At 35.8% G+C, this 72,089-nt stretch overlaps 2 protein-coding genes across 2 annotated transcripts; one reads left to right on the top strand and one right to left on the bottom strand.

Annotated features, from left to right (window-relative positions):
* The first annotated feature begins 30,957 nt into the window (after nt 1–30,957).
* On the top strand, nt 30,958–33,605 carry LOC136229749 (protein SIEVE ELEMENT OCCLUSION A-like). Its single transcript, XM_066018644.1, has 7 exons — nt 30,958–31,191; nt 31,245–31,325; nt 31,420–31,850; nt 31,942–32,054; nt 32,146–32,270; nt 32,357–32,833; nt 32,906–33,605. The coding sequence occupies exons 1-7, from the start codon at nt 30,958–30,960 to the stop codon at nt 33,560–33,562; spliced, it is 2,118 nt and encodes a 705-aa protein (XP_065874716.1). The 3' UTR covers nt 33,563–33,605.
* A 5,373-nt stretch (nt 33,606–38,978) lies between these two features.
* LOC136231010 (uncharacterized) lies at nt 38,979–69,261 on the bottom strand. Its single transcript, XM_066020239.1, has 6 exons — nt 69,206–69,261; nt 69,065–69,119; nt 40,827–40,877; nt 40,138–40,229; nt 39,973–40,050; nt 38,979–39,129 (listed from the first exon to the last, which is right to left on the bottom strand). The coding sequence occupies exons 1-6, from the start codon at nt 69,259–69,261 to the stop codon at nt 38,979–38,981; spliced, it is 483 nt and encodes a 160-aa protein (XP_065876311.1).
* Between the last annotated feature and the right edge of the window lie 2,828 nt (nt 69,262–72,089).

The following is a 72,089-nucleotide window of genomic DNA, read 5'->3' as shown; positions in this document are numbered from 1 at the left end:
AAGCCTTAGTCCCGAAATGATTCGGGATCGGCTAACATGAACCATCATATAAAACCATGAAATTAAGGGATCGAGCAATATTTAACAAATATTGATGCTTCCTTTCAACAATACTGTTTTGTTGAGGGGTATAAGGACAACTAAATTAATGTTTGATACCTTTTGCTAAACAAAAACTCTCCATTTTTAATTCTGGAGCATTATCAGTGCGAATACTTTTGATAGAGATATTAAACTGAACAAGCACATATTTGTAAAAGCCTTCAATATAAGTAGGAGCTTGATCCTTACCTTTTAACAAGAAAATCCAAGTAAATCGAGTATAATCGTCAATAACAGTAAGAAAATATCTATATCCATTATTAGAAACAGTGGAAAATGGTCCCCATACATCAAGATGAATTAAACTAAAAGGAGAATCTGTTCTAGTTGTACTATCAGGGAAAGGAAACGCTTCATCTTGGATAGAGGACAAATAGTACACTGGAAAGAAGAAGTAGTACAACTTGGAACAGCAGAAGAATGATTCTTCCTTATTAAATCTATCTTAGGTAAAGGAATATGGCCTAACCGATAATGCCACAACTGAACAGAATCAAAAACAACAGGAGAAACAACATGATTAACAACATTATTAAAAGTATGAGACACGGTATGTAAGGATGATGGTCTATGCACTAGAGATGAGACTGCTGGCTTTGTAGACTGAAGATGATAAAGCCCTCTATGAATAGCAGCCTTTGCCAATGGGATGTCAGCTAAACCAGTCATCTCCAGATGATTGACATTGTATATCTGACAAGAGCCAGTCATAAAGATACACTGAAGAGATGTATCTTGAACTAATTGACTAACAGAAATTATGTTTAAATGAAATGATGGTATATAGAAAACATCATGTAGTAGTAATGCATCAGAAATTCTAACATCTCCCATTTGAGTAACAGGAATAACAGTATTGTTAGGTAATCTAACATTAACATGACTAACAGGTCTAAGATTAATAAAAACATCTAAAGTATTAGCAATGTGATCTGTAGCACCTGAATCAAGAATCCAATCATATGTATTGGCATTTATAGAAAGAGTGTTAATACCTGGATCATAGGTGGTGACAATGTTGCTCACATGATGAGAGTTAGATTGAGTAGATTGAAGCATCTGCACAAGAGATCAACTTGTTCTGATGTCAAAGACAAGTTTGCAAGGCGCTGAAAAGGCTGTGTTGTAGAAGAACGAGAAGCTATAACAGGATCTGATGTAGAAGGATTAGGCACGGAAACATCAGAATGACTTGAAGAACCTGGTCCTTCAGTCAAATTAGCCTGACTACTGGAAGCACTAGTAGAACCTTTCTTGGTAAACTTAAAATCCTTTGGAAAACCATGTTTACGATAGCATTGGTCCACAGTATGACCAGACTTATCACAATGACTATATTTCTTCTTAGATTCTGGTTTTGAACTATGAGCATAATTGATCGAAGAATCCGTAACAAGCATAGCCGCACCAGCTAAATGTCTTTCTTGTTGAACAACCATAGAGAAAACCTCATTAATCTCAGGAAAAGGCCTAATAAGAAGAATCTAAGACCTTATAGCACTATAATCAGAATTGAGACCGCGTAAGAACCGAATGCCATAATCCTCATCTTGATATTTCTTAGCCTGTTTAAGAACCGAGGCACAACGACAAATAGGAGTACAAGAACAGAGTTGTAATGGACGATAACTCATCAATTCCTCCCAAACTATCATCTATCGAGTAAAATATTTAGAAACATAATAAGAACCTTGTGTAAAAGAATAAAACTCATCTTGTAATTTCGAGATCTTGAGAGAATCGCCTTGTGTAAACCGTGCCTTCAAATTAGCCCAAACATCAAAGGCATTCTCAAACCAGGTTAGACTCTGTGCGATAATAGGCGAAACTGAACGCGATAACCAAGTAAACATCATAGTATTACACCGATCCCATGCCGGACGGAGAGCATCATCAACTGGAGGTGGTTTGAGAGTGCCATTGACAAAAACAATCTTGTTCTTAGCCTTTAAAGCTCGCTCCATCTCACGATGCCAAGAATGATAGTTATTGCCATCTAAAACCTTAGAGACAAGAGAAAGGCCATGATTCTCTCCTGGATGAAGATAAAGATGACTAGAAGGATTAAGCGACGGATCTAGTAAAACCGTAGTCTGAGGAGGTGTATCTGTAGGATTTGTCATGATGAACGCAAAGATTGAAGAATGTTGCAGTAAATTGAGAGAATGAAACCTAGGGTTTCAAAGAAAGAAAAGAGGCACAAATCGAGATCGATTTGAGGAAGAAGAAAGAATCTGTTCAAGACCAGAGAATGGTGAACAGATGAACAAAAATTCAACACTGATTTGTTGAATTAAGAGAAAAACGAATGCGGAAACGATTGTTTCTCTGATACCATATCAGAATTGAATGAAGAAATGAAAACCTTGAAATGATGAACTTTGTACAGAAGAGAACTTACAGAATCAGAAAATCCCCAAATCTTTCTTAACCTTAAACAAGCTCTAACTACCCTTATATATCCGTTCAATTACAACGGATCTTTCTAATTAATATGATAAAAGTACTTAAATGCCCCTGTTCAATATAAATAATTACAAATGGATCCTTGAGTCTTGTTATACTAAAAGTGATGTCAATCTTGTCATAATTAATACATTGGCCAGAAGCTGCTTCATAGACTCTCAATAATCTTCGAGCAGTAATACATTCAGTCATTGTAGCTCTAAAAACGATAATTGAATCATCTGCAAAGAAAAGATGTGTAATAGCTGGTCCTGGATTGCTAACTTGAATCCCATGGAAAACCATGTTACTCTAAAATTTTCTAATCAATGCTGATAGTTTTTTCGCACTGATTAAAAACAAATAAGGTGAAAGCAATTACATGACTAACCATTAGTCAATATCATCAATATTATCAAATCAGAACTAATAAAGTGATTTCAGGACTAGCCATTAGTCAAATTCATATTCCTAAAAGTATTACACATTATGTGCAATACATAATAATTAATCAAGCAAAAAATTTCAACTTTCGATTAAATAATTTTTTTAATTTTTTTTTTCAATTGAATAAAGATTCTTTCAACGTCCAACACTACAAAGCATTTAATTTCAAATCAATTGATATTGATTAAAGTTTTTTACATTTTTTAAGAGCAAAATTCAAATTTCTTCTCCTCAGTTGTGAGAGGAAGCAAGCAAATGATAAAGTACTAATTTCTAGAAATTAATCTTAGATAGTGGAACTCGAATCTAATCGCAAGACTCTGTGGAGAAAAAGAGAAAAATTTAACTTGCTGATTGGTGAATTGGATTGTGCCTTTATTATTATGAATTACAACTTGTAATTCGTAAGTTAGTTTTATCTTGTAATTTATAAAAAATTTAGAATCTATAAATTAACACAAAATTTGATAATAAATTAAGAATAGAATAGGTTCAAGAAATTATCTTGTATTAAGTGTCAGTTTTTGTTTTTATAGGTAAGATTGAATAGCACCAGGAAAAGAAGATATAGTATGGTGTTGTCAAAAAGAAAAGCACAAGGTGTGTTATCTGTTTGAGAGAATTTCTTTTATTAAAAAAAGGCCTAGTATGAGTTCTTGGTAGGTGATCTGTAAATCCCACTGTAAACTCTCATCGAGGTCTGTGGTTTACCTTGACCTTGGGAGTGGGTAGACCTACCCTTACCTAAACTTTTTTCTATGAAAAAAAGAAATTGGACGCCTCACAAACTGTGAAGTTTTAGGTGTCGATCTAGAGGATTTTTTTCTGGAACCCGCTCTGAAGAAAGGTTTATAAGATAGTGTCTTGAACTTTTTGAATGTGCTTCAAGTGATATCCATTTTCATGGAAGAGAGATGACCTTCGACCACCACATGTGCGCGATCCGTCATCGTCGGGTTGGATAATTTTTTTAACAATTATGTATAGTGTAAATTAGTATTTTATTTACATTTATTCGATTGAGCTATTTTATACTGGAGAAGACAACCGCGAACTTCTTAACGAGAGATCTCGTCCGCCACTTATTCCAAAATTTTCATGTTCTCTATGTTTGTTCTTCTATTAACTATGGCAAACTAACAACATTTAGGTCACTATTATTAAGGAAAAATTACAAAATTGGGTCAAATGGGAGACCCATTTACATATTTAACCCATTTACTCAACCTACTATATATTTAGACTGATTTTGTGTGACTTTTCCAAAATACCCTTCACCTTCCATCTGCCCCCTTCCTCTTTCTCTTCCTACGCGAACGATTTCTCTTCCCGAGATGATTCCCGAATCTTTGATCTTCATCTCTTCCTTTATATTTCGCGAAATCTGCATCATTTCTCTTCATCACCATGTCTTTCTCTTCTTTCTCTCTTCATCTCTTGATTCTTCATCTTCCTATTGCTAGAAAACGAAGCCTTGGTTCTTCATTTTCCTGTTTCTGCTCGTCTCTTGGTTTCTTTCTTCTTGTGCGGCTGGAAGAAGTCGTTATTCTACGTTATTTTCATCATTTTTTCCAGTTTATCATATGGTTATTGACGATTTTAATGGTCAAAGGAGGAAAAAATGTAAGTATCTATTGTTTTCTCTTCGTTTTTTCCAGAAAATCGCTTCGCGTAATCTTGTTTCGCGAAGGTCTGTGAGGAGAAAGAGCTTGAAATGTGACGATTTTACTTCGCGAAAATGGATTACGCGAAGTCTGCGAAGAGAAAAGTTCATGATTTTTCCCTTCGCAGACTTCGCGTAATATAATTTCGCGAAGTCAAATCGTCACATTTCTCCTCGCTGACTTTACGAAATCCTCTTTTCGCGAAGTAAAATCATCATCTTCCTTGCACATTTCTATTCGCACACTTCGCGAAATCTTCTTTTCGCGAAGCCAAATCGTCATTTGTTCTGCCTAACACGACTAAATTTTTCTAAAGGTAGTTGAATACATAACATCCCTTTCAGAAAGACCGTGTACTGGGATGCAGAGGAGATGACTTTCCTTCTGATACAGGGAGAAATTCCCATCAAGATTCGTCACATTGACTTTGAAGTGATTTATTAGGAGTTTATTGTGGCAATCTTGTTGTAAAGGAGTTGAGATGGAACCTGTGAAACATCCATCCCAAAAGGTCTGGACTTTCAATACAGGGAGAAATTTTCATCAAGATTGGTCATATTGACCTTAAAATGATTTGTTAGGAGTTTATTGTGGCAATCTTGTTATAAATTTTGATAATGTTATGATTGTAATGTTAGAATCTCTTGTTATTGTGCCTTTTTTGTTATATACCACTTCGCAGATTGCGCAATATGCGAAGTCCGCGAAGATAAAAAAATGCTTAAAAACACGTATTTTATTTTCGCAGACTTCGCATATTGCGAAATCTGCGAATTAAAATCATCTAATGAACCAAACATTATCTTCGCAGACTTCACATATTGCGAAATCTGCGAATCAAAATGGGAGGCAGACAAACAGACGGTAAAATTACAAACATATTAAGAGTATTTTGGAAAAGTCACACAAATATAGTCTAGATATATAGTAGGTTGAGTAAATGAGTTAAATATGTAAATGAGTCTCCTATTTTATGCAATTTTGTAATTTTCCCTATTATTAATAGAAAAAAGTGAATTGAATTAATGTAATGGGAATGGAGACTCCTTAGCATTTGAAATCAAGAAAATGGTATGGACCATTGGACATGCAATCCATACTCTTTCCTAATACACATGTGATTAATTTAGGTGTCAGTTTTTGGGTCCCAGCACTTAATAATTGCCTCTTATCTTATGTACCAACAATTGTGAACCTGCACTGTACATAGACAAAAAAAAAAAAAACTCATTGTGTTGTATCCAATGTTTTGAAAACCGGACCGGACGTTGAACCGGTGAGATAACTGGTTCAAAGTTCAATAGGTTCAACTGGTTCAACCGGAATGGTTTAACCGGATAAAAAAATAAATATATATATATATATAAAAAATAAAATGATGTTTCATTGAACATAAAATTAAAAATTTCATACATATAATAAACAATTCTTAAGTTACATATTAATTAAAAATTAAAAATCATACAGATAATATAAAAATTAACACATCGGGAACCAATCCTTAATTTAACACATTAATTAAAAATTCACACATCTAAAATCAAACCCATAGTTTAACACAATATTAAGATTAAAATTAAATTAATTAACACCAATTATTAAAGAGGTTGTTCTCTACCTAATTTTTAAATTTTTTCCTTAATTCAATATTTTTTTTCAAAAAATGGAAAAAAACCAGGGTCAATCCGGTTCACTGATTCAACACCGGTTCGCGGTTCAATCCTGGTTTGATGCGGTTTAATATAGTTGAACCTATATAGCTAAAACCGGACCAGACACTTGACTGGTTCGCGGTTCGACCGGTTCGACCGGCCGGTCCGGTCCGGTTTTCAAAACACTGGTTGTATCCACAAATAGTATTAATTTTAGTGGACATGATACATATATTATATTTATTTTTTTATTGTAAATAATTTCAACTGCTCCTACATCATAAGTTATTTTAGTGTTTCATTAATTAAAGGCTTAATGCTTCTCCAGCCCTCTTAACTTGTTTAAATTGGTCATTTTACCCTTCCAACTCATCGAATGTCCTATTTACCTCCTTAATTCCATAAAAATGGTATTTCTCACCCCCTTAATTTGTCCAAATTTGTTATTTTACCCCTTCTCAACTCATCGAATATCCCATTTACCCCCTTAACTCCATAAAAATGGTATTTTCTCACCACTTATGATCTTATTTACCCTCTTAACTCCATAAAAATGGTATTTCTTATCCTTTTATAGTAGTCAAAAAAGTTGAAAAGAGAAAGAACGAATAAAAAATACAAATAACAAGAATATTAATATAAACAAGTTAAATACATTATATTTAGGGATAATGTACCAAAATAGACCTATAATTTTTAGGAAAGTATCGATTTAGGTTCCACTTACAAAATAACATAAATATAGGTTTAACGTTTAAAAAAAGTTATCAATTTAGGCTTCGATAACGGATTGTAAGAGATGAAAAATACTACTTTTATAGAGTTAAGGGGGTAAATAGAACATTCTATAAGTTGGAGGGATAATGGACAAGTTGAGAGGGTGAGAAATACCACTTTTATGGAGTTAAGGGGTAAATAGGACATTCGATGAGTTGAGAGGGTAAAATAACCAATTTGGACAAGTTAAGGGAGCTGGGAAAGCATTAGGCCTTAATTAAAATATTATTAGTTTTTTTGGTAAAATATTTAATTACTTACATATTATATTAGTCGAAGATCCACACAATATCGTTTAATTAATTTTTCTTTATTTTTATCGACTCTAATAATCTAACAATGAATTGAAACTATGGTACGATAGAGTATGAAGCTAAGTTTGTCATTCAACTGAACTTTCATATATCTAAAAAGTTTCTAATTACTTCATCGTAAAATGTAATGCGGCGTTATTTATCTTGCAGTCTTTGAGAAACTTCTTAACAGCCAATCACATTTTGTTTTTTTTTTCTCGAGTTTTTTTAGTATTATTCGTGTTTAAAATATTATATTGTTGGTTCTCAAATGAGTCTTTTCTCATCTTCCTTTTGTGTACATGTCTTCCTTTTATTCTATCTCAACAGCAATAGAGCTACGAATTATAGAGTATAAATTTACACGGCTAAATTAGTGATTGACGACTCGACGACATAATTTAATAATAATTAATAGTATAGTATAATAAATCTATTTTCTAACTTAATTCATATCTTTTGTAACTTGATATATATTTTCTAATTCAATTTAATATATAACACAAAAAATTAATTCTCTAAGTCAAATTCAATCTTGTACGAATAAATGAAGTAAACGGGTCTGACCCATTTATAGTCCGCGGATAACTTAATCAGTTAGAGATAGGGTTAAGCCTTTATGTTTAACCTAGCTATAAATAGATAGCTATTAATGCTAAAGCGAACACTATAATAACACAAGATACAGAGAATAATGCAAAAACAATTCCACTCTTCCTGCTCTCCCTAGCTAACGCCCTCTCTGTTCTTCGGATTGCGTTCTTAGTTCGTGGAACAACGATGATTGCTCTACTGGTGTAGCAGTCTCCTAGATCAGTGATACAGAGCCAAAATCAATTTTTTCCGCTGCTATTCAACGCATCTGCGCTACAAGAGGTATACCTAAACTTATTGTTTGTTTATTGATTGTTCTGGGTTCATTACTCATCACTTTGTGGTTACAGATAGTATGTATTTGCTGTATTAGAGCCTTCATTGGTATCAGAGCCTTTAGCTCCGTGTTCCATTTGTTAGGAACCTTTTTTGCTTGTTCCATTTTTTCACTTTGCCCTTTCAACTTAGGGGACAACTTATTAGCTCCCTTAATTTAAAAATGTAACACTTCGTGCTCCTTTATGTGCTTACATAGCAGTGATTTGCCCCCTCAAGTCATAATGTGCATCCTATTAGCCCCTCAATTCACCAAATATAACACTTCGTGCCCTCTAGGTTTATATGTTTTCTTCAAAATAATGAAGGAATGGTTGAATCATGATGCAAAATGTGTATTGGAATGGATATAGAAGATGTTTTGGAAGATGTGTTCAATATCATACAAATACATAGGGTACAAAATATTATATTTGTTGAGTTAAGGAAGCTAATAATTTTCCACTAAATTGAAGGGACAAAGTAAAAAAAAAAACGACAAGTTCAGGGAATGTGAGCCATTATATATCAATAATAATTAAATATTTTCTTTTGCTATATGAGTATATTGTTAAAATTAATTATTTTTTTTATCAGTTTATCAATTTTAATGAAAAGTGTCAAATTTAACCATAGCGTTTTAAGCTAAGTGCGGATTTAACCTAACATATGAAATTGTGTAAATTTAATCCTAACATTTTTAAGCAAGATCAATTTTAGCCATGCGTTATCGAAAATTCAAAAAAGACTGGTTGGATTGTTGTTTAACTGTCACATCAATCCTTCTAAACAAGTTTGTCGATAAATTGAAGCAGTTTCGTTCATTTTTTGTTAGTTTTTTTATAACTATATTAATAACACTGTAAATATTTTAGACAGATTGCTAAAAAAATGATTAACTGATTATACTAGATTTATTTTTTAGCATTTTAACAAAAATTTTGTAATTTTATTAGTAAGACATTAAATATCTTAGACATAATTGATATTTAGAAAATACGAAATGATAGTTAAATACCGGTCAAACTAATTTTTTCTAGTTTTAGATAATATACTGCTAGAATTGATTTTACTTGAAAACATTAAAATTAAATTTAAACTATTTTATATGTTAAGACTTAATATATACTTCACTAAAAATGTTAGTGTTACCAAAAATTAATTTGTATTTCATTTTATTGTTTTATTATTTATTGGACATGCAATCTGTACTCTTGTTTTTTTTTTCTTTTCTAATACACACATAATAAATTTATGTGTCAGTTTTTGGATCCCAGCAATTAATAATTTTTTCTTAGAGCGTTTCCAATAGAGATTGGAATAATGATTGCGAAAATTAACATATCATTTTTTAATTGAAAGCTTTGAGGTCGACGTAAAAGAGCCAAAGCATTCTAACTAGATTAGCACACTTTGAATGAGATCGAGCCGAGCCCAAAATATTATTAAAAAAGGAGATTAGTCTAGCGAAATCGGAAATGAGGCAATCTTACCTAGTCATCAGACACAAGTTAAGAGTAGAAGGAAGGCGATGAATTCCATATAAGCAACGAAGAAGCTTATCTAAGGAATCCGCCACCTTATTTCCTTCTGTAAAAATATGCGAAACAAAAATTGTCATTTGGGACGCAAGGGAAAGGCAAATGATCCACTCTTGTTGGAAACGCCAAGGAACTGTCTTGGATCTTGATTTTAACAGATTAACTACATAGCTTGAATTTGATTCAATCCAAAACTTCTTCCAGCCTTTATCCCAAGCCATACGAATGGAGTGCATAGCACCCTGTAATTCTGCCTCAAAAGGGAGACAGATGCTAAACGGCATTGCAAAAGCACCATGCGGAAAGCCTCTGTCGTTTCTGAAAATTTCACCCGCCCCTGCTAAATTATCAGCCACTGATTCTCTAGGTTTACTTTGATCCAACCTTGAAGCGGAGGACGCCAAATAACTTCCACGCATGAGGGTGTAGGAGGAGGGCGACCAAGTAAAGAGAGTTGCGACAAAACATGGTGATCCTTAGTCGAATGAAACATAACTCCCTTGCTTCTGAATTGCACATCACGGAGAGCGCTCCAAAGATCCCCCAAAATCACAGAGATATTTGGTACAATTAAATCAAAGATAGCCTGGTTTCTGGTCTTCCAGATTAACCAAATTGTGTTTACAAAAGCAGACGCCCAGATGTCGAAGAGTTGATGACTAATTTTTTTTTGTGATTGAAAACACGCCAAAAGAGAGTTGAGACTATAAAAAACTCTAAGTCGCAGACCAAACAAAGAAAAAATAGTGTTCCAGATTTGGGTCACGAAGATACAGCTCACAATAATATGATCATGACTTTCTAAATTAAGACGGAAGAGTTCGCGCTGTGAAATTAAAAACAAACCTCTTGAACCGATTAAATCATGTGTTGGGAGCTTGTTCAAAATTAACCTATCATATTAAAATATAATATTTTATTTTCTAAATCATCCATATTATTTTTGACAACTTTTGTTAAAAGACACTTCAATGGTAACCAATTTTAAAAGTTGTCACCATAACCCTACACACCATTACTTTATATATAATTTATTTTCATCATAAATATTGTCATAAAAATGGACCAATAATAGACAACTAAATTATTTTTTATATTAAAAAAAAGTTAGGCACCCTTATTAGAAGGTTGCCAAAAACTGGCAAAGTTGCTTGAAAATTTTATACACTCCACCATTACTTCAATAGATGACACTCTTCAAAAGTTGCCAAAGCCATTGCCACATCACGAAGCACTATTCCAAGCACCCTCTATTCAAGATGCTCTTATGAGATCAGGGTTAGAAAAATAAAACACTACAAATACGCCCTAGGATGCATATTTCGGTTAGCCCATTCTCAGAGAAGAAAAATTCTTCCCGAACCTCACTAAAAAAATTACCTTTCTAGTTTCGTTCATTTCTTAGTTTGTGTGGATACCGTTAGAACTAATCTACACCTGATTGTTTAATTGGTTGATTACTAACGTTTTAGTTTTGTTTTTGTTTATGATCATGATTGACAGTGATATCCTCGTGGGCACTTCATTTGCAATTGTAGATAGTTCGTCAATAAAGATATACATGTTTAATCTCTCTTTATATGAAATAACGATTAACAGACCTTAGGAAAGGGAAATAAATAAAATTTTATAATTCCGTTGGGCCTATGCTTATCTATTTTCCTTCAGTTTAACTCAGACACCTTACATGTAGAAAGAAGCAATACCTACACCACCTTCAAATATGACATCAAATACATCCTTACACCGTTGAAGAGTTCCTCTATTGAGAAAAAAAGGCCACCTTGATTGCTTGTCCAACTCAAGAATTTATTTTGAATGAAGACATATCGAATCAATAAGTTCCTAAGACAATGGGAACTAATCCAATGGAAGTTGAGCCAATACCCGAATATGTCAAGGATGTTACTTTATAAAAGAAACCTCAAAAGCTTCCTTTGAGAAACATATCACATCACATGGATTTATATCTCGAAGATCATTTATCTAATCTTCCTTATGATAGAGTGAGATCTAAAGAGAAGAGTGAAGTTGAGAATGGGAAGAGCGGGTTTGATAGTAGAGTTCATGAGGTGGTGAAAGTGAATGGCATCCGAGGGGATAAGAGAAGATGGGATAAATTCAAGAGTCGCGGAATAGTGTATGAGTTAGTGGAGAGAAGAACCAAGAAGTTATGGGATTTTCAACTCAAAATAAGGAAGGAGCTTATAAAAGTGTTCATGGATCACTACGGAGTAGGTTGACAAGCATCGTCAAGATATTCCATATGATATCAGTTATGGACAGAAGAAGGTTGTGAATAATATCCAAGGTAATGAAGGGATAGAGAAGTCCGTGGATAGTCAACTCAAAGCAATGTAAGAGTTTCAAAGAGTGTTCGTGGGATCACTACAAATTGGGTGGACAAGTGTCGTCGACACATTCCATTTGAGGTTAGGTATGAGCAGTATAAGGTTGTGGCTAAATTTTTAGTTAGTGAAGTGGTAAGTAGTTAGTTCAAACATATTTTTAAGGTCCTTAAGTTTTGTCTCAACGAACTATTTAGTCCCTCCATTTATTTTTATACATAAAAGTATACAATTACCTTTAGTTATTTAAACAAAAAAAATTATCTTTTTAATTTTCAAATTTAATCAACATATTCATAATGAAGTTTGTGCAGTATATATACATTAATATTTGGGTGTTGTTATATTCAGCCTCAAATTTCCACCCCCAGCCCCGTGAAAGGATGAAAATGCCCTTTCATGGTTTTGGATGGAAAAAGCTTTTTTTTTTACCTTTGCGTCATGCGGGCGTGTGGCTATCACGCCTCACCGTGTGGTCGGGCGTGACAGCCACACGCCCGACCACACAGTGAGACGTGATAGCCACACGCCCGACCGCACGGTGGGGCGTGACAGCCACACACCCGCATGTCAGGAAGGGAAAAAAACTAAATCAATTTTTTTAAAAAAATTGAATTTTGCCCACACTGGCGTGAGGCCATCACGCCCTCACATAGGTGAGGGCGTAAGGCTATCACGCCCCACCACAGGAGATGGCGTATAAATATCACGCCATCTCCTGTGGTGGGGCGTGAGGCTATCACGCCTCCACCTATGGTGCGGCGTGATATTCATACGCCGCACCAGAGGTGGAGGCGTGATAACCTCACGCTCCACCTCACGAATCCAAATCCCCCAAAAATCCAAATTGGAATAAACAAAACGTCCAAAAATCAACAAAATCAAATAGAATTTCGTAATATTAGTCCTTTTCCTTTATCGTCCTTCTTCCAATCCATGTTTTCGTTGATAAATTAGTCCGGATTTGATCCAAGAGAGTTTAGAGAGTTTGAGAGGATTTGAGAATTTTCAAATTTAGTAAAAGGGTATTTTCGTCCTTTCATGGAGCTGGAGGTGAGAATTTGAAGTAATTCACTAATATTTTTATACTTATATATATTATCATAAAAAAAAATTCTAAATTTCTTTTATTCTTACTTTCTTTAAATATTAACTTTAAGGCTAACATTGAATAAATGTAAAGTCTAAATTTGTTATACCTTATTGTTAAAAATAATCATATTGTATTGCATTTGTAGTATATACCAATAATGAACTTGATAGTTTCCTAAAATGTTTTCCTTTTATTTTTTTAATGTCATCATGAAGTTGAGCATATATATGTTTATGTTGTTGAAAGTTAGACGATGCAGTGCACCATATCATAAAAATAAATCATATATATGAATTAAGTAATTAAGGAATGAAAAGAGCATGTAGAAGTAAATTAAAGCCTCTGAAAAAAGTGCACCACTTTTATTAATTTCTTTTAACAACCCTAATTTTCTCATCTTTATATATATAGCATCTGAATTGCTCTTACTTCATATGAATCATTCCCATTCTAATCTAAGTATCAATGGCGCCAGAAGTTCGTACGGATGAAGATGTTCAAAAAAGTTTATCCACCTCAAACAGGTTATTTCCACTAAAAACATGTTGAATAGAGGTTGCTCTTAAAGAGTGTCAAAAATTGGCACATCATAGTAAATTATAATATTTTATTAATTTAGTAATCCACATTATTCTTGACAACTTTTATTTAAAAATGTTCTTATAGTAAAACAACTTTAAAAGTTGCCACAATGACCCCACAAATCATTATTTAATATATAATTTATTTAATTATAAATATTTTTCCAATAGTGAAATAAGAGAGAAATTCATTAAAAAGATGAACAATAGTATACAAGTAAATCAACTTTTTTTATATTAAAAAATGTTTGGCAACTTTGCTTCAAGTTCGCCAAAAATTGGCAACCTTTTGGCAACTTGTTTGGCACCCACATTCACTCCAATAGTAGGCACCCTTTAAAAGTTGTCAAACTAAATGCCACATCAGCTTGACACTCTTTTGGGCACCCTCCAGGGGCGGAACCAAGGGGGTTAGGGGGGGAGGGGGGGCTCGAGCCCCGGTAGGCGGCTGGAGAATTGAGAAAAAAAATAATTTTAGTTATGGTATCTCGTAATATTTTGGAGAGAATTATATTGACTCTATGTAGTATTATTTCAATGTTTAAAGGTAGATGAGATCAGGGGCGGGACTAGGGGGTAGGGGAGGGTCTCCCGACCCTCCGGAACGCCCTTGACGAATAGTGGTTCAGTCCCGAGCAGATCCCCAAAATAGTTAACATTAGTACTTATAATTTAGAATGCGATTATATGACATAAAACTAAGTTTGCATAGTTGGTTGCAGTGATAATTAAAGGAATCTCTGCATCCAACTGGTCCCTAAGTTTGAATCTCTCTCTCTTCAATTTTTATCTCATTTTAATATTGATATTTTTAAAGGAGAAAAAATTAAAAATTATACTTAAACCTCATTCTCCTTTAAAAATATCAATATTAAGTATCATTTTTAATAATTATTAACCTCATTCTCCTTTATTATGTTTAATTGTATTTTTTTAGTTACAAAATTCATGACCGAGAAAATAATTTGATGAATAATTTTTCCAATTGACCAAACTTGTCAACGTTAGGGATAAAATTGCTCTTGGCTGCCAACATTAAGGGTAAAATTGCAACATTTTATACGTTAGAGGTAAAATTATTCTTAGGTGTAAACGTTGGAGTACTTTTGCACCTTATCCTTATTTTATATTGAATCTCAGTTGTTTTGCACCTTAATGTTTCCAATTATGATCAAATTTACCCTTATATTATCAAAAATTTGAAAATTTTGATTTGACTACTATGAATCAAAGCCTTAAGTCGTTATTAAGAAAAAAAATCTTCATGCAATGGAGCTCCTCCGAACCTTGAGCTCTGGCTCCGCCACTGGATGAGATGGTTAAGGATGCTTATTTCTATTTGAGAGGTCCTATGTTCAACTCCCTTCAACCTTATTTTTTTTAAAAAGTTTTTATTTTATTTTTCAATAATTATAAAAATATGTTTAACTTTCTATTAGTTCAATGCTAGTTTCTAAAAAAATAATCACATTTTTACAGTTTTAATGCGTTGGAGGCTAAAAAAAATTATCCAGCCCGTTATGGCTGGACTTTGAAAATTTACCGTCAACCGTACAGTTAATTTCGATTTTTTTTGACGTTTTGAATTTTTTTTACTGATATATTTAAACACCGAATCATCCGGGGTTCTGGTTCCGTCACTGACACCCTCTATTGGAGAAGCGATGATCTCAACAAGTAATCATGGTAGTTATAAAAATGAAAAATTCATATTTTGATCTCCATTCTAGATTGTTCTCATTTTACGGTTTTACCAGTAAAAATCGTTTTGTAAACCACTACATAAAAGGTGATTCTTGTAAAGAAAATGTGTCATTAGTTCAGAGATATACATTAAAAAGTCACCATGTGTTAATATCTCAATTCCACTATCAAATACTTGCTAACTCCTAGCTTTTACCTGTAAATAACATAATATTTATGTATCTGAATTTTACACTTAATTTCATAATAGTCACTAAACTTTAAAAGCAGATATTATAGTCCCGAATTTTGTACTTTACTAACATAATGATATCTTACTATTGACCCAAATGACTTCAAGATTCGAAAAATAAACAATATAATTATTTTTAACAATATAATATTTTTAAATTAATATTATAAATTATTATAAATTTACGTAATTATATTTTTTTTTCCTTTTATCCATAAAGTTTATCAGATATGAAAAGTTTGCATTTACAATTTTATATAGCTATACTCACTGTTTTATCATTTTTTTAAAAGTCGTTCAATTTTTTAACAAAACTACATTGCTAAATTGAGTTGTATAATTATATAAAAGGTAAATAATTATAAAGTGCTTATATTTTTACTTAACATACTAGTAGGTCCATCATATTATTATAAGGTTCTTAAGTTTTATTTTAATCATCTCTTTAGTCCCTCCATTTGTTTTTGTAGATGAAAGTCCAAATTACCCCTAGTTATTTACATAAAAAAAAATTATATTTTAGTTTCAAATTTAATCTAAACAGTTTTCATAAAATTTATGAAATATATATACACCGAAATTTATATAATTGTATATACTAATCATTAAAAATGTAATTTTATTCTCTTAAATTTTTAGTTTTTAATATAATATTTTTAAACTAACATTAAATATTAACATTTTTTTTAAATCATATATTTTTTCTTCATTTATAAAATTTATTAGAGATAAATAAAAACTACTTTTTATATAGTTTTTCCCTTATTTTGATAATTTTTGAAATATTTTTCATTTATTTTTTTAGTCAATAAAATTTAGGCTACTAATTAAAGTTCTATGATTAAATAAAATTTAATAAATAAATTACTCAATATTATAAAGATTATGTAGGAGAAAAAACATAAAAAAGGAAATAGTTGTTTTATTTTTATTTTTTTTGAGACAAAATAGTTGTTTTATTATTAAAATATAGAGTAAAGGTTAATTTTGGTATTTTAAAATTTATTTGGTATAGTTTGACCATTGACTCAAACATAAGGATTAAGGAGTTGATGAAAACAAAAACTGAGGGACTATATAATCTATACTATATATAATTACGGAAGCAGAGAGAAATGAGAAGAAGTGTTTTAGAGGTCTTTTGATGAGTTGTCAACGTAGTAAAAAATCAGATTAAAAATATTTAATTAATTAAAAATAAATATTTAATTAATTAAAAATAAAAAAATTATATTTATAATATATTAAATAATTACTAGCCTATTGAAACTTGCAGTAGATATAGAGGCCATGTTGAAACTTTGTGCCATGCCCTTAGGGACTGCCCTAAAAGTAAGGAGGTTTGGAAACAAATTCTTCCACACCATATCCTCTCTTCTTTCATGGCCCACTCTGTGAATGACTGGTTCTCTGATGGTATTAATGGAAAGTTATTGTCTTACATGGAGCATGGTGACATTCTCTTTGCTATTGTCTGTCACCAAGTTTGGAAGTGGAGAAACGAGGAGATTTTTGGTAATAAAACTGTGTTCTTGCCAATCTGTGCTGAGTTCTTCTCGAATAAACTTTCCTCTATTATTGAGAGTTTCAAAGGGGATTCCCTGGCCAGGCCTTCCCAGATTAGCGATGTCCATCTTGTGGGATGGAGCAGGCCGAGAGAGGGGGTTGTAAAGTTGAATACTGACGGCTCCTGTCTCATCAATGGTAAGGTTGCTGCTGGAGGTGTGCTTAGAGATGCGGGGGGAGCCTGGCTTTCTGGGTTCACCCAGAATTTGGGGTTGGGTTCTTCCTTCTCTGCAGAGCTCTGGGGTATTCTCTCTGGTATCAAGCTTGCGAACAGGCTGGGCGTTAAGAGGCTCTCTGTGGAGTCTGATAATATGGAGGCCATCAAATTGATTTCTGATGATCATGCCATTGGTACCAGAAGCCGCAACCTTATCAGAGCTATTAATAGGCTTCGCTCCTCCTTTGAGACCTTAGATTTCAGTCATATTTTCAGAGAATAGAACCGTGTTGCGGATCGGTTAGCTGCTGCTGGTCATGGGGGGACGTTAGGTGTTACTACCCTTTCGGACCCCCCTCCTTTTCTCTCGTCTCTTCTGTTAGATGATATGATTGGGGTTAGCTTCCCTAGGCTAATCCCAGGCTTGCTTTTTGTTGCTTGTTTTTTTTCTTTCATGTTCCTACCAAAAAAAAAAAATTACTAGGCTATTAATTAAAATAATAAAAGAAAGCAAGAGTTACGGGAAGATGAAAAAACACAAAGCAAAGGAAATCCAAAAGCCACAAATAAACTTCTATATAAAGCATGATAGATAGTATTCCACCATTATATTCATTGGTCACGATAGATAGTATTATATTTCTGAAGGTAAATATTCGATTTTTTTTCATATGTTGTAGTTATTTTGTTCTCAATTATGTTGTTGTTTTATTTTTATTAAACAATAGTTGTTATAGTTTCATCTTTCAGATTCATTTCTGTTGTTACCCAGGTTCTATACTTTTCACTATCTTATCTATGTTTTCTTTTTTATTTGTCTTTTTTTTTCCCAAACTGATAGCTTCAATTGAAGAAATCCGACAGAAATAGAAGATGCATGAACAACTAAAATCGAAAAACACAAAAGTGCCAAAAATTACAAGAAATTCTTATGTTTCTCAAGGAAATTATTCGATTTTTTTTCATATGTTGTAATTATTTTTGTTATCAATTGTGTTGTTGTTTTCTTTTTATTAAACAATAGTTGTTATAGTTTCATTTTTCAGAGATGAAATTTCATTTCTGTCGTTACCCAGGTTCCATACCTCTCGCTACCTTATCCATGTTTTCTTTTTTATTTGTCTTTTTTTTTTCAAAATGACTAAAATAAAGATTTTGTAAATTTGTATTCTTTTTTAGTATATGTTGCTAGGTATTATCGTTTCGATTGCTAACTTTTAACTAAAATTTAGATTTTCGGTTTTATATGAACTCAATTTTTGGCTTTCTCAATTATGCTGTTGTTTTATTTTTATTAAACAATTGTTGTTATAGTTTCATCTTTCAGAGATCAAATTCCATTTCTGTCATTATCCAGATTTCATACCTCTCGCTACCTTATCCATGTTTTCTTTTTTATTTATTTATTTTTCAAAATGAGTAAAATAAAGATTTTGTATATTTGCATTCTTTTTTAGTATACGTTCCTAGGTGTTATCGTTTTGATTGTTAACTCTAACTAAAATTTAGATTTTCGGCTTTTTATGAACTCAATTTTTAGTTTTAATTGAAGTTAGATTAATTTTTCTAATTCGGAACATGTTGAAATCCACTCATTTTTTTAGTTTGAGTTTAGCTAATTGATATGGATTGTATTTTTTATTTTTATGCATTTTTGTACAAATAGATATAAAGTTTCACACGATAGTTGTTCATTGAAGTTTGAGACATATTAAATAAAATATTAAAGAGATATTGGAATATTATACTTACAATGAAGTTTATTTCAATATAAATTATGTTATATTATTATTATTATTATTATTATTATCAAGAAGTTATTTTTCCTAATTTTCTAGACAAGGAGATTGTAAGCGTCTAATACGCTTGATAAGATGTTTATTCTTGAAGAATATGGATTATGCTAGATACGAATTCAAAATCAAGGTAAATAAAAATAAATTTTGATGCTCAAAATCCTAAAAATGTACATTAATTATGGATATTGAGATAATTGTTTTTGCAATATTGGCTTATATAATTTTTAACTATTATATTATGGTTCGTACATAATTGTTAGTATTTCAAGAGTTTTTAACAGATGAAAATAAAATATTTTCACAGGACAAATTATTGAAAAATATTAATTAAGAAAATATTATTATTTGAATCTCTTCAAATTCTCAAATGTTGAGCATAATGATTCTAATTAATATAATTAATTTCACATATTAATTATAAAACGTTTTTTTTTGTACTGAGTGGTTACAATTGCGATTTAATTCTATTTAACTAAAATTAATTTATGTACTTAATAGTTCATTAAGAAAAATAAATGTTTAATTAATGGATAAAAAATAGGGTAAATTCCAAAAACAACCCTTGTGGTTTGATTGTCACACCCGACCCTAAACGACCTCAATCGGCATCGGGCGTGAAATAGAAATATCATAATCAACACTTAAGAGTCTCCAATTTATCTCAATATCATAATACTACAATTGCAATATCAAAGTTCTAACCATAATTCTAGTAATAAGCAGCCAACTTCCAAACCTCGCCTAACCGGTCGGTAACCTTCTCTATATCCTGTACTTTATCACCTAAAAACATTAAAACATTTAAAAACGTGAGACAAAAATCTCAGTAAGAAACTATCAGCTATAAAAACCAATTTTACTTAACATAGCTATATACGTTTATAAAGGGATTCAAAACTTAAGTTTATAATATAGTCAAAGTAGTAAACCAAAAACATATAAAATATATAATATTGTATTCATTCTTGAGTTCAAAACCTTATAAAATATTGTAATCAAATAAGTGTTTTATCAAACGAACTCGTATTTAATCAAACGTAAAACCTTATATCAAAATCAATAATAACCGAAAACATAATCCAAATGAACTTAAAACATTGTATCCATCCTCGAGTTTCTCCCCTTAAGTATCAATCCATAACCACATATATAGTCGAGACGTCTCTTAACATTGCCTAAATATAGTTGATATTTACTTACATTGGTCACTAATTGAAGACCATAAACCCGTTCAATTCGCCTCTAAACTATGTCTAAGATATTTTCCTCCAAACACTGCCGAAATTCAAAAACTCTTTGGCTAGGACTTAGATCTATACATAAGGATGCTATGTTTTCAATTTCAAGTGAATCGGACGGTCGAATATCCGTAAATCAAAGAAACGGTGGAGAAACGGTTCAAGAACGATGAAAATGTTGAAGAGGCACAGAAAGAAAAGAAAAAGGAAAATAGAAAACCAAAGAAGATGATGATGATACGTATGATTTTGGAATATATATCCAAATCTGGTAAAGATCTCATTTGGTCCTCCACCTTTATATAATCTTTTAAAACTTATTCTAAACTTTTAATTTACACCTAAACCCATCGAATTAACTCCAAATTTTTCCTATAGCACCAAATAAAAATCATACACCTAATAAGTATAATATATAGTACGATCAAGGTATAAATTCTAGAAATTTAGACCCGGACGTGACATTGATGTTGTTCCAAAAAAACCCTTGTGGTTTGTTATTACAAAAAAAGGACTGTGGTTTGCGCCGTTAACCAAAAAACGGAAAATGATTTAACGGTATTAAAATGCTGACGTGGCACAAGGGTAAGGTTGGAAATTCGATTTTTTTATTTTAATTTTAATTTTTTCTTTTTCTTTTTCTTTTTCTTTTTTCTTTTTCTTTTTCTTTTTCTTCCCTTCTCCCTTCTTCTTCCTTCTCTCCTCCTCCTTCTTCCTTCTCTTCTTCTTCTTCTTCTTCTTCTTCTTCTTCTTCTTCTTCTCTTCTTCTTCTTTTTTTTTTAAATTTCTGAAATTTTATTTTTTTTAATTTTTCTTTTTCTTTTTCTTCTTTTCCTTTCCCTTCTTCTTCCTTCTCTCCTCCTCCTTCTTCCTTCTCTCCTCCTTCTTCTTCTTTCTTCTTCCTTTTTCTTCTTCCTCCTCCTTCTTCTTCTTTTTTTCTATTCTTTTTTTTAAAATTCCCTTACTCGAAGAAATTTGGAATTTTCCCGAAATCTGGAATTTCCAGATTTCGAGAAAATTCCAGATTTCTTCGGAAATCTGGAAAATTTCCAGATTTCCGTCAGAAATCTGGAATTTTCCAGATTTCCGAAGAAATCTTGAAATTTCTAGAAATCTGGAAATTTCCGAAACTTAAAAAAAAAGAAAAAAAATAAAGGAAGAATAAGAGGGATGAAGAAGAAGAAGAAGAATGGAGGAGGGGAGAAGAAGGAAGAAGAAGAAGAAGGAAGAAGAAGAAGAAGAAGAAGGGAAGAAAAAGGAGGAGGAGGAGGAGGAGAAGAAGAAGAAGAAGAAGGAAAAGGAAAAGAAAAAGAAAAAGAAAAAGAAAAAGAAAATGAAAAAATAAAAAGAAAAAATAAAAAAAATAAAATTTCAGAAATATAAAAAAAAAGAAGAAGAAGAAGAAGAAGAAGAAGAGAAGGAAGAAGGAGGAGGAGAGAAGGAAGAAGAAGGGAGGAGAGAAAGAGAAAAAGAAAAAGAAAAAGAAAAAGAAAAAAGAAAAGGAAAAAAAAAATAAAAAAAAAAATCGAATTTCCAACCTTACCCCTGTGCCACGTCAGCATTTTAACACCGTTAAGTCATTTTCCGTTTTTTGGTTAACGGCGCAAACCACAGTCCTTTTTTTTGTAATAACAAACCACAAGGGTTTTTTTGGAACAACATCAAACCACAGGGGTTGTTTTTGAAATTTACCATAAAAAATATTTTCACTCTCCTCTTTATACGCTTATGTCTCGACATTCTCTCTTATTTTCAAAAAAAAACCCGAGAGGAAGATGGTTCTCTCCTAATTATCGTTTTCGTCCCTTCATTTTTTTTTTCAGTTCTTTTGTTTGTTTTTCTTACTTACAAAATTCAAGAATATATAATTATTAGAAAATATTAATAAAGTCAAATAAGTGATATCTGCGAGTATGGCTGATATTCTATATAGTGAAAAAATGAAGAACAAATTGATCGAATGTCTTGATGAGATATTACGAGATGAAAATAGGAGAAATCATCATCTTAAACTGATTCAATTAGATATATTGGGTTATTGTAGCAGAATGAATAATTGAATTCGAATACTTGGTGATCATAAAATTCCATCAACCAAAATAATTATCATCAAGATAAATTTGTGACTAATTCTTACGAATTTTATTTTTTTTATATGTAACATATTGAATTGATAAAGTTTCTTCATATGCAACATTAGAAAAGTATTGATTGTAATAGTTTATAGAATAATATATTGATGTTGCTTCCATTTTAACATAGATTGTAATTCTTTTATATCGTAGATATAATATTTAATTTTAATTGTAGTTTAATTCAATTTTTGTTGAACCTATATTATAATTCTTTTATATCGTAAATATAATATTTAATTTTAATGATAGTTTAATTCAATTTTTGGTTTTTTATTATATTCTAATATATTTCTTAATTAATCTGCTATTTTATTATTATTGTTTCACAGAATATTTGGAATATGAAAATGTATTAAAATTCTTAAAAAGTACAAATCATTGAATTTTGTAAAAATAAATAAATCATTCATCTTTAGTTAAAATTCTATAAAAAAGTAGTAAATTATTTTTAAAATTAATTTAATTTGAATTATCATTAAAAAATATATATTAATTTCAAATATACATAATATAATTTTTTTTCATAGCATGATATAAAATTATTTAAAAGTAAATATGTCAATTTATTTATTTATCTAAATTATATAAAAGTTTCATACCCCGTGCATCGCACGGGTTTTCGACTAGTTATTTCTAAAAATAGAGGGACTGACTAGTGTAATAAGTAAAAACTCAGGGACCTTATCATTATTTACCCTTATATAAAACTAGTATTGTGCCCGCGCGTTGCACGGATGGATAATTTTTTTATATAATATTTTTAAAATTTTATATCATTTACATGTAGTGATATTAATATTTTATTTTAAAATAATTTTAAATTTGCAGATTGTAAATAAATTAACATGCATATATATCTTTATAATTACTTGATAATTGGTTTTAGAAGTTGTTGAAGTCATAATCTATTGATCATGTTGACATGCTTGCAAGGGTTCTTCCTTTCCGTTCTTGTATAATATATATATATATATATAAAGTTGTGCGCAATGCACTTACACTAAACAAATGAAGATTACATTAAAGAGAAAGAAAAACCTCCAACTCACCCCACCCATGTGATTAAACTCATAACCTCTACAATCATAGGTAAGCTCTCAAACCATGTGTAGAATACTTTTTCTATATAATCTTGCAATTTTAAAATACTTATTACACTTTGTGGCGATGTTTTTTTAATCAAATTCTAGCTCTCCTCAAAATTCTTTTTCTCGTGCTTTCAAAATTCTTTGATAAATCCATGAATTCGAAATAAACATGTCTTTCTTTTTAAATTTCATTTGGTTTATATAGTAGTTTGGAGGTTTCAATATTGTGTTAATTATTACAACAAAAAATTAAATGTGTTATAATTTTTTTTAGTTCTATTGGTTTTAATGTTATTTATTAAAGTTAAATGAATGAAATTTGAATGAATATTTACATATATTTTTATTGTTATATAATTTGTTTACGTTGGTATATTTTGTAAGTTATTTTATTATATCTATTAAATATAAATATATATATATTTTTTAATTACGTTGGTTTTAATGCTATTTTATTATATCTATTAAATATAAATATAATTTTTTTTCAATTACGTTGGTTTTATTACGTTGGTTTTTTCAATTTGAATGGATCCTTACATATTTATTGTCGTTATATATATTTTTTTCGTTGTGATATTTTGTAAGTTATTTATTATATCTATTTTTTTTGGTAAGAATATATATCTATTATATCTATTAAATATAAATATAATTTTTTTTCAGTAATATTGGTTTTAATGCTATTTATTAAAGTTAAATGAATGGAATTTGGATGGATCCTTACATATTTTTTTATTGTCATATAATTTTTTGGGAAAAGTACAAAAATAAACCTTGCGGTTTGGCCCATTTTCGAACTGCACCCATGTGGTTTAAAAGTTTGCAAAGTGGTACCATGTACTTCATTCCGTTAGCAAACATAGGCATTTCCGTCTAACAGTATTAAAAATGATGAGGTGGCAGTCAAAGTCAAAAAGTAAGAAGGATATTTTTGTCATTACAGAACTATGGCTTGTTCCTACAGAAATGAACGTTCTAGAGCTATGGCTTGTTCCTGCAGAAATCCACCGGAAAACCAATATCAGTAATCGGTGAATAATCGTCTTTTTTTCTTCCTTGTAGAAATTGTTTGCTTCCATTCACTGATAAAATAATCCCATTTTTGAATTTCATAGTTGGTTCTTCAAAACTAATCAACGCCTTGTTGATTTATCTTATTCCTTTCCTACATATATGAGCATCCAAACATTTCAACTTTTACATTTTAATCATAAGTAATTACCCATTAATCACTTTTAAGCAATGAACATTCCAGAGATATGGCTTCAACTAACCTAGGCAATTACTCTAATTGTAATTTTAGTTGCTTGGACTATGTTAGATCTGATTCATTCCTTATCAATTTCCCACCTATTTAGACTGTAGATCGATAATCTCAGAAAACTGGTCTCCGTTTTCTATCCATTCTTCAAATTACCTTCCATGAATACACCGGCGAACGCCTCAAGCGCATCAATGCCTACTCCGATGTCTAAAATTCTCTCCGAACCGATTCTTCCAAGCCTACTAAGAGGCTTAAGGCTGATGTTTCCAAAGATATCAATTATATTGTTCTTACCATGGATGATTACGAAGAAATCACAGATGATTTTCACTGGTACTGAAATTCGTGGGATTCCACAAAAAAAACCCTAAAAATTAATCATTTTCTTTCTACCCAGAAACAGATACATGAAAGTGTAATTCAATCCCAATTTAAAACAACCAAACTCGTTTTAATTCAATCTACATAACTGATGGAAGAAGAAGTGTCAAGAGAGGAAAGAGAAATAATCTCAGGTAGAAGCAAACTAAGAGTTAACCAAGTTGAAGTTAACTAGATCCGAATTAGTAAGAATTAACTAAAGTTAGTGGGAGTTAACAGTGTTATGTTAGAAAATAAATGAAATGACAAAAATATCCTTCTTACTTTTTGACTTTGACTGCCACCTCATCATTTTTAACACTGTTAGACGGAAATGCCTATGTTTGCTAACGGAATGAAGTACATGGTACCACTTTGCAAACTTTTAAACCACAGGGGTGCAGTTCGAAAATGGGCCAAACCACAAGGTTTATTTTTGTACTTTTCCCTAATTTTTTTTCGTTGCGATATTTTGTAAGTTTTTTTATTATATCTGTTAAATATATATTAGGTTAGATATAATATTTATAATTTTTCTTTATTACTATTTTGACAATTAATCAAAAAGGCCTCTAAAACTCTCATAATTAATTTCTCTCCGCTTCCATATTATTATATATAATAATATAGATATAGAATCCATTACTGAAAATGACAAAGAAACTTAGAATGGTAATCCTGACAAAACATGATTTATAATTGAAATAAATTTCTTTGTAAATATAATGTTTCAATACATCTTTATAAATGTTCGTACCAAAAATGCATAAAAATAAAAAAATTCAATCCATATGAGTTAGGTAAACCCAAATTAAAAAAAATCAGTAGACTTCATCAGATTCTGGATTTGGAAAATTAATCTAAATCCAATTAAACCTAACAATTAAGTTCATATAAAGCCAAAAATCCATATTTTAGTTAGAGTGAACAATCGAAACGATTACACTTAGCAACTTATACTAAAAAAGAATGAAAATATACAAATATTTATTTAGTCATTTTGAAAAAAAAAAAGAAAAAAAAGAAAACATAGATAAGACAGCGAGATGTGTGAAACAACACAATTGAGAACAAAATAACTACTACACATGGAAAAAATTGAATAATTACCTTCGGAAACATAACGATATCCTGTAATCTCTGACACATTTGCTTTTCCTGATTTCAGTTGTCTATATCTCTTCTATTTCCATCTGATTTCTTCAATTGGAGATATCAAAGTTTAAATTCTCCCAATTCTTGAAAAAAATTCTATTAATACAGTTTATCAATGGAAACCGCTCTTAAATAAATCTGAATCTCCTAATGAAGCAAGAAAAAAATTATAAAACTATATTATTTGAAGTAAGAACAAAATTATAAGATTAAGAACAAAACCAATGCATAATCAAAATTAAAGGAGGTCTTTGATTTTCGGTGGCTAATGAATATAATGATGGAATACTATATATCATGCTTTATATATATATATATATTTATTTATTTATTTGTGACTTTTGGATTTCCTTTGCTTAGTGTTTTTTCATCTTCTTGTAACTCATACTTTCTTTTATTACTTTAATTAATTGGCTAATAATTGACAATAAATACTGTGTTAATATAATACTTATGATATAGAGATAATAAAAGTTCATTTTTTTTGGTAGGAACAGGAAAGAACAAAAAAAAAAAAAAAACCAAAGCAATTAACCTGGGATTAGCCTAGGGAAGCTAACCCCCATTGCATCTTCCAAAAGAAGAGAAGATAAATAGTCAGGAGGAGAAGATAAGGTTGTGACGCCCAACATCTGCTCATGCCCATCAGCCGCCAAACGATCCGCAACCTTGTTTTGCTCTCTGAAGACATGGCTGAAACTGATGAAGTCAAAGAAAGAACAAAGCCTTCTAATGCCTTTGATTAAATTGAGCTATTTAGACAAATAGCATTCTTATCGGAAATCATTTTGATGGCCTTGAGGTTGATAATAAAAGTTTATTAACTCATTTATTCTTTTTTTTTTAAAAAAATCATTTATTCTTTTTGCTGCTACGATGCTAATTAAACCAAAAAAAAGCTCTAAAACACGTTTTGTAAATTCTCTCTGCTTCCCCTATTATATATAGTATAGATTAATTAATTAATTAATTAATTAATATTAGAGATATTAAGCTTATGTGGAAAAGAAAAAAAAAGATTAAAAAATAAATATTCTATTGTTATAAAATATAATAAAGAGTAATTTTGTTGTTTTAAACTTATTTAGTCTAATTTGATTATTAATTTTAAAATAACTAAAAAACAAAGTAATTATTTTAGAAAATATAATTACATAAAAACTATTAAAATTAATAAATTTTTTGCTTGTAAAATTAATTTACATCATAAAAAGTGACGTGACAAGTCAAAACTGTGAAGTCACAAAATATATATTTTTAATTTATATAGATTTAAAATGTTTGAAAAAAATATAGAATATTTGAAATGAAAATTCTAGAATCAAATTACTACAAATAGACAAGATAAAGTGCCAAATAAAGCCCATTTCCTGTAAAATAACAAGAAAAAACGTGGAGATTAGAAAGTCAGTGTGGTCCTGTGTGGATGTACGGTGGATATAAGTAACAGAGTGTCTCAAGGCATTCAAATTAGGCATTTGATTTAATTTTTATAGTGTACTTAATAAATTTTATTTGGGAGAGAGTTACTTAAAACAATCTTTGAATGAATAAAAATATCATTCAACGTAGAAACCATCCTACATTTGATCTTTTGAATTGAGTTTTGATATTTTATTTAGGGCAAAGTACGAAAAAAATACTCGTGGTTTGTCTTATTTGTAAATAGAGGTCCGTGATTTAAAAGTTTGTAAATAGAGGTATGTGGTATATTTTTTTTATAAAATAAAGTATTTAAAATTAAATTTGTAAGTAATTGATGATAATAAGAGCATTTTTTAATTTTTTTCAATTATATTTATATATTGACAAAACACATATTCCAAATCAAATTGAAACGGTGTAAAATGAATTTAAATATTAATTTAGTTCATCAACTGACAGATTAATAAAAAACGTAAAATTCCACCATATTATTTATTGTTTCGATTTAGGAAGTTGTTTGTTTGCAAAGTGGGCAAACCATATGCATTTTTTTTTTACTTTTCCCTTTTATTTAAATATTCATTTTTTTTGTCACATTTTCAAATTAATTAGTTATTAATATCCAATTCACTTGAAAGAGACTTACTAATTTTTTTTGTCAGCAGAGAATTACTAATTTTATTTGTGTTCGAAATTATATTTTTTTACAGTTCGAAATAAAATTTATTGTTTTTAATAACTGCATCACACATATAAAATGAATGTCACACTTTTAACAAGTTTTATACTTTAAAAGTTTAATGTAAAAAATTCAACAACTTAATATTACAAAAAAATTTCCAGAAAAAATACTAAAAAATTTGAGGTACAAAGCAAATGAGTTAATGAAATAAATGAAATTATTTTTTATAAAAATAAACAATGTTCTCTGATTAATTTGCAAATACAATCTGGTGGTTTAAAACTAAACAATTGAAGTTCACTCTTTTCATAAAGACAATCAAAGATAATAATGTTGTTTTTTTAATTTAAAAAAGACAATAATATTGTTAGAAGACATTGAAGTAGCGGTTTTAGTTAAATAGTTAAAAGGAAATTTTGTCCGAATTTTTTTTCAGAACAATACTTCAAATGAACATTTTTTCTTTTAAATAGTACGGTTCAACATTATTCTTTAGATAGTACTAGTTTAATTATGGTGAAATCAAAGAAGTTTATCTGATTTCCAAATTATAAAAAAGCCGATTTTTTTATACCCAATATAATCTAAGCATTAAACTTGAGTTACACTTACAACAAAGAAGTCTGAAAGGATTTTTTATTTTTAATTTTTTATTAAAGATAAATGGTTGAAGGACATATATTCAGACTTCTTTATTTTTAATTTTTTATTAAAGATAAATGGTTGAAGGACATATACTTTTGCTCCCTAATTCTATCTACCGCTCACTCATACTGACTGCGTAAAGAAAACTTTTTTTTTTACTGTACTTCAACTTTTTAACTTTAGAATAATAATAATAAATATATGGAACTCAAATTAACTTCATCCGACTTCTTACAATTGAAAGTCATATAAAGTTCATCTGCCTTCTCTGTTGGAAAGTGTTTGGGTTACACAGATTGTAAAGAAGTTGATGTGGACATTTTCTTCAAGGGTTTGAGCCACTGCGAAGGAAGTCGGACGAGATACGAAGCAAGGGCAAACGTATGGAGAAAATGCTTAAAAGCTGCCCCACATAGCATGTGACATGCCCACACGCCATGTGAAGCTCCTGACTTGGGCCACTCGAAGTGTGCCCCAACCTACACATTGAGTGGACGTGGCGAGATGAAGGCCACACGCGGTGAGGCACTCCGACACACGGTGTGGCCCCTGCTTTTCCAGCCTAAAAAGGGTTGGGAACATAAAGGACACACGGTGTGGCCCCTGCTTTTCCAGCCTAAAAAGGGCTGGGAACATAAAGGACAAGTACTGTTAGAATTTTTAATTTTAGAATTTCTGATTTCCTTTAATTACTGTTTATGCCACTCATTATTTACCGTTTTGTTATTTAGTTTTAATTCCCTAAACGCCATTTTGATCTCCTTTTCCTATCTTATACCTATCTTTCGTTATGATTTGTAACCCTAACTAGGTTAGTTTGATCTTTTACTTTTAACTAGGAGAGCTATTTAAAACATCTTATACATGAGTTAACTTTTCATTAATAAAAAAACTATTATATTCTCTTTGAAGTTTTGTTAAAGTTTATATGCCTTCAATAACGAAGATTTCACTATTCCTATGGATTTAGTCCGTGAATATCTGAATTAACTCCTTCTAATTTAGTTAGAGAAGAAATATCTTTGTAGATTTAAGATTAAAATCAACTCGTTCAACATTAATCCTTATTGTTATTATGATGATTACTTCATGTTGTTGTGTGTTTAAGTAAGGCATTAAGCAAATTCGGGTGTGGCTTAAGTTGCATGTCTGTAAGGTGATTAGAAATTGAATTGATTTGGTTGCCTACATATATTACCAAAATGTGTTATTATTACAACAATGGATAGTATTAATTATGAGACTCAACTGATTATCAAATAACAGCCTGCAACTTGGGTTAGTAATCCACATGAAGTTTTGTGAAAGGAAAGGAAAGGAAAGAGTTGGGTAGCACCTCCCAAACCCAAATGGAATATACAGTACATAGATAATGTGTAAAAAGAACTACAAAGTAAATGTAAAAGGGTTTGATTTAATAAGTTAGATAGTGAAGCTAGCACGTGAATAATAATAAAAGTGATAAGGGTGGTCCTTAATTAGCTTAGTTAGCACAATGTAAATGTGAAAAGGCATATGGTAAATAAACAATAGTTTTAGATTTTTCACTTCTATTGGTGCCTATATAAAGTGGTGTAATGTAGGATCAAACACACCACAATACACACAAGTATTATAAGATAATCAGATTTTTCAGTTGTTGTTGTTGTTCAATGGCAGGATTGGTTAACCAAGCTTTTGGTATGGCTGGAAAGGTTAAACAAGCGATTACTACAACAATTGATGATGTTTTTTATGATGTTCTGAAAACACATCAACCAGACGGTACCCAAGTTGATGTCCATCACCTCTTTGATGTTCTCTCCACTATCTTCCTTCCAAATGATAATGATGCTGTACTCGAACAGAATGCTGATACTGAAACCATTTGGAATTTCTTCTGTCAGGTTCTACATTGCTATTCTTTTTTATAACTTATGTTTACAATAATTTTGTTGAGTTCATGGCATCTGACATTATCCCTTGTTTTGCAGAAATGGATGACATACCTGCTGAGACCATAAGGAAACTCTCCTGCGAGGTTTTAAATAATCCATACTTACTTCTTCTTTCACCCCCATAATAATGCCAACCATATTCTTCAGATTTGATAACACATAAACATTTTGTTTCAGATGACATGCAATTGCTCGGGGAAAGACGCTCAAGAGAAAACAAAGGAGATGCTCAAAGTTCACCTATCAAGATACTATTGGGATGCTAAAATTGTCATAGCCCTATCTGCTTTCGCTGTCAACTATGGCGAATTCCGCCTACTCACTCAGTTTGACAACCCAATTGCCAAGCATGTTGCGCTCCTCAAAAGATTACAGGGAATCATTAAAAATCCATCTTCCTATGACAAATTATTTGCAGGAATTAATGTGCTTATTCAGGCTACTTTGACACTCACTCGATGTGTTCTCCAATTTACCAAGTATTTTGGGACTAGTAATCCTAAACTCTCAACTTCCACTCTTCAAACTGTGTCTAAAGCTGCTTTTTATGCTATCCAAAGTGTTGTCATTTGTTCCACTCATATTTCTAGCCTTGGATTGGAAACACAGTGAGTAATTTAAGTAATTAATCCCTTTCCCTTTACTTAATAACCTATACATATATATGGTTGCTTGGCTTAATTTATATTTCCTTTCCAGGGCTCAAATTGACGTAACTGTAACAGTATCTACACTGTCCACTTTGGCAACTCAGATCATCACTTTCACCCAAGATCTCCAAAAGCAATTCGATGCTTCCAAACAGGAGCAGGGTATTCATTAATAAAGCTTAATCATTTATTAGATTTTACATTTTTACCTAACACACTATTTTTACCTAACACAGGGTTATAATTTATGCAGAGGAATACACTTCCGTTGTCCAACTGTTCAAAGAGAAGAGCAAGAACAAGATTGCTATCCTCAAGGCCTTGTTTGGTGATGTGAAGTCACCGCTTATAGTTGTCCGCAACCATATCACTACTGAGGTTTCTTTACTTGACTTGACACCAATCTTTATATTTAAAATTTAAAATCTCAAAAAAGAAGATGAAATTACTCTCCATGAATACAGGTGAGCTGGGAACACTTAGAAAGCAAAAAAGTGTTGCTTTTCATATGTAGCTATTACCCTGGCATTGAGAAAGAGATTAAGGATGTTGCTGAGGTTTACATTGAACACCAAGACACAATTGACTATCAACTCGTTTGGTTCCCAATTAATATTACTAATGAAAACCATTTCACTACGTTGAAATCTCTGATGCCTTGGTGCACTGTAAGAGATATGTCTGTTCTAAGAGGAGGAGCTTATAAATACATTGAGAAGATTTGGAAGAAATTTCAAAAGAAACCCATTCTTTTGCCTCTGGGAATTGAAGGACTTGAGGAATCTCACTATACTATTGACTGGCTTTGGACAACTTTTGATTTGCAATGGACTAATAGGGGCTCCTCACCCTCAATTACTGATGGAAAACAGAAGCAGCCATGGGAGGAGCTGCAATTGAACTTTCACTATCTTCTTGGTAGTCTCTATCAACCTAGAAAGGTATTTTTACTATCATTATCCAATTAAAGTTTATCATTATACATTGATTATAACTCTTTTTCGTTGTAACAGCCGACACAAACCTCAAATGGAGGAGTCCCAACCCCAATCATATGCCTATATGGAGGGGAAGAGCTTAAGTGGATTCAGACATTCACTCAGCTGGTGGAAGCTCTTAATTCAAAACTCACAACAATCACCATAGAATTAGTCTATGTGAGCAAGCGTGATGCTATTGACGACAACAACAGAGAGATTTTCAAGTTCCTGGAGACCAAATCGATCACCTATTGGACAGCAAAAGACACTAAATGTCGTCGTTTCTGGGGTAGATTAGAGAACCTATTCTCCGCGGCAATCCGAAATGGAAGAAACACTAAACAAGACATAATGAAAGAGGTGATAACTTTGCTTGGCTACAATGCCAGCAGCAAAGGTTGGACTGTGTTTGGTCAGTTAGATGCAAAATTATCAGTGAAAATAGCCAAAGCTAGTGGCGGAGTTGCTGAATTGGTCTTAAAAGAAACTGAAAAATGGTGGACGACTGGTAGCATTACTGATTTCCTCAAAAAACTGAGCATTCAGTTGGATGAAAAAGCTAAAACTGAACCTCATCATTGTTGCCACGTTATGCTTCCATCAACCGTGGGAGATAATGTTCATGAGATCACTTGCCCAGTTTGTGAGAAAGATATGGGCAACTTTCGATTCTACACTTGCTGTGTTTGATGGAGAAGTTGTCATATGAAGGAGGCTTCAAATTCTAGTAGTGTTTGTTGTGTTTTTTCTTTTCTTAATAATTTGTGTCCAATGTTGTCTAAGTCTCCATGTTTTTATGGCGTTTTCTTCAGTTTGGCCTCTATTGTAATAAAAATTTGTGTTGTTTGTTGTATCATCTGTTTTATTTCCTATGTTTTTATATAGTCTCGTGGAATTAGATCCTCAATGACCAAAATTCTATTCACGGTAAGAAACAATTTTATTAATCGGAATTATCGACGGAATATGATTGAATTTTTCCGTCGGTCATCACCAACACATTCTCTTACATAATCTTATAATTTGTCGGTAATATGTAGTGAATCACCAGCACAATTTGTTGGTGTTGAATTTTATTGGCGTTAAAACCGTCACCTTTTTTATAGACACGGACATAAAATATGTTGGTGAAAAAATAATAGTTAATATAAATAATAATATTTACCGGAAGATTTAATAAATTCCAAACCTAAACCTAAAAACCAAAATTACTCCCCCTTTTATCCCTAAAGCTTAATTGGACTTACTCATCTTTCTCCCAATCCAAAACCTCTCATCTCTGTCCCCATATAGGACCTCTCCTCTTTACTCTTAAAAAATAACATATTCGAAACATATGTAGTGAAAAAGAATAGAATTATATATGTAGCACTTTGTGAATTGTTTCGAGGACTGGTTTTTTTAATGAATTGTTTCAATGGCTGATTGTTTGAATTATGCATTGTTTCTGTTGAAATGATGAAAATGCATATGCCATGCATATATTTTGTCATTTATTCCATTAAACCATTTGGTGACTACTAATATAGAAAAAGTAAATAATAAACTCGTTTTATGATAAAAGAGAATAAAGTGGAGGCTGTAAAGAATCATTTTATTTATTTATTGAGGATACTACTTTGAGTTATTTGTATTTGAGTGTATTAGATTGTAATTTGATATAATATTGAATGATATTTAATTGCTTATGACTTTAATTGCAGGTTGAACACTTGCTATAAGAAACTTCCGTCTTCATCATATGCACCTTAATGAATATGTAGAATTTGTTCATTCATTTCTAGGCTTATTAGAATCCTACGACAGAGATTCAAAGCATTCTAGGCTTATTAGAATCATACGACAGAGATTCAAAGCATTCAGAGGCTTAGATTTAATAAGCCTATATCTAATGGTGAATGAACAAATTTACTTGCTTATTAAGGTGCATGTGAAAATTCCGATAAGAAACACATAGTGATTGACTCAAAAAGTCAAGTGTTCTCATCCAAAATATATAAAGATGGGTTAATGGGTATTTACACTTAAACTTCGCATATTTTGCTTATTGACATCAGAAATTTTTAAAATAGTTCATTATACATTTATAGTTGCCTTTAAAAATCCATCGCACATTTATGGTTGGTTTAAAAAACTTATCGCATATCTATAGTTAGTTCATTTAGACATCCTATATACAAAATTGTTGATCTGTTATTTTTGATAGATCAGATGACATACAGAACGAACTCACGCGTTTTTTTTATAACACACACATGTCATCTTATCTATCAAAGATGACAAATACGATTTGGTGCACAAGAGATTCGGATGAGCCAACTATAGGTATGTGATAAGTTTTTTAAGCAATTATAAATATGTGATAGGTTTTTAAAACCAACCGTAAATGTAAATGTGTAATATATTATTTAAAAATTGAGGATGCTAATTGGTAAATTTACAAATAAATATGCATTAAGTCAATATATAAACGTTTGTTAGAATTAATGATGACATGATATATTTTTTGTTTGCGTGAACATAATAGCCTAACCTTAATCTAAAGATATGGGTTAGGCTATGCTTATTTTGTTTTTAACAAAGTAAGTCTTACTTTGTTTTTTCCACCATTGGATGGTGATGAACTTTGACAAAGTAAACTCATCCAATAGTAGAAAAAACAAAGTAAGCATAGAAGGCACCCTAAAGATATTTGTCTTTCAATTATTTATGTATATAAGACATTAAAATAAAGATGCCAATCCCATCTTTCAAATAAGGCTTAATTCCAACTCCTGAACTTGTCTATAATAGTAGATTAGCTCCCTGAACTTTTCAAATGTCTCACCAGTTTCTTAAACTTACTTATTTCGTATCACGAACTCCCTAAACTTGTCCATAAAAATTGATTAGCTTCATGAACTTTGCAAGTGTCTCACCAGCTCCCTAAACTTGCTTATTCTGTAATAACTAAATACAAAAAACCATAATACTAACTCGGATTACGGTGTAAAAATGCCCCTAACGTTTTGGGTCATGAGTAATTTTATCCTTAACGTCTAAAATGGTACAATTTTACCCAACATTTTTTCAAAGCTAATCAGAGGCAAAAAGTGTTGGAATTGACAATGTTGATGAAGCCATGCTCGTATGCTTCCGTTTGATTTTATTCGTGACACAAAACTGCCCAAATTAAACCTGCATATGGCAAGAATTCTGCTGCGCTTTTTTTTATTGTTGTTGTCCCGTTTTATGCGTGTTTCAGCCTTGATTAAAAGCTTCGTTGATGCTGAAAATTGTTTACGTCGGATATTGGTTTTTTTATTTGAACTGAACGTTTGCAATCTTGCAATCGAATCTGTCATTGTTTCGACTGAAAAATAGCTGCTGCCCTTTTTTTCGTTGAATTTGATTCGAGTTGCAAACAGATTCACTCTTCTTCCCTGCAAAATAAAAATTGCATCCAACTTGTATCCATATGAAATTGCTGCTGAAAAATTAATAGAACCGTTGATGAATTCGCGACTTCATCTCCGATACTAATTATCTTCTTGAGCTGCTCATTTTTTTTAATTTAATTGAATTGCAACTCTTTTTTTTTTCAGAAATCATGCTTAACGGATATTCATCTTGATCCAGTTGAGGTTCAAGCCGAGAATCCATTTAATGATATGGATTTCTCCTTTATTACATTTCCATTTTTCTCTCGAATGAATACTTGAAATACATCCTAACACACTAACTATGCCAATGACACTAATTAATGCCCAAATGAAAAACTATGAATAAAAATGACACAAAAACAAAACCAAAGGAGAATAAATGATACTTCGTACCTCATCGAGCGTTAAGGCTCGAGTCATGTCCGGTTTCACGCATTTTTATGTGTTATTCGTTGCCAAATCCACTATGTCCCACATTGTTTGAAAATACCTTTTAAAGTATCTCCCATTGATGTATGTCCGATGAGGCTCTCGTCTGGGCCTTTTAGCCAATACGCATTACCTGATAAGACTTTATGAATTTGGAATTATCCTTCCTAATTAGGCGACCACTTGCCTAATTCCAGGCCTTTAGCACCAATTGGTAGAACCAATTTCCATACCAAATCACCTTCTTGGAAAGTTCTCTTTTTTACTTTTTTATTATAAACATCCAAAACCTTCTTCTTTTGAACGAGAATATTGTCGAGAGCTTTGTGATACTCGTAGTCCACATCTTCCAACTCCATGATCATAGCTTGCAAATAATTGTCGGGTTCGAGCTCGTGTTGTAGCATAACACGTAATGAAAGCACACAATCTCAAGTGGTAAAACTACATCATGACCAAACGTTAGGAAAAAATGACTTACCCCGGTAGCTCGTGTTTTGGACGTTCTCATTGCCCAAAGTGTCTCGGATAGAAGGGTATGGCAATCTCTCGGGTTCTCTTCGAGCATCTTCTCAAGGATTCCGATGAGAATTTTATTTGACGTCTCGGTTTGTCCATCTGCTTGTGCGTAGAACGACGTCGAATGGATCAACTTAATCCCATATTTATCCATGAAGTCCTTCAATTCTTCACCTCGAAATGCTGGTCCTTGATCTGTAGTGATTGACTCCGGGATTCCGAAACGGTGGATCAAATTCTCCTTCATAAAGCGGATGACACCTTTTAATCGACTTTCTTCATCGGTAAAGCTTCAACCCTCTTGGAAAAATAATTCGTTGCTACTATGATGAAGCAATGCCCTTTTGACGAAGCCGAAAATATTTTCCCGATCAAATCAATTGCCCAACCTCGAAATGGCCAAGGTTTGATAACCGGGTGTAACTCTTTCGTGGGAACACGTTGGATTTGGTCATACATTTGACATTTCTTGCAACCTTTTGCATATGTCATGCAATCATTTAATATCGTAGGCCAAAAATAACCGTGCCTATTGATGAGTCATCTCATCCTCCTTCCTGATTGATGTGCACCGTATATGCCTTCATAGACTTGCTTAATTACCTCCATTGATCTTGGAAACCCGAGACACTTTAACAACATTCCATTGTAGCTCTTCCGATACAAATCACCTGCCAACAGCATATAATTCTGAGCTTGAACTCGAAGTGAATACTTCACCTTGTTAGACGGGTTCTCAAGGTAGTCGATGAACGGCTTCCTCCAATCTTGAGCCAAATTAGCATCAATGTTAAATGACTCGAGTTGGATCTGTCTTATAGAGATTGACGGGTGGCATTGACGCTTGATGAGAATTATTTTGTACATGGTCTCCCTCGAAATTCTAATCCCCGAAGCAATTTAAGCGAGTTTGCTAGCTTCCCAATTCTTGCTTCTCGGAATGTGCTCGAGTTCAACATCATCGAATTCCTCCAAAAGTTGCACCACGAATGCAAAATATGAAGTTAATGATAAACTCACACATTTATATTTTCTGGGATGAGTTTTCAAAGTTCCTGACCTCATTTTCATGTATCCAACAATGTCAACAAGATCGACTAATTTCATTTAACCTCGTACATATTATTTTTATGAGTTGTTTATATTCCTAGTTTTAAAGTTTCATTTTCAAGTTTAATTTTCATGCTTTATGCTCATATTTGTAATCCAAAAACATTAAAAAAAATTATGAGATCAATAAAAAAATAAAAAAGAAATTAAAAAATTTATATCATTGTGTCGTTTTTATTGCTTTTATTTTTTGTACTATATCTTAAAAAATTGTTTTTCGACCGACCTATCAAGCAACGTCAGGACCCAAGACCGTTGTTTTTATTTTCAATCCTTGTAACGGTCATCAATCGCTTTTCGTGTAGAATTCAAGTCATTTAGGCGCATTTTATTTATTTATTATATTCAATCACGTCCGTATTTTTTTTTCCATTTTTAATCCCCACACTCGCGTATCAAAGTTGAAAGTTTGGATATTTCGAAAATATCGCCAACATAAATCTTTTTATCTATGTTTTTAATTATTCATGAGATTGCTGCACCGCCGCGATCCGCACACTAGAATAATTGACCATTTATTTTAATTGTAAGAAAGGAAGTAAATATATATTGCAAGATTTGAAAATAGTCAAATAGAATACTTCAAATAAAAAAAAAATTGAAAAAAGGTTGCTTACTGAAATTCATCAAATCTCAGGATCAGAACTTCTTTCTTCTTTAGGAGGTGCAAACTGTTTGCTAAGCCTGGATTTTGTCCACGGATCCAGAGGTTCTCTTTGTGGTGGTTGAGGCACCGGAGGTTTCGACTGCCTAAGCTCATTTTCTCTGTCAATAAACCTGTCAAATGGGTAACCCAGACCCTTTAATAATACAATACCAAAATCCCAAAAAAAAGAAAAGAATAAAGACGTAAAAGTATTCGAAATCACATTTATTCCAGGACTGGACATGCTTCAAATTCATTTTAAAGCATCCATCAACGGCCATTATCCATAAAGCATGCATCTCTGTAGGCTGTAGGCACACTCATACCCATCTATAGCATATAAGCAAGCGTACAACTTGAACACATGTACTTCACAAACTTTTTATCTTATAATTTAAACCAGTATCACCAGAAATTGATGACATCTAGTTATTTGATTCTCAGATTGAAAAAATCTTGATTACTGCTGATTCTGGATTGCACGATCAAGACTAAGGAGCATAAGCAGTTTTGAGTTAACAAAAATTCTTAGTTGAAATCATGAATTCCCTATAGAATTAGAACATGTCTGGTTATTCTTATTCGCTACTCGCATTAGATATAAAAAATATATTTACATTCCTTTCTTTATTTCTCCCTTTCATATCTAGACTAATCTAAGATCCCTAGTAAGGTAGATTTCAAATGGAGGACATCATTTCGTAAATTAATTAATCCCTCCAGTGGCAATTGCATTCTCCATAGAACAAGAAGCCTGCATAGGAACTTAAAACGGAGCTCTAACTGTGACCTGAGTATAATTCTCAAAAATATGATGCACTGCCTGCTTACTCATTAAGACTGCAGACCATAAATGAGATATAAGCAACAAGAAAATCAAGTTTCATCCAAACAAGAAAATTCAATATAACATCTACTAGAGTGAGAAACGAGTCTTTCAGTAAAATAAACAGTTTAGTTAACAAAGATATTACTCGATGTAGGCCATTGGTGCAGCATCACCAACTCTTATACGGGTTCTAAGTAGTCTCGTGTAACCCCCTGCTCTGTCCCTGTAATACAGAATACAAATCCAAAACTAAAACACCATACAGATGAAAACAGGAAAAAAAAAAATACACCATTGACAAAATATTTACTTGTAACGATAAGCCAATTCTGTGAATAGCTTATGAAGGACATCATCCCCCCTCACAAAACCAGCTGCACGCCTTGCAGCAGAAAGGGAGCCCTGCAATTATTTTCCCGAAAGTATATGTTAAGAAAAAGTAATTATGGTAAATAAGTAATTTGTGCTGATAGGTTCACATAAAATACAATATTGAAGCGAAGAGTGGATTGTGCTCTCAATCATAAAAATTACATATCCTTGGAGCTCCTGAGCAATATTTCAAAGTACCCCATGTGGTTTCAATCCATAAGAGCTCCAAAGGAGCATGCCTGACACAATCAGTAAACAATTGAAATGCCTCAAACAAGACGGAAAGCTACAGCATGAAGAAACATTATTTAAGGACAGAGAAAATCAAGGAATTCTAAACCATAAGAACCCACCAATCAATCAAACATGTAACAGTGATACCAACTCTATTATGGCCAGTTTTCTACTCAAGGTCAATCCAATTATACATGTTTCCAATCATTTAGACAATTAGATAAGCTTCTTGGTTGAAAAAACAAAAAATTGACAATTAGCATGTTGTTGCTAAGATGCTTGGAAGTTGAACTTGGCCAAGTTAGCATTACACCTCTATCATTTGAACAACATAATGGAACTAAAGTATGGAATATACAGAACAAATTGAACAATATAAGTTCTTCAGCTAACCTCTTTCCCAAGCTGTACCATATTATCAGCAAGTCGCCGAATCTCTTTGGCCTGAAAATTGAGAAACAAAACAAAGATGTGTAGTCTGGTATTTTTTCTATTATGTAATAAAATTACGGGACATGAGAATAAGACAAAACAAAGAAACAACTAATGCAAGAAGCCTACTCCAATAGTATCCAACCCCAAGAGACAACATAGACACTTAAATAGATCTAGAAAGAAAGAGCACCCTTGTGATCCAGCTTAGCTAAATGAAGTATAAAAAAAATGTTGTTCCTGAAGAAGAGCGCAGACATGACAACCCACTCCTCCTCATTCTCATTCTCAGGCCAAAATAGCCCAACAGCTTTTAAGTTGAGCTAGCCACTGAGTGCATATTGATTTCAACATTCAATAGGGAAGAAGTAGCATTCTGTTGAGAAAACAGATTCATTTTACTTCAGTGAATCAGTCAAAGAAGATTACAGCTCATCCACTTGTTACAATTAGTTACAATTGCTGTTTAGAGTTTGTTATTTCTATTGTATAAAAAGAGCAACTGCTAGCATTTGTAATTACTACATTTTTTCTGTAATTCTTTTCTGTAAACAGCTTCTTGATTTCAATAATAACTTTCACTTCCATCTTTATCTTCTTCATGTTTTCAACATTCGTAAGATGGTATCAGAGCTCAGAAACGCATAGTTCCTGAGATTTTTTTCCGCATTTCCGTATTGAGAAGATAGATGGTAAAGAAGCAAAACAAGACTCAGAAACGCAATCGCAATCAAAATTCATTTGCTGATCTGTTCAACGAAGAAGAAATCGAAGCAGAAATTGAAGAAGAATTCAGAGTAGATCGTGAAGAAGAATTCGAAGTAGATCGTGAAGTAGATCCTACAACGATGACAAATACAGAGAATTCTGGAGAAAGGAATGATAACACTCATGGTTCTGGAAATCAGCAATTGTCCTTTATGGATTTGCAAAATTCAGATAATCCTGGATTATCACTGGTTAGTGCTCCTCTAAACTCCAACAATTACTTATCTTGGATTCGTGCGATTAAAGTAGGTTTAATTGCAAAGGATAAGTTGGAATTTGTAATGGAAGATAATATTCAACCACCAATTGGCTCCGATCTGTACAAGAAATGGAAGAAAACAGATAATATGGTTCTATCCTGGATCTTTGGTGCTATATCAAAGGATCTTGTCGAATCTTTCCTTTACTGTAAAACAGCTCGTGAATTGTGGCTTGAATTGGAGCAGAGATTTGGCGAATCTAATGGCCCATTGATTTACCAAATCCAGAAGAATTTGAGTAATCTTGCTCAAGAAAATTCATCTGTTTGTATCTATTATACACAAATGAAGAAACTTTGGGAAGACTTGGCAGAATTAAACCCAATTCCAGTTTGTGTTTGTGGTAACATTGCAGTTGTGAAGCAAATGTTGGCAATGGTGGAAGCACAACACTTGATGCAATTTTTAATGGGATTAAACGATGTCTATGACTCTGCTCGTGATCAGATCCTGATGATGGATCCATTACCGTCTGTCAACAAAGCTTATGCCATGATCCAGAAAATGGAAAGGCAAAAGCAGAATGTAGGAACTGGCACAAAAAAGTTTGAAGTTGCTAATCTTGCTTCAACATCAAAAGAGGATATGGTTTGTTCACACTGCAAAAAGCCTGGACATCTTAAAGATAATTGTTTCAAATTAAAAGGTTACCTTGAATGGTTCAAGACTGGAAAGAAAAAGGGAGGGGGAAAGAAATCCAATTCTCAGGCTCACTTGGCTACCAGTTCTGATCACAATCAAGAATTTGAGGAGGATCACTCAGCAATGTTTTCTCAGATGATGCAGAGGGAATTCAAGAAGTTCATGATGAATAACAAATCTACAAATGACATGGCTAGTGCTGCTTGTTTTTCTGGATTTGCAGGTAATGTGTACTCACTTACTTATTCAATGCATCCATTAAGTAATGATACATGGATCATAGATTCAGGGGCTACATGTCACATGTGCATTAACATTGAATTATTTGAGAAATGCACAAAATTAACAGTTGGTAGAATGGTCACAATACCAGATGGCAGTAGCAAGAGAATTACACATTCAGGAATAGTCAATTTTTCTGATAAATTACAGATAAAGAATGTGTTGCATGTTCCTTCTTTCAAGTTCAATTTACTTTCAGTGGGACAATTGTTAAAAGAAACAGATGTTATTGTGAATTTTCAACCTGGACACTGCATATTACAGGACCAGAAGACTAAGGAGGTATTGGCTATTGGTTTCTTGGAGAATGGACTATATTTGCTTACAAAGAAGTCATTCCAGCCAGAAATCATGCAGCAATTTCTGAATAAAAACTATGTAGCTACTGCAGTTAGTTGTTTTGATATAGATATTGACCTAATATGGCACTATAGACTGGGTCATGTCTCTTGGAAGAAATTGAAACACATTAGTGATTTGGATTGTAAAGAATGTAAGAAACATTGTGAAATTTGCCCTTTGGCAAAACAACACAGAACTGCATTTCCAATGAGTACTTCAGTTTCTAATAAAGTGTTTGATTTGTTACATATTGATATATGGGGTCCATATCACAAAACTTCTACTACTGGTGCTAGATTTATCTTGACAATTGTGGATGATTACTCAAAAGCATTATGGTCTATTTTGTTGCAATCTAAAACAGAAGTGAGTGAAGCATTACAACAGTTTCTTCTTCTAGTCCAGAATCAATTCACAATCACAGTCAAAGTCATTAGGAGTGACAATGGCATAGAATTCATTAGTTCAAAGTGTCAAAAGGTGTTTAAAGACCTTGGTATTATGCACCAAAAGAGTTGTCCCTATACACCTCAACAAAACGGGGTTATAGAGAGGAAACATAGGCATTTATTGGAAGTGGCAAGGGCTTTATTATTTCAATCTGGGGTTTCAACTAGATTTTGGGGTGAGGCAATTATGACAGCAACACACATAATCAATTTGTTACCAGTTGAAAGTCTGAATTGGGAAACACCATTTGAGAGATTATACAAAAGAAAGCCCAAGTATGATAATTTAAAGGTATTTGGGTGCTTATGCTATGTCACTAATACCAAGCCTCACAAAGATAAATTTGATCCTAGAGCTCAACAAGCAGTTTTTCTAGGATATAAGGGAGGTCAAAAAGGATTTGTTGTCTACAATTGTGCAACTGACACCATACAAGTAACCAGGGATGTTACTTTTCATGAAAGTATTTTTCCTTGTAAAAGGAACAAAATGGCTGCAATTCCACATTCTTCACCAAATCCTATTCACCCTAATGTCATTACACAGGAAAATATAGCTACAGATTTGTTTCTAACTCATGATCAAGTTTTTGCAGATAATGAAATGCCATTACATCCAGATGTAAATATTCCACCCAATGATGATGATGCAATGTCACAACCAGATAATGATGTTCAACTTGATAATTTAACCAATAATCCTGCAGACTTTCAAGTCTCTCAACTAAATAGACACATCTCTATTGATCCTCCTGTCGTTCCAGTTACACCTCAGAGACCACGCAGGACATTGACTAAACCAAAATGGCTGAAGGACTTTGTTGCTGCGATTCAAGTTCAAACCGATGGCACATACACATTACCATCTTCTTTTTCAGTCTCTCACACAGCATTCCTAGCAAATTTGACAGAAGATAAAGAGCCTAAGTCATATGCAGAGGCTATCAAAGATGACAGATGGGTTAGAGCCATGCAACAAGAATTACAAGCTCTAGAAGAAAACAAAACCTGGATTTTGACTACACTACCGCAAGGAAAGAAAGCTATAAATTCCAGATGGGTTTTTCGCATTAAAAGAAAACCAGATGGCACAGTTGACAGATTTAAAGCCCGACTAGTTGCAAAAGGCTACAATCAAGTGTATGGCATTGATTACACAGACTCTTATTCACCTGTTGCAAAGGTAGTTACGGTGAGGTTATTTTTAGCAATAGCAGCAGCCAATGCTTGGCCAGTACATCAAATCGACATCAATAACGCTTACTTGCATGGTTTTATTGATGAAGATCTATACATGACAGTTCCTGAAGGGTATACAAAAGCAGGATATCAACAAGTTTGTAAACTGGTCAAGTCTTTATATGGACTCAAGTAGGCAGGACGACAATGGAATAAGGAGATGGCGAGCAAATTGTTGAAGTATGGTTTTCTAAAGTCCAAGCACGATCATTGTCTTTACACCAGATCCACACAAAAATGCTTTTTAGTTTTGATTCTGTATGTAGATGATGTTCTAATAACAGGAACATCAGAGGAAGAAATCATTAAACTAAAGCATTTTTTACATGCTGAATTCACCATAAAGGTATCGGTTATGTGAAGTACTTCCTTGGTATTGAAGTGGCTCGATCTGTTTCAGGAATGATGATTTCACAAGTCAAATACATGAAAGATTTGATTGCAGATGCACATTTAGAGTCAGCTTCAGATGATGCTTCTCCACTTCCTTCAGGTTTTCAAGGAAAAACAATCTCAACAAAGTTACAAAATCCTAAGAGCTACAGAAGATTGATAGGAAGATTGCTTTATCTAGGTTTTACTAGGCCCGACATTTGTTTTGCTACACAACAACTCAGCCAGTTCATGTCAGAACCATGCACTCACCACATGGATGCAGCATTGCACATACTCAGATACCTCAAAGGAAGTCCTGGACGAGGCATTTTTTATCCAACCCAAACCATTTTCAAGGTTAAGGCATATTGTGATGCTGATTGGGCAGTCTGTAAAATAAGCAGAAGATCTATTACAGGTTATTGCATTTTTGTTGGAAATTCAATGATTTCTTGGAAGAGCAAAAAGCAATCCACTGTCAGCAAGTCACCAGCTGAAGCAGAATACAGGAGTCTTTCTACAACTGCTTGTGAAATTAAGTGGATAACTTTTTTGTTGAAGGAATTCAAAATTCCAATTGAGCTTCCTATTTCAGTATATTGCGATAATACTTCAGCCATAGCAATAGCGGCTAATCCTATTGATCATGAGAAAACCAAGCATTTTGATATTGATGTTCATTTCATAAGGGAGTATGTGGAACAGGGATTTTTTACTATACCTCATATCTCAACTACAGAACAGTTAGCTGACTTGTTTACTAAAGTCATGACAGGCACACAATTATCAAGCTTCATGTCCAAACTTGGTATTGTTGATCACATACCAATTTGAGAGGGGAATGTTGAGAAAACAGATTCATTTTACTTCAGTGAATCAGTCACAGAAGATTACAGCTCATCCACTTGTTACAATTAGTTACAATTGCTGTTTAGAGTTTGTTATTTCTATTGTATAAAAAGAGCAACTGCTAGCATTTGTAATTACTACATTTTTTCTGTAATTCTTTTCTGTAAACAGCTTCTTAATTTCAATAATAACTTTCACTTCCATCTTTATCTTCTTCATGTTTTCAACATTCGTAAGACATTCTTAGTATCTATGTCTCTAACTCGTCCCTTCATCTCGGCTCCCATCTATGCCCATAGATTTCGGGTAAATTACATACGTGGTGTACAACTTTTACCCGTAATCACACTTTGGTGTACAACCAAAATTTTGTCCCACTAAACTGTACAACCTTTTAATGACCTCCCACTAAAACGTACAGTAGGTAAAAATGACCGGTCAATGCTCAGTCAACGCGCCACCTCAGGTTTGACCGGTCAAAAAGTGAAAAAAATTCAACCACTTAATATAAAATTACTTCTATACCCATATCTCTCCATATCTTCATCTTCTTCCTTCTATTTCTTTCTCTCTCTTCAAATTTCTTTCTCTCTCTAATCTTTCTCTTTGAATTTCTTTATCTCTCTAACCTCTCTCACTAAAATCAATACCATCAAATCTTTGTAGGAAACTTCAAATTTCTTTCTCTCTCTAACCTCTCTCTCTTCAAATTTCTCTCTAACCCCTCTCTCTCCATAACCACAGGTTCAGAACTGAACCAATAAATAAAAAATTGAAGATCATGACGTGCGAGCGTCTGGCTGCGCGGAACGCGCGCTCGGCGGCCACGGAGTGCACGCGTCCGACGGCGCGGGGCACGCCCCAAGGGTCGCCGGACGGGCGTCCAACCACGTCAGGCGAACGCCCAACGAGTCGGGCGGACGCCCGACGAGGATTGGGCGCGGGCGCCCAACCTCGCGTTGGGCGCTCGTCCAACGCCGTTGGGAGATCGCCCAACGAAAGTTGGGCGATCGCCCAACATTGTTGGGCGGCCGTCCAACCACAATGGGCGACGCCCAAATTTTTTTGGGCGTCGCCCATTGTTCCGGGATCCGTTTCCCTATATAAGGGCACGGATCCCAAGGTGAAGAGGAGGCTTTTGGGGGGGGATTTTTGGATAAACTTTCTCACTCTAAACATTTTTAGAGAGAGAGAGTGAATTTTTTGAGAAAAATATTTTTTTTCTCAAAAATTCCAAATTTCCTAAGTTCAATTTTTTACTAAATTTTCATTAAAAACGGGAGCTCGCGGTTCGTGGAATCAATCGGCTTCGACTGTCAGATACCGAATTAAAGGTATTATCCGAGGACTAGACTCTTTATTTTATTTAATTTATTCTCTCCTTCTATTTATTTTTTTTATGCTATAGTTCTTATTCCTTTAGTTATTTATTTATTTTGTCACGTTTTATTTAGTTAGCGTATTTATTTAATTTTCGTTTCGTGTTAAATAAAATTCGGTTTTGTTTTAAAATAAAAACCTTGTTTTGGATATCCCAATACGAACCGTGATCCGATAAAAAGGTAGTTCGGGTATCGAAAATGTTGTAATTATAAGTTTTTTTTAATTTAAAAGAGGTTTCCAAATAACGTTTTAAAATAAAAACATCGTTTTAGGAACTTCCGTTTTCGACTATGATCCATCTTTGGTAGTTCGGAAGTCCAAAACGATTGAATTAGATTTAATTTAAAGCTTTTGAATAAATCTGGAAAATATTGGAGTGCTGCTGTAATTTGTCAATTCTGTCACTAAATGCTGTGTACCGACGGATTTTCCATCGGTAAATCTGCCAAAATGTAAAAAATGTCATTTCGGTCCCTTTTTCTTAACTTTTAGACTTTTAATCCTTATATATATATATATATAATTATGTAATACATGTTTTTCAAATTATTTTAGAATTTTAGTATATACATTTATTTTAGAATATTGGTATATCATTTTTATTTTATTTTATAATATAAGTATAAATATATATATAAGTATTTCCTTTTTATTAACTTAGGCTATGTTTAAATATTAGTTATTTGATATTTTGAGAAATAATGGATGGATATTAGTATATGTCATTTTTGGTATTTAAACTATATTAATTATGTATATATATGTATAGTTTTGGGAACATTTGGGTTATTTTGTTGATTATTGAAGGAAGTTATTTTTGGGTAAATATTGAAGGAAGTTATTTTTGGGTAAATATTATTTTCTTATCCATAAGATTTACTTATTGTTTTAGCATTTTTAAAGTATAAGTATATAGTACCTATTATTTCCATATACATAAAGTTCCTCTTATATTAATTTTTGGGTTTTCATATCCTCCTTTTTGATTTACTTGTATATATATATATATGTCTAAATTATTTTCTCTATTCTTTTGGGCCCATTCATGGGTCCATGTCTCAAATGGGCCTTGTTTGATTATAAGTCTTGCTTTAAATAAGTGTCTTATTGTAATTATAATAGTTAGAGAGTCCATTAAATAAGTGGGGAAAATAAATCACAAAAAGAGAGTTTTCAATTAAATTATTTAAGCTAATGAGCTTTCTTAGATCTCTAATGTAGATAAATAGAGTCATTTTGGTTGATATTTCAAATCGTCTTCAAAACACCATGTTTTAAAACCTTAGTCCGTTCCAACGACGGATTAAGCGAACATTGTAATCAAAATCGTTTTCTTTGTCAATAATGGAGATTTTGAATCGCTTTCTTAATGAATTTGTACAAAATAAAATTGACTTGTATGTTTAACCACGTTTTCTTATTAAAAGGCTTTTACTTTAACGTTTTCAATTACTCGAGTCGTTCCAACGGCGATTCGGGTAAGCTTCATCAATCGGGGTTTTAAAACGCACCTAAATCGTTCCAACGGCGATTAAGGTGCGAACCATGTAAATAAACTCGTTTTGGGGAAATAAGTTAGCGTAGAATAAACACACAACATAACATTTAAATACGGTTGTAAATAAATCACTTCTTTTTCCCCCCCTCTCTGTGTATGTATAAACATAAATGGGTAATTCTTTACTGATGTGGCTTTTCAATAATATATGCTCAAAATGGTTTCTAAAAAGAGAAAGAAAAGGGTTTCAAATGAATTTTAAACTTAAAGAAGTATACGATTAGCCCGTTATCACCTAACATGCTGAGTAGGAGGCCGGTGGTTCATAACCGGGCGATGTCGGGGTGCCTAGTAGCCTTTCTCCGGAAAGGAGCTAGCCTTCTCGGCTCGTACCTAAGTTTCCCGAACCCACATCGGTCTCCCGCAAGGGATCGGTGTTCATTTTCCCATTCGTGGGTGGCGACTCTTCCATATCTCCGAGCTCCAGTCCTGCCGAGCAGCTTGATTCCACGATTGGTTGCTTTCGGCGCCAATCACCGCTTACGTCGCCATGAGGTTGTCCACCCCCCGGTCCGCCCGGGAGATTAGGCCGCGGCACCTCGTCTAACAAGTGGCGACTCTACTGGGGAAGCGAGAAATTTGATTCCGGAAGGCATGCACTAAGCCCTTAACGGGGACGGATCGTTTTACTTCTTTTCGTATGCATTCACGAGCATTATTGCAAACCCTTTGGGTAATTTCCGCGAAACCTCTAGCGAGAGTCCATTCGTCGCTCGAAAGAGGCTAGCGTAAGTTCCCCCTTACAGTAAGGCACCAGAGGGTCCCCATCCATTCGTTAGGGGCGAATCTGTGCGGTCCTGTGAGGTCCCGCGGTCAGCCGTGTCAGCATATAGTAGCCATAGAAGTTTCCATAGGATTACCCGTTACTATTTTTGATGTGATAAATGAATCAGTTCGTGTTTTCAAACCGCCATGATACGTGTCTAATCCTAAATTATGTAAAGAAAATGAGACGATGCGTTAATATATACTCATGAATCGACATACTAATTACCCTAAAACATCGAAACGATTTGAACTAAAGACGACTTAGTCATCTCATATGAATGAACATGTGCGACCCGCCTTGTCCCTTTCGGTGTCCCGACGAAGGCACGTGTTCAGGAAATACGTTATGACGTAAGCACGTGTTAGTATGAATCAGTTCGGTGTTAAGGATAGTTATATTTCGATACAAAAGACTATATTAACGGTAGCCGTTATTCACATTCTTTAGATAAATTGGGATAAAACGAGATCACGACGAAACGAAAACGAAGAACATTTCTGTTTCGAACAACCTTGTTGTAACGTGAAAAGTTTCGCACAAGTAGCTCGTCCCTTCCGAATAAAAGACGAGCTTTTACATTATGCCTTGTGTCATTCTTAAGAGAAATGGACGTGTCCGCAAAAGGTGACTAAGAAAATAAAAAGACAAAAATGAACTAAACGACCAAAATCATTCCAAATCTACGATATATGTTAATCCCGCGAGTAGTTAAAGAAAATAAACCAATGCCGTTGAATACGTGCCTCGAACGAGAGTATACCCCGTTTAAAATCTCGAAGCCGAATTAAGCCAAACCATATAATTGCGCCATATGGACAAGACTGCGGGTTTTGACTAACGACTCGATCATTTCGACCGTTACCAAAACTGCAAGAAATATGGCCTGATATACGTGTTTGCTTAAATTCGCGCCTAAAGGAAAGAAAACGGTGATATTCTCGCTTCGAACAAACACGCGATTCAACGAAACGTTGATTTTCTATAACCACGCTGAGATGATATACCCCGTGGATTGGGAGGAACAAAGAGTTGTAATTAGCCGAAAGATTACCGTGCGCTCAAAATAAGACTCGCCGTCTTTTCACGTAGCTAACATGAGCAAACGGATCCTCGACGCTAAGAACAAACACGTTACACGATGAGTCCATTCCCTAAAATAAAATCCAAAAGTGGTTTCATCACTAAATAAACACGTGGTTACGTCTCTCGATAGATCCAAAAGATCCCGTTGTAATCCAAAATCGAGACACGAACCCACGCGAACAAAAGGGAACGAGTCATTGACAATAACGAACGATTGGACTAGAAGAATAACTCGTACCACGTCTAAAAACCGAGATGCGCTCAAAGGGAGTCAAAACCCGAACTAATGCGTCTCGCGAAAGGACAAAAGACGAGTTATTCTGAAAGGACAATCCAACTTGGTCGATTTCTTAGTCACTGAACGTGGATACGTCAAAAACGAATTGTATTGTCTGATGGGTGATTTACTTTTCCGCAATAATCGATGGCATCACGCGTCCCCTGGACCGCAATGTGAGCCCCAAACCAAAATCCTAGGAAAGAGACCTGGACCAACGAGTGTGTGGAGGAATAAGGATGGAAGAGAGATGTTGTGATACGTGTAATTAGAACTAACGTTTGTTCTTCTTATCTTAAAATCGTAAATAAATAAACGCACACACCACGAATCATGCATATAAAACCATGCATACATACTAATGGATACCGTTCGCGCAGACGTCATCATTAAGCGGTTGTGGTTTCGCGAGAGTGATCGGCTTGTCAGACAGTTTGATCAGTTGCGAGTAGACAGTCCCGAATCAGTAGTTGTGGCTTCTGAATCGTCTTCATCCGAGTATACTCAGTCTTCCGTCAGTATGTCTGCAACCGACGAGAAGGTGGCTGAATTGGATAATTCTGTGAATAATATCAACGATCAGCTGGCCGCAATCTTGGCCCAGCTATCTGAGCTAGCACTAAAGGACAACAAAAGTGGAAGTAAGCGTGCTGAGAATGAGGTGAACGATGGCCCTCGCTTTGGGAATGAGGAGGATTATTAGGATTATATCCGAAAACAGCTGGAAAAGGAGAAAGCTAAGGAAGAGGCATGGAGGCAACACATCACACAGGAAGTGCAGGACTTGCGCGGAGGAAGCTCCGGGAGTCAAGATTTCTATAACTTGAAGAATTGTTTGACAGCAACAGCTTTGCCTCTGAAATTCCGGCTCCCTGACATGAAAAAGTTCGATGGAACTGGAGATCCCACTGCTCACATGAATCAGTACGTGGCGGTAATGAAGCACACGATCCTAACTGAGGATCAAGTCTTGGGGCTGTTTAACACCTACCTGGAGGGGGCTGCCCTCACATGGTTTCATGCATTGCCAATGGTGACAAAGAAGGATTGGAAGGAGTTGGCGAAGTCATTCATCGCTCAGTATAGCTTTAACACCATGCTGGAAGTCACTTTGAAAGAGTTAGAGAGCACTAAGCAACAGACGGGGGAATCCCTTTCAGATTTCGTGAAAAGATGGAGGGCTAAGGCCGCGATCATGAAACAGAAGCCGCTTGAGCAAGATCAGATCCGAATGGTGATCGGCAATACGTTGCCGTATATTAAGAATGAGTTGAGATATATGCCGTTCACAGATTTCAATCAGATGTATAGTTGTGCCTTGACTGTCGAAGGCGATGGGGAGCCGAAGAAAGCTTATACTAAGTGGACGAAGTCTGGATATAGTGCCGGAGGGCCTAGCGTGAGTACGGAATCTGCGACAGTGAAAGTGGTTGATCTTAATGCTATCGAAAAGAGGCGGTTCGCCAAGTTCGATCAGACCTATGCGAAAGTTTTTGAACGTCTGCAGAAGAAGGGGTTGTTGAAAGCCCTTACCCCGTACAACAAAGCTCAACCTACTCCGCAGATTCAGGCTAGAGGGTATTGTGAGTTCCACAGCAGTTATGGACATACGATTGAGAATTGCAAGAGGCTGAAACACGAAATCCAAGATTTGATTGAGGAGAAGAAGATAGCTGATCCTTCGTCAGCAAACCCTTCCGTTAGGCGCAATCCATTGCCTAATCATAGGGTGAGCGTGATCGGAGCTAGTTTGACGGAAACTGTGGTGATGGAATCTTTTGAGGAAGATGTAGATGAGCTGTTGGACTCCATCGAAAGAAGCAATGTGGGAAATGGTTTGTATGTGTCCTTCTTGGGTGAGGAACAAGCGGACGAACCAATGGAGGAAGGATCGGATGGTGGAGCACCATACGATGAGGATAGTGCCGAAGAGACCGGAGAAGGGTCGTCTCGGACTATCGTGCCTAATTTGGGTTTGTTCAGTGGAGGAAGGGATCCCGAAGTGCACTTGCGTGAGTATATGCACGACATGTTTATTGAATCCTTCGGGGTAGATGAAATTGCTCAGTGGTTCCACCATTCGCTGGTAGGTGAGCCTTTGCAATGGTTCCATTCATTGCCCGACTCTTGCAAGCACGATTGGGATCGGTTGTCGGATTTGTTTCTTGAAACGTATCAGAGAGCTGAGGATAAAACTGCGGAGCGCTTTGCAATGAAGATTGGACCCATCAAGCGTCCATTGTCGAGGGTGAGCAAGTATAACGGCAATAAGGACCCTATGGAGCACCTCCACTTCTACTTATCGGCTATGACAGCTTTGAGTTTTAAAGAAGAAAAGATCACTAGCTTGTTTTGTAATTCACTGATGGGTGAACCACTGATGTGGTATATGTCGCTGCCGATGTATGTTAAGACCGATTGGGCAGCTATGACGAAGAGATTTATCAAGGAGTATACGGTATGGATGCTAGCAGAGCAAACCCCTGATTCCCCATCTTACCAAACACCCGATGCGGTGTTAGCGATGCCTAGGTATGGTGGATACCAGGATCCTGTGGAGCATGTGAGGATATTCCGCGATCATATGTATAACGCCGGATTTCCGCAGTGTGAGTTGCATAAACATTTTCCGGAAACCTTGATGGGTGAAGCCTTATTGTGGCATCAGGGTCTGTCAGAGGAAGAGATGTGTCATTGGATACCGCTCCGAAATGCCTTTGTGGCAAGATATGAAATGTACATTCCATGGACGGGATCCCTGGATGATCTGGACAGGATTAGGCAATTCCCCGAGGAACATTTTGTGGATTATGCTAAAAGGTGGAGGCACCGTTATGAGCAGTGTAATGAGACAATGAGCGATAAGGTGCAGCTTATGTGCATACAACGAGGTGCTATTCCGTTGGCCGCAAGAAGGATGAGTAGAGTGTCCCTCCGTGACTATGATGAGTTGATAGGTTGGGCTTTGTATAGATCGGCGGATCCCTTTTTCCTGAATCCGAGTATTCCTCACGTCATGGATTTAATGGTCGTAGACATTTGGGCGAGTTCCTCGGACGAGGAGGATGATAATCGAAGGGTTCCTATTAACATCTGGGACGAATCAGATGATGAGCCGAAAATTGCGGTCATGACGAGATCAGGTCGTGTGGCCGAAGGAAAGGCACCAATGGTAGAGACTGAGATTGGAGAAGGGTCGGCTCCTAAGCCCGATGACCAAGTTCTTGAACAGTTGAAGAAGACGCAAGCTAAGTCTACAGTCTGGGAAGTTTTATGCCATTCTAAGTACCATCATGAGAACCTGATGAAGGAGTTGCAGAATTTGGTTATTTCCACCGATACCGAGCCGGCAGCGCTAGTAGGGGCAATTATGGCCCGAAAGAAGACGGAGATCACATTTACTGACGAAGATCTCCCAGAAGAGGGAAAGGCTCATAATAAGCCATTGTATATCCGAGCGGAAATTAACGGGAAGAAGACTAGCTGTGTGATGGTCGATGATGGATCGGCCATTAATGTTTGTCTGTTGAAACTCTTGTCGAGGTTGGGAGTAGAGAGAGGAGACTTGACAGCTTCTGAAACAGTGATCAGAGCATACGATGACAGCCGTAGGCATATTGAAGGAGTTTTCAAGGCCAAATTGAAAGTAGGGCCGCATGAGGAAGAGACTGAGTTCACAGTGTTGGACATCCTGGTAACTTTTGCTGTGTTGTTGGGACGCCCTTGGTTCCACAAGCTGGGAGGTGTGCCCTCCACGCTCCACCAAATGATCAAGTTCCCTTTCGGGGAGGAGATAGTAACAATTAGAGCTGAAAAACTGAGCTCGGTGGCAGCATTGGGAATTGAGCCTCAACTTTTCTCCGGATTCCAAGTCTTTGGGATTTACGAGTCGAGCATGACCACCGATGTGGTGAAGATGATGAAAGGTTTCATCCCGGGAATGGGATTAGGAGCACACCATCAAGGGTTGTCGGAGTTTCCGGATTTTAAAAGTCAGAAAACCCAGAGGTGTTTGGGATATGAGCAGGGGGGTCCATCCAACATGAGTGCAGAAGGAAAAATAGGCTTGAGGAAGCATTTTGTAAGCGAGGGGCATGGAAAGCCATATTCGGGAACCTCCGAGTCGTGGACTAGCACGGAAGGAAAGATTCTGCCAGGGTTTGAAATCTTCAATGATGTCGCCGACTAGGGCAAAGGAAAGGCAAGCTGCTTTGTCGAGGAGATCATGATGCTGGATTCAAATGTCGAGGAGCAGGTCATTACCATTGAAGCGACTGCGGGAGCGGTGGACGAGCCCAGTACCTCCAAGGTTCATGAGGAGCTCGAGAACCCTGATGATGAAAATTGTATTACTGCTTTGTTTGAGTCCGATGATGTAATCACCCACGCTATCAATGAAATGAATTCTGATTTCGCTTACTTGCTTGATGTCGATCATGATCATTCCATGCATTCTCATTCATATAACATGCCTACATTTGAAATCAATATGATAGAAATGTCAACTTTCAATCTTGGTACGGATGAAAATCCTAAACTTATACAAATTGCTCAAGAATTAACTATTGAAGAGAGAAAAGAATTTGAGAGAATAATTAAAAAATACGAAATTGTATTCGCTTGGACATACGAAGACATGCCTGGAATTGATCAATCAACCGTAACTCACCGTATTCCAACATATCCCGAGGCGAGGCCCGTAAAGCAGAAGCTCCGACGTATGAGACCCGAATGGGCAGATAAGATCAGAGAGGAGGTGAAGAAGCAGTTAGAAGCAGCATTCATCGAAGTGATCGACTATCCCCCTTGGGTCGCAAATGTAGTGCCCATCGCAAAGAAGGACGGCAAAGTGAGGATGTGCGTGGATTACAGAGATCTTAACAAGGCATGCCCCAAGGATGAGTTCGCATTGCCTCATATCGATGTATTGATCGACAGTGCAGCGTCAAGCGTCTTACACACGAATGTGGACGGTTTCATGGGCTACATGCAAGTTCAGATGGCCGAAAAGCACAAAGCGAAAACTTCGTTCACAACTGAGTGGGGGACATACTGCTACAGGGTAATGCCGTTTGGTTTGAAGAATGCCGGGGCAACTTACCAGCGAATGGCTACAGCACTGTTCCATGATATGATACACAAGGAGGTGGAAGTTTATGTGGATGACATGATGGTCAAATCAGAGACAAGAGAAGGGCATTTTGCCGCGCTCAAGAAGTTTTTGGCCCGAATTGCAGAATTCAAGCTGAGGTTAAACCCGAAGAAGTGCTTTTTCGGCGTTTCATCGGGAAAAATCTTAGGCTATGTAATCGGAAATAAGGGAATCGAGGTAGATCCTGATAAAGTAAAGGCTATACAAGAGATGCCGGCGCTGAGAAATGAGAAGGAAGTGAGAGGGTTTCTGGGGCAGGTTCAGTATATCAGTCGGTTCATAGCAAGACTCACCGCAATCTGCGAGCCAATCTTTAAGTTGCTAAGGAAAGACCAACCCGCTGTTTGGAATGATAAGTGTCAGCAAGCTTTGGAGAGCGTCCGGAGCTATTTGTCTAATCCGCCAGTGCTGAGACCGCCTAAACTAGGAAGGCCGCTTCTCCTCTATGTAGCGATTGAGGAGCGATCTATTGGGGCAATGTTGGCTCAAGAGGGAGACACCGGTGTGGAGCACGCGGTGTATTATTTGAGTAAGAAGTTCCTGGAGTACGAGCTCAAGTACAACATGATCGAAAAGACATGTGTGGCAGTGGTGTGGTTGACAAAGAAACTGCGGCACTATTTCCAATCGTATAAAGTGATCATTATTTCTCGGATGGACCCCGTGAAGTATCTATACCGAACTCCATCCTTGATGAGGAAGTTAGCCAGATGGTTGTTGCTCTTATCCGAGTTTGACATTGAATATGTGACGAAGAAGGTTATCAAAGGAAGGGCCGTGGCAGAGTTTCTGGCTAACCAACCCCTGAATGCAGAAGAAGAAGAAGTAAGCTATGATTTCCCCGATGAGCACTTGAACACAATCGAAGTTATACCGTGGAAAATGTTCTTCGACGGAGCAGTTAATTCGAATGGAGCCGGAGTAGGAGTACTACTTACCTCGCCGGAAGGAGAAAGGATCCCGATGGCCAAGAAGTTATCCTTCCCTCTCACTAATAATATGGCTGAATATGAAGCGTGCATTTATGGTTTAGAGTCATTAGCGGCACTGGGAGCATCATATGTCGAAATTTGGGGTGACTCCAAGTTGATCATCGAACAGGCACAAGGAAACTGGGAAGTGAGAGAAGAAAGGCTACGTCCATATCTAGATCAACTAGAAGGGTTGGCACAAAGATTCAAGGAATGTCGTTTCTATCATATTCCTCGAGCACATAACCAAGCGGCGGATGCCTTGGCTACTTTGGTGTCAGTTTGGGACAACCCCCGGAACCTTGCTTCGAAGCCGTTGGTATTGAGAAGATCTCACAAACCATGTTACGAGGACGTAATGCTGTTAGGGACAGATGAAAAACCATGGTATGTCGATATCGTGAATTTCATGAAAGATGGGACATATCCGGCAGAGTCAGAACCTAGGGATCAAGCTGTGATTAGAAGGCTAGCTCGTCAGTTCGTCATCCACAACGACTTGCTTTACAAAAGGCACGTTGATGGATTACAACTCAGATGCTTGGATACGGGAGAAGCCCGCGAGGCAATGGAATCAGTACATTCGGGAATTTGTGGAGCCCATATGGGAGGAGCAGTACTAGCTAAGAAAATTATCAGACAAGGCTTCTATTGGCTCACCATGGAAAAAGATTGTAACGAGTATGCAAAGAAATGTCACGATTGTCAAATCCACGTCGATTGCAGTCATCTTCCGGCCATGGAACTACATGTGCTAGCACCTATTTAGCCATTCGCTGCCTGGGGCATTGACATCATCGGCGAAGTAAGGCCTAATGCTTCAAATGGACATAAGTTTATTGCAGTCGCCATCGATTATTTCACCAAATGGGTAGAAGCAGAGTCGTTTAGCAAACTGGGATCCAAGCAGATGAGAAAGTTCATTGAAAAACACTTGATCACCAGGTTCGGAGTGCCTCATCACATGATCACGGATAACGGAGTCCAGTTTCAGGGGGAAGTAAGGAATCTTTTCCGAGAATATGGCATTGAACATCACAGGTCTTCTCCGTACCGTCCACAGGCTAATGGGGCAGTAGAAGCAGCTAACAAGAACCTTAAAAGGATCCTCGTAAAGACGGTGGAATCACATCGGAACTGGCATGAGCACCTCCCACTCGCGTTGTGGGCTTATCGCACGACAGTCAGAACCTCGATTGGGGCAACGCCATTCTCCTTGGTATACGGAGCAGAAGCAGTCCTGCCGATTGAGATCGAAAAGCGATCGTTGAGAATCGCAGTGGAAGCAGAAATTCCCAAAATGGAATGGGTGAAGAGGCGATGTGAGCAGTTGGCTTTAGTTGATGAGAAAAGGATGGAAGCCCTTTACCATGTACAGTTATATCAAAGAAGGATGGCTCGGACTTTCAATAAAAAAGTCAAGACCAGTCCTATCAAAGAAGGAGATTTGGTGCTGAAACAGATTCGTGTGACGCACACTGACCCTAGGGGCAAGTTCAGGCCTAACTGGGAAGGACCATTCGTCGTAAAGAAGATACTAAGCAAAGGAGCGGTGAAGTTAACCACAATGGACGGCATGGAATTCTCCGAATCTACCAACCTGGATAGGCTTAAGAAATACTTTTCGTAAAAAAAAAAAAGAAAAATAAAGAAAAATTCCCGATAGGTTGAAAACCCGCAAAGGGCGACCTATGCAACAATAAGGGAAATCCCAATGGGTGAAAACCCGAAAGGGCACTCATTTAAAAATTCCAGGATAGTAAAAGGAGAGGAGAAAAATCGCCGGGATCCGAAAACCGAAAGGCGGGTCCTGGTAACAATAGTTATGACTTGAGCAATTACAAAAACAATGTATAAGAGACTAAGTATTTCTGTTGGTTGTAAATAAATAAAGGCATGAATATATTTGACGAGAATGATTGGAATCATCATAATCTACTGAATGCATGGTAATATGAATCACGAGTTATACATTTCCTATCCTACTTTTCACAAAAAGCCTACCTACTATCCACCCCACTCCCTATACATCGGCTATACATCGGAGAAACCCTAATAAAAGCTACAAAGCAACAATGAAAGCTACAAAGCAACAATGAAAGCTACGAGCCTAATACGGAGGGAAGTCCCAATAGTTCTCAAAATCTCTCAGGTGGGATGCCCGCTCCGCAGATAGTGCCTCCTCGGCAGCACGCGCTCTCTCATCAGAAACTCACGCTCTCTCATCAGAAACCCGTGCTCTCTCATCAGCAGCTCGTGCTCTCTCCTCTGCAGCAAGGCGTCTGATCGACTCATCACGCGCCCTCTCCTCGACGGCAAGGCGACCCTCAGTCTCCCGTCGCATCATCCCCGACCAGTGGTCGTTCCTCTCTTGATACACATGACCAACTCGGGCATCAGCTTCCCGCACTAGCTCACTCTGTCTCCGCTCATGGGCATGCAGATCACTCTACAGAAAAAAAAAACACAGATAAAAGGCAGCATAGGCAAAAACATAAATCATACATACATGCATACATTTCACTACACTAAAGTACAGTAATGATACATACCAGGTGATCGATGCAGCGCAAGCTGAGGCGGTCTCGGAAATAACCAGACAGCCCCACGTAATCCGTACAGGTCTCTCTCGTGGTCAGAGAAGCGTCCGAGGGATCAAACGGGATCCTCGAGGAGAAGATAGGAGGGACCGCCTCAAATCCCGCGTAAGGTGCCCCGGACTCGTCATAGCAGATCGTAGCATAATCTCTCCCATAGTCTGGTATAGGCACGCCTATGGACGACCTCTCCGGTCGAGCTGCACTGGAGGACTCACCGACAAAATAGGGCTGCTCGCACACCGGTGTTTGAGCCCGAGTACCGTCGAAAAAATCAGATAGGTGGGCACTCCGCCAGGATCCCTCCTGCAAAAAAAAAAAGCGAAAAAAACACACGATAAAACCTCTGATCATATCATGAATAAAATGAAAAGAGGGCGGAATCACTTACCGGAACCTCCGCCTGACCTAAGACGGCCTCGACCGCCTCTCTCGAAAACACGTCCGCCACCGGATCTACCTCCATCGCTGCCACCGGGGCATCCCTCGCGCTCAATAAAGTGGACAAATAAGGCTCGCGGCCCCCGGCGTGAATCCAGACCACTCTACCGACAAAATGACGGGTTAGATCTCGACGAATGGTCGATAAGGGCAGAGTCCGCATAGCAAACATGGAAACGGGAATCTCCCCCGGCGTCTAGTGAACATCACTCACTCCGGTGATGCCTCGATCTCCCAAATACCACGCCCGCACACAAGGGCCGGTGAGCACGCACTGCTGCTCCTGGATCATTGATGTGTATGAATACTCGGGACCAAAGCCAAGATCGTCCCACCTGAACTTAATCTAAAAAATATGCACAAAGAAAAGGGTCAGAAAGACTCAAGCCAAAGTCTAGCGAGACTAAGCGAAATCTACCTGTGTGAGGACTAATGAGTCAATCCGATCTAGGAGCCATGGCACTGTCCGCCTCCTCTCAGCGCTCAAATCAAAATCTCTCCATCGAACCATAAAAGGCGGTCTCTGTGCTCTCAATCGAGGTCGAGATCGACTGGGAAGGATGCGTCTCTCGTACGCCCACACCTACGGTATAAACAAGGACTAGGAGTGTGAGAAAGAAAAAAAAACAAAGACGGGCGAATCGAGAAGGCGTCACGTACCAGCAGAGCAAAGGTGTAACCACCGAAATCCTTGCGCTTCCGGCAAGTCAGGTCCAGAAACTTATAGAGAAAAGCTAAGCCTGCCCCCGCCCAATCATAGGAAGCTGCGGCATCTAAATCACTAAGGGCCTGGATGAGACCCGCATGCACCTTTCCGCCCTTCGTGCGGAAAATCGTCTCGCTAAGAGCATATACAAGGAAGCTACGAACCGCCAGATCAGTAGCATCAGTCTCACAGAAGTCTCGTCTACTCAAGAGGCTAGCAGTCGAAATAAACTTCACCGGGGTAGATTTGGCGCATAGAGGAACTCCTGGTCCTATCAAGGCGGCAAGCCTAGCAGGGTCGACCCGCGGTCGCATCATGCCATAATGGAAAGGGACAGGAGTGTTGCTCCCTCGTAATTCGGTCAATAATGAAAAATCTCGGGGCGAGATGGTCATCTCCCCGAAGGAAAGGTGGAAGGTGTGGGTCGAGTCAACCCACCGCTCACACAGGGCCCGTAGGCCAAAGGGATCACACACCCCGTTGGTGCGGGGCAGCGCTGCAATGAAGGGTCCGAAGCCCAACTCCTGCACGCGGGCTCTCGCCGCGGCGCTCAGCCTATCATACCATGAAAGAACCTCGGTAGTGGTCCCGGAAATCTCGATGAGCTAAAGAGGAACAAGATAAGAAAGTTCAAATACAACTCCTAAGGCAAGCGAGCGATAAGAACGCGTTAAAACTAGGTATTCGTTCATCCGGTCAATTAGGGCCAATTTTCTGTAAAAATCTCTCCCGTAGGATCATTTATGTAAGGTTTAGTCAATTCTTTTATCCACACTCGTCTACAGGTGACGAGGAGCGTAGATTAGGTTTTACTATTCACATACGTTCACGTGCATTAGTTAAGTTTTTACTATTCACGTTTTCACTATTCACGTGCACTATTCACGTTTTTACTATTCACGTGCATTAGCTAAGTTTTACTATTCACGTGCACTATTCACGTTTTTTTACTATTCACGTGCATTAGCTAAGTCTTTACTATTCACGTTTTTACTATTCACGTGCACTATTCACGTCTTCACTATTCACGTCGTTTTTACTGTTAGCATGCATAAATTCGTAGTGTCACTATTCACATGCATATAGCGCGCATTCTTACAAAAATAAACAGGTGTTACTTGTAAATAAAGGAATTCACGTTTTCTAGCTAAAGTCCTCTAAGGCAGTCTAAGGGTTAGCATGCAAATCATGTTCGTATAGGAATGCTAAAGCCTAGAGTTCGAATCGAATAAAAGTGAGAAATTACTTACCTCGTTGCAGCGTGTCCTGCTCAAATGCGTCGTAGGGTCGTGAAAGGTATCCACTCTATCCAGGTTTACGTAAACCTCGTCCATGCCTCTAGTGCCATCCCATTCATCTAAATCCATCCCGAGAATAATCCAAATTGAAGTCTAGTGAGAGAAAGAGGAGAGAGAAGGTGTGGGGTTGAAATGAAACCCCACCACCTTATATAGGAAAAAGGGAATGACATTCCCGTAAATAGTGAAAAAAGTACGATTTGACATAAAGGTAAAAAGTAAATAATTAATTACTAGGTGCACAGACCTCCGATTTGCAGTCCGTTTCAGCCTGCATTTCTCCCAGACAGCGACCAACATTGTCAAGATATGAACTCCAGACCACAGTCATTTTTTACAGAACAGCGACACCAGTCAAAATACAGACGACAGTCAACAGAAGAACAATCATTAGTCTATATCATTTCAGACTAAAACACGTTCCTATTGAACCTCCGAGATGAAAGCTCCAGTGAGAAAATACAGACAACAGTGTTGTAAGAAAATCCAGAAACAACCCCTGCTTTTGAGCCATCTGACTCACGGTCGCAGACCGGAGTTGCTTTCGAGCCATCTGACTCGCGGTCGCAGACCGGAGTTGCTTTTGAGCCATCTGACTCACGGTCGCAGACGGGAGTTGCTTTTGAACCATCTGACTCGCGGTCGCAGACCGGAGTTGCTTTTGAGCCATCTGACTCGCGGTCGCAGACCGGAGTTGCTTTTGAGCCATCTGACTCGCGGTCGCAGACCGGAGTTGCTTTTGAGCCATCTGACTCGCGGTCGCAGACCGGAGTTGCTTTTGAGCTATCTGACTCGCGGTCGCAGACCGGAGTTGCTTTTGAGCCATCTGACTCGCGGTCGCAGACTGGAGTTGCTTTTGAGCCATCTGACTCGCGGTCGCAGACCGGAGTTGCTTTTGAGCCATCTGACTCGCGGTCGCAGACCGGAGTTGCTTTTGAGCCATCTGACTCGTGGTCGTAGACCGGAGTTGCTTTTGAGCCATCTGACTCGCGGTCGCAGACCGGAGTTGCTTTTGAGCCATCTGACTCGCGGTCGCAGACCGGAGTTGCTTTTGAGCCATCTGACTCGCGGTCGCAGTCCGCAGTTGCTTTTGAGCCATCTGACTCGCGGTCGCAGACCGGAGTTCCTTTTGAGCCATCTGACTCACGATCGCAGACCGGAGTTCCTTTTGAGCCATCTGACTCACGGTCGTAGATCGGAGTTGCTTTTGAGCCATCTGACTCACGGTCGCAGACCGGAGTTGCTTTTGAGCCATCTGGCTCACGGTCGCAGACCGGAGTTGCTTTTGAGCCATCTGGCTCACGGTCACAGACCGGAGTTGCTTTTGAGCCATCTGACTCACGGTCGTAGATCGGAGTTGCTTTTGAGCCATCTGACTCACGGTCGCAGACCGGAGTTGCTTTTGAGCCATCTGACTCACGGTCGCAGACCGGAGTTGCTTTTGAGCCATCTGACTCACGGTCACAGACCGGAGTTGCTTTTGAGCCATCTGACTCACGGTCACAGACCGGAGTTGCTTTTGAGCCATCTGACTCACGGTCGCAGATCGGAGTTGCTTTTGAGCCATCTGACTCACGGTCGCAGACCGGAGTTGCTTTTGAGCCATCTGACTCACGGTCGCAGACCGGAGTTGCTTTTGAGCCATCTGACTCACGGTCGTAGACCGGAGTTGCTTTTGAGCCATCTGACTCACGGTCGCAGATCGGAGTTGCTTTTGAGCCATCTGACTCATGGTCGCAGACCGGAGTTGCTTTTGAGCCATATTTACCTAAGATCGTAGACTAGGGTAGCTGTTGAGCCATCATCCTCGCAGTCGCAGACTAGGGTAGCTTTTGAGCCGTTTTTACCTAAAATCGTGAAATAGGGTAGCTGTTTAGCCATTATCCCCGCAATCTTGAAATGGGGTAGCTGTTTAGCCATTATCCCCGCAATCTTGAAATAGGGTAGCTGTTTAGCCATTATCCCCGCAATATTGAAATAGGGTAGCTGTTTAGCCATTATCCCCGCAATATTGAAATGGGGTAGCTGTTTAGCCATTATCCCCGCAATCTTGAAATGGGGTAGCTGTTTAGCCATTATCCCCGCAATCTTGAAATGGGGTAGCGGTTTAGCCATTATCCCCGCAATCTTGAAATAGGGTAGTTGTTTAGCCATTATCCCCGCAATCTTGAAATAGGGTAGCTGTTTAGCCATTATCCCCGCAATCTTGAAATAGGGTAGCTGTTTAGCCATTATCCCCGCAATCTTGAAATGGGGTAGCTGTTTAGCCATTATCCCTGCAATCTTGAAATAGGGTAGCTGTTTAGCCATTATCCCCGCAATCTTGAAATAGGGTAGCTGTTTAGCCATTATCCCCGCAGTCACAAATAGGGTAGCTGTTTAGCCATTATCCCCGCAGTCATGAATTAGGGTGCAGCCCGAAGCAGAGTCTGAAGAGGTCAGAGAACAACGCCGGAGCGCGCAGCGCAAAGGTCAGGTGTGTTCCCTCCTACTCGTTACGTGTCTTTTACTTTTATATGTTTTACATTGCATGTGTACGTTAGCAAAAAACGTTTTCGAAACACACACATCACTGTCAAAATAGAAAAGTAGGGGCAACTGTAGACACCGAGTCGGAGGACCTGTGACGAAAACCTGAAAACAAGACGGTCGAAGCGATTGATTCCGGAAGTTTTGAAAAATATATAAAGAATAATAAGCGGAGGAAACTTAACGGCATGGCGCGGGCGCGCAACGGCATCCCGCACGCGGACGACGATGGTCGAACGCCCGCTCGACGGCTCGAGACGTGCGCGCGGCGTCCGTCGGACGCACCGCGAGTGGCACGCTCTCGACGTCCGAGCAATGCCTGGGACCGCTGGCGGTGCACGCCCTCGTGGGCCATTGAGCGCACGTGCCTGGCAGCGTGAGGCGCGCGTTCAGCGGCCGCGACGTGCGAGCGTCTGGCTGCACGGAACGCGCGCTCGGCGGCCACGGAGTGCACGCGTCCGACGGCGCGGGGCACGCCCCGAGGGTCGCCGGGCAGGCGCCCAACCACGTCGGGCGAACGCCCAACGAGTCGGGCGGACGCCCGACGAGGATTGGGCGCGGGCGCCCAACCTCGCGTTGGGCGCTCGCCCAACGCCGTTGGGCGATCGCCCAACGAAAGTTGGGCGATCGCCCAATATTGTTGGGCGGTAGCCCAACACTAGGTTGGGCGGCCGCCCAACCACAATGGGCGACGCCCAAATTTTTTTGGGCGTCGCCCATTGTTCCGGGATCCGTTTCCCTATATAAGGGCACGGATCCCAAGGTGAAGAGGAGGCTTTTGGGGGGGATTTTTGGATAAACTTTCTCACTCTAAACATTTTTAGAGAGAGAGAGTGAATTTTTTGAGAAAAATATTTTTTTTCTCAAAAATTCCAAATTTCCTAAGTTCAATTTTTTACTAAATTTTCATTAAAAACGGGAGCTCGCGGTTCGTGGAATCAATCGGCTTCGACTGTCAGATACCAAATTAAAGGTATTATCCGAGGACTAGACTCTTTATTTTATTTTATTTATTCTCTCCTTCTATTTATTTTTTTTATGCTATAGTTCTTATTCCTTTTGTTATTTATTTATTTTGTCACGTTTTATTTAGTTAGCGTATTTATTTAATTTTCGTTTCGTGTTAAATAAAATTCGATTTTGTTTTAAAATAAAAACCTCGTTTTGGATATCCCAATACGAACCGTGATCCGATAAAAAGGTAGTTCGGGTATCGAAAATGTTGTAATTATAAGTTTTTTTTAATTTAAAAGAGGTTTTCAAATAACGTTTTAAAATAAAAACATCGTTTTAGGAACTTCCGTTTTCGACTATGATCCATCTTTGGTAGTTCGGAAGTCCAAAACGATTGAATTAGATTTAATTTAAAGCTTTTGAATAAAGTGCTGCTGTAATTTGTCAATTCTGTCACTAAATGCTGTTTACTGACGGATTTTCCGTCGGTAAATCTGCCAAAATGTAAAAAATGTCATTTCGATCCTTTTTTCTTAACTTTTAGACTTTTAATCCTTATTATATATATATATAATTATGTAATACATGTTTTTCAAATTATTTTAGAATTTTAGTATATACATTTATTTTAGAATATTGGTATATCATTTTTATTTTATTTTATAATATAAGTATAAATATATATATAAGTATTTCCTTTTTATTAACTTCGGCTATGTTTAAATATTAGTTATTTGATATTTTGAAAAATAATGGATGGATATTAGTATATGTCATTTTTGGTATTTAAACTATATTAATTATGTATATATATGTATAGTTTTGGGAACATTTGAGTTATTTTGTTGATTATTGAAGGAAGTTATTTTTGGGTAAATATTGAAGGAAGTTATTTTTGGGTAAATATTATTTTCTTATCCATAAGATTTACTTATTGTTTTAGCATTTTTAAAGTATAAGTATATAGTACCTATTATTTCCATATACATAAAGTTCCTCTTATATTAATTTTTGGGTTTTCATATCCTCCTTTTTGATTTACTTGTATATATATATATATGTCTAAATTATTTTCTCTATTCTTTTGGGCCCATTCATGGGTCCATGTCTCAAATGGGCCTTGTTTGATTATAAGTCTTGCTTTAAATAAGTGTCTTATTGTAATTATAATAGTTAGAGAGTCCATTAAATAAGTGGGGAAAATAAATCACAAAAAGAGAGTTTTCAATTAAATTATTTAAGCTAATGAGCTTTCTTAGATCTCTAATGTAGATAAATAGAGTCATTTTGGTTGATATTTCAAATCGTCTTCAAAACACCACGTTTTAAAACCTTAGTCCGTTCCAACGACGGATTAAGCGAACATTGTAATCAAAATCGTTTTCTTTGTTAATAATGGAGATTTTGAATCGCTTTCTTAATGAATTTGTACAAAATAAAATTGACTTGTATGTTTAACCACGTTTTCTTATTAAAAGGCTTTTACTTTAACGTTTTCAATTACTCGAGTCGTTCCAACGGCGATTAAGGTGCGAACCATGTAAATAAACTCGTTTTGGGGAAATAAGTTAGCGTAGAATAAACACACAACATAACATTTAAATACGGTTGTAAATAAATCACTTCTTTTTCCCCCCCTCTCTTGTATGTATAAACATAAATGGGTGATTCTTTACTGATGTGGCTTTTCAATAATATATGCTCAAAATGGTTTCTAAAAATAGAAAGAAAAGGGTTTCAAATGAATTTTAAACTTAAAGAAGTATACGATTAGTCCGTTATCGCCTAACATGCTGAGTAGGAGGCCGGTGGTTCATAACCGGGCGATGTCGGGGTGCCTAGTAGCCTTTCTCCGGAAAGGAGCTAGCCTTCTCGGCTCGTACCTAAGTTTCCCGAACCCACACCGGTCTCCCGCAAGGGATCGGTGTTCATTTTCCCATTCGTGGGTGGCGACTCTTCCATATCTCCGAGCTCCGGTCCTGCCGAGCAGCTTGATTCCACGATTGGTTGCTTTCGGCGCCAATCACCGCTTACGTCGCCATGAGGTTGTCCACCCCCCGGTCCGCCCGGGAGATTAGGCCGCGGCACCTCGTCTAACACCAGTGTTTCTCTTCTTTGTATTAATATAGGGTTAATAGGCATCCAGCCCCTTAAACTTGTAACTTTTTTTCACCTGGCCCCCTCAACTTAGGGGACAACCTCTCAACCCCCTTAACTCTTCAAAAACATCACATACAACCCCTTAAACTTGCAAATTTTTTTCACCTGACCCCCTCAACTTAGGGGACAACCTCTCAACCCATTCAACTCTCTAAAAACATCACATATAGCCCCTTAACGCCTACGTGGCTTTGACATGGAATAAGTTGGGATTGCACTCATTAAAAAGCGCGTGAAGGTTGGCTTTAGAAACTTAAACGGTAAAAATATCTCCTTTCTTCTTAAATCCCTATTTTTTTCTCCTCAGAAATCCTTCATATTTTCCGATTCCTTCGATTCACCTCTTTTCTGTCTCCGATCGGTCTCCGATTCAAGTTCAACAGTAAGTATTCATCTCCTTCATTCGTCATCTACCTTCTTCTTCTTCTTCTTCTTCTTCTTCTTCTTCTTCTTCTTCTTCTTCTGGTTTGCCTCTTTCTTCTTCTGAGATAATTTTTTTTTGTCAATTAGGTTAGGGCTTGTGTTGTTCTTGAAACCGATTTTATGGTGGGTACTCATGAATCATGTTTTTGTGGTGAATATGTTGTACTTAAGGTTTCGTGGGAACCTGCAAATCAAGGAAGAAGACTCTACGGATGTCCAAATTATGGGATAATTTACTGGATTTACATGGAAAAATTTAAAAAAAAAATGACATGTGGCATTGGTGTGGTCAACAGTGCAGCGCGTTTTCTACACGGATCAATATTTTGACCGGATATAGGGGTGTAAGGGGCTGTATGTGATGTTTTTGGAGAGTTAAAGGGGTTGAGAGGTTGTCCCTTGAGTTGAGGGGGCCAGGTGAAAAAAAGTTACAAGTTTAAGGGGTTATATGTGATATTTTGGAGAGTTAAGGGGGTTGAGAGGTTGTCCCCTAAGTTGAGGAGGCCAGGTGAAAAAAAGTTACAAGTTTAGGGGGCTGGATACCTATTAAGCCATTAATATAAAGTAATTGATATAAAAAAAATAGCATTGAACAAAGCATACAAACAATAAAAGTTGAATCAAAAAATTAATTTCCATAGACCCTAGTAAAACCCTCCAAATGTAGAAAGGACATAAGCAAATGGAAATACCTTGGCAACAGTGGTTTCAATTCGTTCATGCTTCACTAATTGAGAGACCATTGTTCTAGAATTACAGAAGAATATATTAATGAAGCTATTGAATTAAATTAATTGGAAGATTAGAAGCAGTAGAGAGAGTAAATCGACAACCTAAGCATAGACATACGGTGACCCGTGGGTCGGCCCAGCTTTCTGAATTTCGTCATTTCCGCAAAGACAGTGAACGAATGTTTAATTGAATGAATTTGTGGATGGTGAAGAGAAAGAAGGAAACAAAGTTTTCTTCCCCAGGATTAGTGGCTGCTGTGCTGATCTACCAGTGAAACTCAGGGTTTAGGCTTAATACCCCGTATACTTTTAACAAATAACATCAAATAGGATGTAGCAACTATTTCTGATATAAAATTACGTTGAATGTTTTTTAGGTTGAGATGTTATTTGTTCTAAATAAGCAAGTTATTTTCGGGTTACTTATTAAAAGTGTAAGTACAAATCAATTACAGTATTGGACCAATTTGAGGGGCTGAGAGATACTTCTATATTACTTAAAGGCATAACATTTAGGCCCCGTTTGTTTGGGAGAAAATATTAAGTTCTGGAAAATTTTATGCAGTAAAAATATTGTGCAGGAAAATAAAATATTTTTCTGGGTTTGGCAACAACACTGAAAAATATTTTCCGGTGTTTGGTTACAACACTGGAAAATATTTTCCAACCACTAAATATAGATTTTCTGTATTTTTTTTATTTTCAATTGTATATATAAAACACAAAAAAGAGATCCAAATGTATTAAGCACAAATTAAGCACCAAATGAATAAAATAGCAAAAAAATGGAATAGAAATGTGAAAAACACGACAACGTTAAAAAACGTGAAAAGATGTGGAAAACACGAAAACCTGAAAAAAAAAATATGGAAAACAGAAAAACATGAAAAAACACACAAAAAAACGTGAAAATTTGTTAAAATCCACAAAAATTGAAAAAATGCGAAAATCACGAAAAGTAAAAAATATATTAAAAAATTAAAACATGAAAAAAAAATGGAAAAATATGAAAATGTGAAAACATTAATGTTAAAGACACAAAAAAAAACGTTTTTCCACATTTTTATATTTTTGACCTTTTTTGTACGTTTTCTTGTGTTATTAACGTTATTGTGTCTTTTTTGCATTTGTCTTCATTTTTCGTGTTTTCACGTTTAGTTTTTCGGTTTTTCGGTTTTTCCATTTTTCACGTTTTCTTTTTTTCGCGTTTTTTATTTTCGCATTTTGTTACTTTTTCGTCTTATTCACGTTTTTTCATGTTTTTCGTATTTTTCACGTTTTTTTGTATTTTTTACGTTTTCGTGTTTTTCGTATTTTTTATGTTTTAGCATTTTTCGCGTTTTTCCTATTTTTTACGTTTTCGTTTTTTTGTATTTTTCACGTTTTTATATATTTCGTATTTTATCACTTTTTCGCATTTTTCATGTTTTGTGATTTTTCAAGTGTTTGCTTTTTTGCGTTTTAGCATTTTTCGTGTTTTCGTGTTTTCCGTATTTTTTACGTTTTCGTGTTTTTTTGTATTTTTCACGTTTTTACATATTTCGTGTTTTGTCATTTTTTCGCATTGTTCATATTTTGTGATTTCAAGTGTTTGCTTTTTTTTGCGTTTTTGTGTTTTTCGTGTTTGTTCACATTTTCATGCTTTTTACGGGTTTTTTTTCATATTCTCGTGTTTTGTAATGTTTTCACATTGTTCATGTTTTTTCGTGTTTCATATTTTTTGTATTTTTATATTTTTTTAACGTTTTCCCCATTTTTCTCTAAACGCATATGTTTTGGGGAAAATGACTTACCACTTATTTTTCTTTAACTTATTTTCCTGCCCAAACAAACACTGGAAAATTGGAAAAATATTTTCCTGCAAAATATTTTCCCCCAAACAAACGGGGCCTTGTGATAGAAAAATTGTGTAGGTACTAATTGTGTAATTATATATTTGGGGTTAACCTATACCTGTCCTATACTTCACTTATACGTTAATACAAAGCTAAGGTTGCCCATTATTCTACAAATCCTAAACTGAAAATATTTAGCCGACTTGCTTCATGGCTTCCTCTTCGGCAACAACCTCTCCAATTCCGGCCACCTTCCCACCTCTATCCACCATTGTTGATCCTCCCTTCCACGCCACCACACAACCTCAACAACAATGGACCTTTGTTAGCCCATTCGGCCCTCAAAGTAACATTGCCGACGGCAGGGCCGGCTCCAGGGGGAGGCCGCCTAGGCGGTCGCCTAGGGCCTCCGACTTACGGGGCCTCTGATCGGAATTTTTTTAAATTTGATAATTATTAAAACATTTATGGTTAAAAGCTATAAAGATTTAGATATATAACAAACAAATATAGCTAGATTGAATGGTAAAGACATAGTGGAGATGTTTATAAGGGTGAGAGTTCGATTCTTTGGATTAGTGTTTTTTGTTCATATTTTCTCTTATTTTTTCTTTCTTTCTTTGACAACACGAATGTATAAAATTATTACTTTGTTATTGTAGTTATTTTTAAATTTTTTATTTTTTATAAATTACAAGATGAAATTCACTTATGAATTACAATTTGTAATTTGGTGCAAAATGTTATTTAGACTCTGATTTATTGAAAATTTTAATATTTGGCCACTAATTTATTATTTGGTCACATTTAGACCATAAACTATTTAAATTGATGAAATTTCACTCAATTTTTTTATGATTCCTTGAATCAGCATTTGTTAGTTCATTTTTTTTTCTTATTGTTTCTTTCTTTCTTTCTTTTGACAACACCTGCACTGATTTTTTTCTGAACTTTTTTTCATATTTGGAAACAATGTATAAACTATTATTTTGTTATTGTAGTGATTTTTAAATTTTTTATTTTTTAATTACAAGAGAAAATGCACTTATAAATTACAATTTGTAATTTGGTATAAAGTGTTATTTAGACTCTGATTTATTTAAAATTTTAATATTTGGCCACTAATTTATTATTTGGTCACGTTTGGACCA

Source organism: Euphorbia lathyris, chromosome 5, assembly GCF_963576675.1.
Source record: "Euphorbia lathyris chromosome 5, ddEupLath1.1, whole genome shotgun sequence".
NCBI classification, from domain to species: Eukaryota; Viridiplantae; Streptophyta; class Magnoliopsida; order Malpighiales; family Euphorbiaceae; genus Euphorbia; species Euphorbia lathyris.
This window is presented reverse-complemented; position numbering and strand designations above follow the sequence as displayed.

What these genes read in the sequence shown, in the direction of transcription:
- LOC136231010 (XM_066020239.1), bottom strand. Translation starts at nt 69,261, where the DNA reads ATGACGAAATTCAGAAAGCTGGGCCGACCCACGGGTCACCGTATGTCT. An exon ending in TTGAAACCACTGTTGCCAAG is followed by an intron (nt 40,878 to 69,064) that starts GTATTTCCATTT and finishes CTCAATTTTCAG; the next exon opens with GCCAAAGAGATTCGGCGACT. An exon ending in GAATTGGCTTATCGTTACAA is followed by an intron (nt 40,051 to 40,137) that starts GTAAATATTTTG and finishes TCTGTATTACAG; the next exon opens with GGACAGAGCAGGGGGTTACA.
- LOC136229749 (XM_066018644.1), top strand. Translation starts at nt 30,958, where the DNA reads ATGGCAGGATTGGTTAACCAAGCTTTTGGTATGGCTGGAAAGGTTAAA. An exon ending in TTTGGAATTTCTTCTGTCAG is followed by an intron (nt 31,192 to 31,244) that starts GTTCTACATTGC and finishes AATTTTGTTGAG; the next exon opens with TTCATGGCATCTGACATTAT. An exon ending in TAAGGAAACTCTCCTGCGAG is followed by an intron (nt 31,326 to 31,419) that starts GTTTTAAATAAT and finishes ATTTTGTTTCAG; the next exon opens with ATGACATGCAATTGCTCGGG.